The following is a 72,089-nucleotide window of genomic DNA, read 5'->3' as shown; positions in this document are numbered from 1 at the left end:
ATATATATCACTTCCTTTCTTCAGAAGCGACATCAGAAAAAAATGTGATTTTCATTATCAACGTGAATGAATTAAGTAAACATTACCCTATCAATCATCACAAGTGATCTAATTTAACTTCATAAAAATCGTCACAACTCAAAAAAGATATTTTTTTTTAATAAATTGTTAAAATTGTCACAACTAAAAAAATGATTTTTTAAAGGTTGTGAAACGAAAATGAAAAAATTAATATTTGATCGTATTAAGAATATGTTCTTTTGACAGTATTGTTCGACTAATTAATAATTTTCTGTCAAATTAAAAAATAGTTTCCTCCTTTTCTACGAAACTTAATTTTTTATATCACTTTTAAAGTAAGAAAACGAGGTATGATTTATTTTTTATTGATTTTTTTATCATAAAATATCAGTAATTGTAATTGTTGATATATTCTGATAATAATATAAAATAAAAAAATATCAGAAAAATCTTGTCTTACAAACGCAACATCATTTATCTTCCTATGACATAAGGTTGCGCATTCGTGCAATCGTCATTCCTGGTAAATTCAGCAAACCTCGCATATATTGCTTTGCGCATTCGACATACTCATTCCCAATAAAAAATTCACGAAACGAGTCACCCACAATGAAACCGTGAATTTTGCATGCAGTGGTGACCGTGCGGCGACGGGGACACCGGAGTGCAGTAAATCAAAAAATGTTCATTGAAATTGCGTTTCGCAAGCTTGGCAAGCGATGGAGGCGGAGCGTGGCCCGTCGATGATTCAACTGCATTTTCCTCGCGCGAGCGCAACGCGCATACCACGACGTGCACCGGCGCGACCCGGCGCATTCTACACTTCGCCAAATGCATTTCTAATCTATCGATATCCACCACGATGAGAAGAGTAAACCTCCCCTGTCTCGCAATCGAGACCCGGTGAACTATGGGCGGTTCGTGAATTACGCGAAATAACAATGTCAGCCTCGTAACGAACGTAAAGTGCCTGGAGAGGGTCTGTTTCGCCACGTTAAAGGATAAAAAGAATTCTGCGGAGGAATTTCCTCTCCGTTCCCCGTATTCCGTTTTTGTACCGCAACTTCACGACGCGGTTTATTTGCAATCTCGTAAAAATCGCGTCTACTCCTCTCCCACTCTCTTTCTTTCTCTCTTTTCGAACGAGTGCTCCTCCGCTCGCCGATCGATTATTGACCGTGCAGCTCTCGCTAATTCGATACCAGATTGGACGAAACTTTCGCGATCCGCTGAAAGCACGCGCGGCGAATATTTTTGCCAGCTTCCGCGCCTCCCGTTTTACCGCAGGCGCGACAATTATTCTGCCGGAACGGTTACGTGGTACAGTAGGTGGGATAATGGCCGGCATAAGTTAAAATTTCGGGCGATACACACGAAAACAGGTGAGTTACGAACGGAATTAAGTGACTTAAGGCCGGCGTCGTGCGTGTAGTACTGCACGCGGCGAGGACGCCGATTTTATGGCTAATTTGTCGGCCGCGATGGTATTTATCGTACGAGTGGACTCCTCGCGCTTTTTGTTGCTCCTCGTTGCATCCTGATGTGCATGTCAGTATTTCTCAATTAACCCTTCTCGCTGCATATCCTGCAACCCGTATATAACGTAAGCCGCGTTTTATAAAAATTTTTTTATGTTTTTCCAGTAAAATCGTGAGTAACTCGTTTAATGCGAAATTACTTGTACTGGAAAAAAAGTCTCGTTGCATTAATTGGAATTCTGATAAATTTCACCAAAAATTAGACATTTATAGTTAAAGCTATCAAATATTCTGGTCGAGATAACCAGAAATTAATTTACAATAACCAAAAATGTGATTCATATAATCAGAATTTGTTTTGTTTGTACTTCTTGTTGGTGTAACTAGAATATTTTTTTCAGTGTGTGTGGATCCAATTAAAACTGAAATATGTATGACCAAATTAATCCGATAAATCACATCTTATTAGAATCAAAATTAATTACGAAAATTTTTACGACGAAAGTGATATATGCGTTTCACAGTTTTTAAAAATGTAAATTGATTTTTATGTAACGAGGATATGGAATCGCGATTGGCACATCATTAATGAACGGTTGTACGATGAAAGAATGCAGATGACGGAAACATGCATCCCGCTTATGGTTGGTAAATTGCCGTTAATTTTGCCGAGAAGACGCATGGATTACCATAAATTTCGACACAAGTGACCGCTCATTAGATATGCAAAGCAGCGTGTGGGATATGGCGCCCAAAAGTGTTCGCCAGTCGTGTGTCCTTCCTCCTCGTAAAATCTTACGTGAACTTAAATTTTTCTCTTAAATGCAGCTCGTGCTCACCCTGCTAATTTTTTCAACGATGTATCACCCGTATTACAGAAAATCAGTTTTATGTTTAATAAATTCTTCGCATTATTAATATCTTATGATAATTTTATTGTAGCTCGTTATGAATAAAAAATTAATAATTAATCATCTCAGCAATATCAAGCAGCTGTATTTTCTACATCCTCATGTTTATTTTGCATTATATTTATTATTATTATACCATATTTATTATTATTGCATTATATCTCTTAATAAAAAAAGAGAAAAAAGCACGAAAGAAATAATGATTGCAGTCTAATTAAATGTACAACCGAAGCCCCTTGTCTGGCTGGACCGAGCTTTTTTCGCCAATTACTTCCTCTATGGTACATTCTCTCATGTTACATCACGTAGATAGAAGCGATGCAGCAACATGTCGCATAAGACTCCACCTCGGAGAAATTAGCACCATCGCATCGTTATGTAATGACAACGCAGGCGACGTGGGAACGTGGCGCAGTGCAACACGTAGACATTAAAATCAAACGCAACGTGCGTCAATGGATCCGCGACCTAAGGGCGAGGATGGGTGGAGGAGGTGGAGGAGAAGGTGCATCGGCCCGGGGCTCGCACACAATGCCACTCGAGTGGTAATTTGTCGGAGATGGGTCATTACGAGCTTAAGGCTGCGTCCTCCCGCTTCTTCTCTCCATCACCGTTCGCCGCGAGACACGGGAAGACGAGGCCCGTTTCTCGCGAGTTGAAGCGCGACGAGACTCGCCTTTCGAGAAAGCGAGACCGGCTGACCTCATCGTGAACCGCGGCCGTCAAAACACCCGCGTCGGGCCCCGATGCCCTCTCTGAGCTCTCGTAATTTCGGCGCGCCATGGAAAAAGGTCGCACAAGACGCGTCCCAGAATGGCACGGCGCGAGCAAGATATGTTCCCTGCGACACGAGGACCGGACTCGACTGAGACTCGCTCCGAAGCCCATTTAACTGTCGTCGTGTCACGATTTTCGTGAGATTGTAATTTCTCGAACAGATGGAGACGAAGCGGCAGTGGTAGTACGAATACATTGTGATGAGCTTGACATTGATCCCGAGTACTTCGGACCCACCTCCGTCGTGTTGGGCGTTGCGTGTCGCGTGTTTTGATATCGGGCGACAAAGACTCCGAAGTGCAAAATGAAAAAAAATTAAGGGAAGTGTGCGAGAAGTCGTTTGTGCGGGAATCGACTTTCGCGGCGTCAGCCCCGGAGACATCGCGTGATGCGCGATTTTTAACGCATCTCAGTATCGGGACAAGACGCGTCATGCGCGCTGCTGGTGAAGTGGCGGCTCTCTCAAATCGCTACAAAACGAAACACTGTTACTGAAGGCACGCGGAAGGTTGATCCCCGCACGGATGGTATGCGCAGATATCAGATCTCGTTTGCGGGGCACAATCCTGGCCTCGGTTCGAACTGGGTGCAGCGAAGGAGGAAAAAGAGGAAAAAAATATGAGAAGGAGGGGAGACAAGGCGGTTTTAAGCGCGTTTTAACGCCGAGACAAGGCCTCAGCGGACCCCACGGTGGCGAGGCGTCGAGCCTCGAGAATTACGGCTCCGCGTGTCTCCCGTAATCCTGGTTTATATGCCGCCGTCGTGCTCGGACGACGATCCCCGCGAATCCTGGGCCTTACCGCTCTTACATCTTCCCCAGAGTCGGCGTGCCCGACAGGCCCGTCGTCCTCGGAAGCCGACGCAACCGACGTACGTGCTCAACGTACGCAGGGCCTCGTCAGGCCCCACCGCGAAACGGGTTTCAGCAGGTTGAGACATGGGCAGGGAGTCTGCGCCCACGCCATACACATATTGTACAGGTACATTCGCGAGAACTCCCCTTGCCTCGTCTCCTCTCTTCCCATCTGCTCTGACAGCTTAAGGCCTCATTGTTTCAACGCGATCTGCTGTCATCCACCACGCGAGGATCTTGACGGATCGCTCTATGCCGCACGAATGGGCCACGAGCAGGTATGTTTGCTTGTCGATCATCCAGAATGACCATTCGATGATATTTCTTGCGATTTTTTTACGAATCTTTTCGATGTAAGAATCGAATCGAATTGATAAAATGGATAAATAGATAATCATGCAAATGAATCAACAGTTTAAATTTTTCAATAAAAACTTATGTTGCGGACAATAATGGAATCTTGTTGTAATAAAAATTAAAATACTTTAAATTCAATTATAAATATTAAAATAAAACTTTTATTAACATTGATATATCGGAATATCTTTTTCACCCACATAACGATCAATTTTATTAAGATTCCGATGAGCAATTAATCATCTCGTGAACAATTTATGTCCTAGTTAATATTAATACAGAAAGAACGGTTTTGCTAATATGTTCAAAAATTTAACTAAATAGATCTGAGAATAATTTTGTCGTCTATCAAAATAATTATGTAGGACGTTCAAGCTGGTTAATAGAATATCAAAATTTTTTGCAGCATTGCTCATCACACACAATACTTGAGTTATTTATTTTAATAGTCCAACAAAGTTATTTTTAAATCTGTAGCTACCTAAATTTTTAGATTCTTCAGCAAAATCGTTCTTTTCATGTGCATGAAAAATAATAGAATATAACTACCGCGTTCTTCTATTTCGTTTTTCAATTAAATTTACATGTTTCACAACTCGTTCGGCTTATCATTATAACTGTCAGCATCCATTAGCGTCCCATATAATATTTTCCTCAAACGTGACGTTCAGTCGATGCGCATCCAGTTAAAACCCGTTCATCCGCGGCTGCCAATTACACGCTCGTCCAACCACTCTCGCTTACTGTGTTAATTCGAGTCCTTGTAATAGCGCAACATCGATGTAATTAGCCGGTATTGATAATTTAACATCAATTTGAATATAAATTACAAGCTCGACGAGAAATCGTTCGAGTTACTCACGTCCCGCCTCTAATTTGGACAATCCTTCATCGTACGGTCATTTTCGTCGATATCCTCCTCTCTTCGAGCCCGGTATTCCTTTTGTACGCACATCGGTCGAGGTGTACCACGATCCATCACGCAGATACAAACGTCCTACGTGCGCATCGGTTATATCCGCGAATGCTTTACGATCCCCAATAATTACGCGTCTCATTATATTTTAATTAGTGGTCCGACGGCACCGCCCGATTCCATAGGGTTCATTAATGTTGTTTACGAGGAACTCATTAAATTTGAATATTATTGAATAATACTCGTTAAGGTATGATCACGCGTGCGTGCGTGCGTGCGTACGTGCGTGCGTGTGTGCGGACGTGCGTGCGTGCGTGCGTGCGTGCGTGCGTGCGTGCGTGCGTGCGAGAATACGTTCGTCCGTCACAAATGTGCGCGTGACTTCGCGAGGAGCCCCAGACACGACAGGTTGATGCAGACGTACGACGTAATGCGCCTCGACATTAATATATTTCCTCTAATAAGACAAACGTCAGGTCCACCTTCGCGGCTTCTTTCAATGGGAAAACTATTACTCTCGACTTGCGCGCACGCGTATGCATAGGGCATTGTAGAAATCTTCCACCTTGTCCCGTCCATCACCCGATCCCCACTGCACTGCAGAGAAGGTGACCGAGAGGTCGGGCTGTTCGAGGTCGACAAACCGCGAAGATCCCGCCGTTCCACGAATGCATTGCATCGCATCGCGTTGCACAGCGTCGCGTCCCGTCGCAGCCCGAATCGTTTTATGCCAACTCGACAATCGTTCCGCCGTGGATCGCACGTGAAAGCGCGTTTACGGAAAGATACGCGAATGCGAGCCCGATATCTCACTCGACGAGGGACGAACGTCGATAACCGCCGAGCATATACGCGGCCACCCGCGCAATTTTTGCGTCGCGTCGCCAAGGCGTTCGTGCGATTCATAGGACGATGTGCCGCATCGTAAACCTATGCGGATTCGCGATTTCATGTTTATCACCACCGGCCGGATGCAAAGTGCTATTGGAAATTGTAAATTTTGTCATGGGATAGGAACGTATAGAGGAGCCTCTACGGGATGTCGATTCTCAATGGATGTAATAACAGATGATTGATATTATAATAGAAGTCTGAATGTAATTCTGAACCATAGAAAATTCGCAGTATTATCACAGTAAAGGAAACTTGCAATCTGTGATATTGGAATCTATTCTCTCTCAGTGATTCTGAATAATATATCAAAGAACCACATTTAACTCTTAGTATACACGATGATTTTCCTTTATTATACACTTCCTTTACACTTTCTTCACTATATACATTTAAAAAAATGTCTAGTTGAAAATGGATGAATCAAAAGATTATATCAATCAGGATCTCAATTACATTCTAGTAGGTTAATCAGAAAAAATTAGTACATTTTCAACTAGAATTCCAATTAATTCAACCAGATATTTTTTTCAGTACACAATGGATAGTTTGTGTGTTCCGTATTAATTTTCATCATTTTTATACGTATGTAAATGTTATTCAGTAATTTTTAAATATACTCTAACATCTTTAGAAAGTATTTATAGAATTGTGTATTTAAAAAAAGGAAAGGATAGAGACTAATTATATTTGGTGTTCCTAATATTTCAAAGAAAATAAATATGCAGGACTCAATCATATACCTGCCAAGATTTAATTGTAATTTATAGAAATATTAATCATTAATTTTTTCCCTCTAAAAATAAACGCATATATAAGCAGATTGCTGATAAAACAAATCCTGTATTAAATAATAATAATAATAACACAATAACGCACATGAATAATTTAGAAGAGTAGCATACTAAATTCGGCGATCCCGAGCTCGCTCGCGTGGATGAAGCAAGCGGATGAACTTTCTACGTTACGAAGTCTTCTCACCTCAAACCATCCATTTCTCTCGCACGTTAGGGAGAACGATAGAGAGAGATGGGCGGCACGAAGGAAGCGAAAGGCCGCACATTTTCTCTCGAGTTTGGCGTAAAACGACACCCACATCGTGGCACCTGCCAGCCACTCGTGTTGCCTAACATCCGCTCTGCCGTTCGTACACTGATTTAGCCCGGTCGGAACTGTATCCCCACGTATTCATCAACGAAGGCACGCACGCCGAGAAACACGCACGCGCACGTAATTCCCGAACGAAAGATCACGAAGATTCTTTGCGCCCTTCGGATTTACATACTGCGTACACGCTTCACTCTCGTCCTATCTCCTTTCCCTCCTTCCTCTCTTTCTCTCTCGTTTTCTCTCTTAAATTTTGTTCCTCCGTCGAATTCCGCTTCGGGCTGCTGCGTGGGCAGCTGCCATGTCAATATTATAAATTCACCGGACGTCGATCGCGCTGAACGTCACGCATGCGAGAGGAGCTTTATTAAAACTTATGCGCGCGCTAACGCGATTTATCGAACGCGAGGCGCAGGGGTGACTCGTGGACGGCCACCTCGTTAGGCATCAGCCCGAAGTAAAACACCGTGAAGGCAAATATTTCTTTAAGTCTTATTTATTATTCAACCATGCCGTTGGCTATACGAAACATCATTAACTTCGTGTAAGTAGCAGACGCTGAAGATAGATCGTCGGGACTGAAAAAAATTAGATAACGTTCTTGGAGTGGAGACAATAAATTAAGAATGTGTATAACAAGCTCAAAGATTAAGGATTGTGCGTAAATTTTCCAAGTTTAGCCTACTATAAAATTTGTGACTGTACAACTTAACAAAAGAATATATGTTTGTATTTTTTTTTTAGAAAATTCATTCTTCTTGTGCTTTTAAATTATACAAAAAAGATCCCGGTCATGTACAAAAAAAAGTTCCTTGAGGAACCTGTTGGGTTCACGAAGATCACGTACGAATACATATGGAGAGAACGTGAAACGGATGAAGGGTCAGAGTATTTCCTACATACGGTGCCTATGGGGTACATCCATAGGCACACGATTACGTGGGCACAATGTGTGGGACACTGTAGACGGTTACGAAGCAGCGTACCACCTGTTGGATCCCGAGGGAGGATCATGAGCAATGCGCATGGTAGAGGAGAGGGATTGGTGAACGTTGTCAGAAGGGAGGGAAGTACAAAGAGAGACCACGAAGCATTTTGACAAATGCGTGACGAAAGAACAGGGAATAGAATTCGATACGTTCCACCTTATTTCTAAATTTCATTTTCTTTCTCTTTCGTTCATCTACTGTATTTATTATTAGAGTATTTTTTAAGAAAATTAAGAAATACTCGTATTTCTTATTTTAAATTCACTGACTGACTGTGAAAATCCACTGGACTATTAATTGAACAGAATCCTATACGGAAAGATTTTGCTGAAAGATCTAAAATTTTGCTGGATACAGATCCGACAATAATTTTGTTAGACCATCAAAGTAATTATATCGAAACTAAAAAATAATGAACAAGCTGTAAAAAATGTTGATATTATAGCAATTTAAGTTTCCAAAATTTTAGATCTTTCAGCAAAATTATTCTTTCAGTATATTCAATCGTGTCCCTAAAATAATTTTTGACCTGCTGGAAAATGATTGAATAATTAAAAAAGTAATTAGATTATAAATATATTCATATATATTGTGTATATACTTTTAGATCTAATTGTAAGATTTGATTTCATTGTTTTAAACAAAAAAGAATTTAATTACCACCTATAATTAACATTTCTTCTATTCGTTCAAAAGACTTTCGAATATTATAGAGGAACTTTTTTCGTATTCTTAGATTATACACAAACATTATATGAGAATTTTTTTCTGAGATATGACATCACATGCATTTGTCAAAATTCTTTGTAGACTCTCGATCGATATTTTCAATTCTAAAGAAATTGATTGAAATTGACGACGATACGCCCCTTCGCACACATTTTCTCCTGGAATTCACATACATCACGTGTTCCCTATTTTAATAGTATGACACACACGTGTTTGCAAGTGAATGACAAGGAAGACCCTTTTTCATAACGACGGCTTCCTCTTCCGGCGCTCGACGACAGGTCAGGTGACGTTGATCTTAATCCCTGCAGACCTCTGGGTGGCACAGGAAGTGCGATCAGGGATCACAAAGGTATCACGATTAATATCCATTTACGAGGATCGTACAAGATAATAAGAACGTAAGGATACCCAGAACAATGATATATCAATTGCTTAACATTGCTGCTTGCAAACAAACTGAAATATGTAATTTATAATTTAATCTATTATCACTTTCTTTCCATTTTTAACCAATTATTCTAATTATTTTTATTAAAAAAACAAAAATTTCTACGAACAAGAATATAACTTGTTGCAAATAACAAAAAGTAAATAACCATAACCCTCCATGGAGATTTACATCGCGATAGTAATCACCACGCCAAGCCGATCGTTCACTCGATCGATTCCCTTTTTCTACCGGATCATGGATCGCTCCGTTGAAGCTCGTTTCAGAAACTAACGAGCGCGAAGAATATCGAGATTACGTGCTCGCACGAACATCGAACACGATGACAGGTCCCATTGTATCCCGCGACGCGTTTATCCTTCTTGCCACACAAATCCACGAAATACCCAGGAAAGAAAAGGAGATAAAAAAAAGCATAATAATTCTCTAGGAAAAAGAACAAAGTATCTTTGGTGGGAAGAGCAACGTCAGAATGATGATGATGAACCTGATTCTACGAACAATTCGAAGAGTCGATATAAATCGATTATCCGTAGATACCGTGTGATATATCGTGGGGAATATCGTATCGATTTGTGACAAATAGAAGGAGGGAAACAACTTCGAATTCTTCTTGCTTGCTTGCAATAGGTACGACGAAAACTTACTCATGATAGATTAAGAATAGATTCGATTTGGACACACGACAATGAATCTCGCCACAAGATTCATTGACACGAGAGAGAAGAAAGAGGTGCAAGGTGGACTCGGAACATCTCCAAGGCGGAAAAGGCGCGCGCTGTGGACCGTTAGAGTCTTCACCAGTCGGCGCGATTAATAACCGACGGCGAATTCCTTGCTTGTCGTTTACACGAGCAGTAATTAATTCCGCGTCATTTTCTCTCTAATGACCCATTAATTCGGTTCCCTTTTGCGCGGCCCTGCCTAATTTCTTCGAGGTCCCGTCTCCGGGTTCACGGTTCGGTATCGTCCCGGTGCCGCTTCATCACGTGCACGTGACAATGACGCCGCCGGGTCATGCCAGACTTGCACTTCACATGATCGGTGACACCGATCTGTCATCAATGTCATGGACCGGTTCGCGTAAAGATCGCCGAAAGAAACTGCTTTATCTTTTTTAATATCGTTTACTTTTTAATAAAGAAAAAAGATAAAATATTTAGATTAAATTATATATAATATGTATATTACATTATTATATTATTAAATGTTGAAAACTGAGCCACATATATAATTTTATTAATATGCTTACGCGGAACTTGTTGTTTTAAATGATTGTATAAAGAAAGTTTTCTTGTTTATTTTTTTGTTCTTGATATATAAAATTGATGATATATTTTAAATTTTGTATAAAATACTCATTTTTGCGCGATATATAATCAAATACAATTCGTGTTCTAAACTGTATTATCATACTGTATTTCCATCTAATTCGAGATTATTTTATCCGTTGCACAGTACAATAATAAATCATTCATGTTTTTATCAGAGAGCCTCCTTTTAGAGCGAGCTATGTATCGAGAATTGGATTCGAAAGGAAGGGGATCGCTGTAATGAGCACATCATTGCTACATCGTAGAAAACAACTACGTCTCTCGCTCATTCGTCAGAGAATGTTTCGTAAAACATGCAGGCGTCCCTCGCAGGTTCACAATAACCTCTATAGCTTCCTCCTCCAATATTATATAGCGCAGAATACCCTCCACAATTTTCAAGTAATCAGCGCGGAAGTCAAGCAGCGAAAAACGTTGCAGGCTCGAGTGTTTCGAGGCAAACGTCGTCTCGTTTTCGAACGCTCTCACCTCGAAATATACCGTATAAGAACGAGACGGAGCCACAGGAAGAAGAACAAGCTGAAGAGGAACGAACGAGATGCTTACGTCAGTAAGCTTTTCTGATCGTGACTGGCTCCACCCTGCGTTACCGACAACAGAGAGAAAGAGTAAGAGAAAGAGAGACAGAGAGAAGGAGAGGGAGAAAGAGAAGAGAGAAAGAGAGAGTGAGGCCAGGACTCTGTGCCATTATTACCCTATTATATCTTGCGTAACAGTAACAGTGAACGAAGTGAGCTATTACGCTGCCTATCGTGGGGGTGGATGAAAGAAAAGAGGAGAAAGGAGGCCGACGGCGAAAGAGAAAGAAGAAGAACCGACTTTCGCGCTCACGGAAGATGTCGGTGAAAAAATTCGCGTAATCGTGTACCAGTAATCGGTTTGAACTTGCACCTCGATGCGAGAAAACTGCCACGTCGATCGATTCATTTACTCAGCCGAAACAGCCTTTTCTGTTCGTCACGCAATTTACTATGTATTATCAGTCACACTTTTTCATCATCCTTCTCGATTATCCTTTGACTAGCTTTTCATTTGCGAGAGTGTTAGATTTCTTCATGGCTCAAACAAGAACTTTTTTGAAAAAAACTTAATTCGATCGAGCAAAACAGCATGAAGCAATTCAACGATGTTTTACGTCTGCTATTTTCAATCCTGTTTGTTTCTTAAACGAGATGTCGCAAGTCGGCCGATAGTGATAGCGCAAGCGACGGTCGAGGAAGGGAGAAAAAATAGGAATCTGCATTTCGCCGTTTCCAGGCGAAACTACGTAATCGCCCGGGCCGTACCTGCAATTTAAAATGGGCATAAACTGCTACTTCAGTCGGCGGATAATTTCCAAACATTGCGGTCGTTTGGTTCGGCAATATCGCGGGTGGGGTCGGTCACGAAGCCTCGTTTTCGTAAGCCCGAGCGTTTTCGAAATTGATTCGTCCCATCGAACGCGATAGATCCCGTGCTCTCGCGGCATATCGTACATTCTCCTGCTTAATTATTCCAGTCGAATCGCGGAGACAATTGCGAGAGACGGAATCACTGAAGAAATCTTTTACGATTGGTACCAATCTTGCGCGTGTCTACAACTGTTCCAAATTCAAAAGCAATCTCTGAAAAGCATAGCCAGAACAACCTTTGTCTGTAATCACCCAAAGAGACACCCAGATTTCAAATTGTCTTTGTAGTTTCTGACTTAAGTAGACAAGATCCTTTTCATATCTACAACTAGATTTATTGCCGTCATCCCTACTCCCCTGGCTCGTGACTAGCCAGCGTGAAGTCTTCGAACGCGGCGCGTGGAGGAGATAACGCTAACGCGCCGCTAAAGAGATGGCGAGAAGCGATGGTCACGGATAGAGTAGGGATAATTAAATAAGTTTAATTAAGGAGCGTGCGCGCGCATTGTACGCCGTGACTCGGCGGCTTGTTCCCTGCTGCAAGGTTGGGACCCTGCGACAATGTGCACCGCGGCGGAACGAAGGCGCGCACGAGTGCCTGCTGTCGCTCGTGCTCCGTTGGCCTCTCGAAGGCACTTCATTTTCTCAAAACGGGCCCGACTGCGCGCCTAACGCCGGCGGGTACGGGCCCGATTGGTAGGATCGTTTCGAGCACTCTCGTCGCGATCGTCATCCTCGACGTTCCTTTTGACGTGGGTGGCGCGAACGATGATTCGACGATCTCGCCTCTTCTCTTGGGCCACTCCAGGATCCTGTTTCTTACCGCGCGAGGCGATGATCTTACCTGCGCGCATCCTCTACACCTGCGTGGAAGAACGGACACGACTAATATACTCTGCGCGATTCGCCATGCCTGTCGAAGCTTCACATTGCCCGTCATGTTGCACGTACGCTACGTCGATCGTGATCGAGCGCGAATTTTAATGAAATTTTATGAACCGCATTATGAGCATTGTCGACTTCATAATATAATTCTGCTGACGCCCTTTGCTTAACAAATAATTTATTGATTTGACAAAAGCAAAGCATTCACACAGGTTTCTACTATTTTCTCAATAAATATCTAGAAGGGTACATAACAAGAAGCAATTTTGGATAACCGAGAACATGACGATAATAATTATTATGATCATAATAATCGCAAGAAGCACCATTTTACTTCGCTATCTGACTTATCAGTTCTCTCCGGTTTGCCTCGGTTGTTTGCCTCAATAAGCAAAGTGATGAGGCGTGGTCGATCACTTGGTAGCCACCGCGTTCAGTCCGGTCCTTCGCAAAGGGTTACGACCCACATAACCTTTGCTTACTTAGTTCGAGAGAACGAAGTATTTAGAAAGCATATCTGTCAATCAGTGGTTTTATACTAACACATTGGCCATAACATAATAACAATCTACACTAATGCTAGGATCTAATCAGTGAATCTTTGTAAATCTTATTTTTTTTAATATTAAAGAATTTTTTAAGATCGTAAATGTGATTACAAATAAGGCTTGTTTTTTTCCTACTGAATTTGCACGATCTCATCTATATAATTATAGAATGCACATTACAACAACAATGTTTTGATTAACATTGACATATAGATCTTATTACAAGTTCTGTATACCTACTCTAAACAATTTTTATAGAATTCTCACACACGTTTATTGATAATACAACAACGAATCACAAATAGTTTAAAAGAAACTAGCGATTGCTATTCTTCGTGATCGCGCTGTAAACAATTCTCTCTTCTCGCGGCCGCACTTGCACGCTCAACGATCTCCCTCGCGAAAGTGCAAGTGTACAATCCAGAAGAGGACGCTTATCAAAGCTGATTACATTTGGGCATGCAATCGCATGTATATACGACCGGCTCGCTGTTGCCAGTCCGATTTGAAATTACGCGAGAATACACGCACTTTATCTCAGCGGATGAAGCTATACCATCGTAATTTATACGAAGTCCGTGAAAAGTAATGGGAAAAGCATCGTCGAGCTGCATAGCAGCGTCCCTGCTCCGACGATCCGAGGCGGATTACGATCTCGAGGATTCCGGCAGTCGCGGTGTTCTCACACAAGCAATAAATAATTCTCCCGGCGGTCGTGCGATCAGTCGGTATTACGAAATAATTATTGCCGTCGTATAAAACCAGCCACGAGAAACAAAGATTTCTTTAAGCGGATGACAGCAAGGCAGACGGGAGGAGAACTCCCGACGAGCCGATTATCTTCTAATTCGTGAAGATCCGCAAGCGAGGTGGGCGATCGTGACGCCTTGATCTTTTCTTGTTTCGCAAATGCTGTGCTTAATATCTGAGATAAAAACATTATTTATATATATGTATATACTTTCATTTTATATACAGTTTATGTATTAGACCAAGTAAAGCGAGATACAATTAACTTCTCTCTGTATACAAATACTTTAAGAAGAAATTTTGTAAACAAATTTTAGAAATTTTCTACTTTGCAACTTTTTATTTATTTACGTTTATTACGTTTTATTTACGTTTTATTAGCCTGGGGTGCGTTTGCACCTCCGTACACAGAGAGATTACAGATTTCAGAAAAATAATGATTTTTCCTTTTCAAGAGCTCGAGAAAATTAATTTTATAGTTTTTGTTGAAGTTCTTACAAAAAAAAGATTTAAATCGTTTTAAATAACGCTTATATCAATTATTTCATTCGCGTAACAATGCGTTTCTCTCGATGTAACACGTTGAGTAACATTATTTTATCGAGAACTTATTCAATACCATTTAGTTGATAATGCAAGTACGCTTTTATGTAATAACACGCGCCGTTACGATTTTACTACACAGTCTTCATTGAGAATATTGCTGGACGGCCGTTTCGAAGGCAAGAAATCCAGAAAATAGCCGCAGGAACGCGTATGCACATACACGCACACACGCATGTTCTGTCTCCAGTGTTCTACGTTGTCGCCGGTCGGGATATTAGCGAGTTTCCTCGGCGGCTCGTCCCTCGAGGCAAAGAGGCGTAATGCAGTAACGACATTGATGATATAATCTGTTGTATACACATCACGTCGTTCTCTCGTATGTACGTACGTACGCACGCACGCAAGATACGCGCAGAGAGACGCGATCGTATGCGTGTCGATGTAGCGCGTGCCCGGGCATTCGGATGAGCTACCGGTTCAAGCCGCTGTTTATTCCTCTTTCCTCCGAGGGCCTAAGGGAATTCTTTTGCGATGTGAGAGAAACCAGCCTTCGAACATTATGCTCGTAATGATTCTCTTCAATCGCCACAATTCGCGCGACAATTTCACGGTAAATTCGAACTGAAGAGAAAGTCTCGATACTTATGAGCTGGTTTTATTCTTCATATTACCGTTCGCGATCATGTTATATTATGTATAGTTCTTTATTTATATATTATGTAACAAATATATAATACGCAAATGAAGCTTAGGTATCATTCATGTATTATTAAGTCTTATTTGTTCTTTAATATAGCTAGTAGAGAAATTTGTAATGCGAATAAAAACCTTTAGCTGGAAACGTGTTCAGTCTGCTTCGTGACGTCGGTCACTCGCCTATACATCCGTTTCCGTAACACGGAAACCACGACGTCACCTGTTCTGGAAGCGATTCGTCGAGGTGTGACGACACCGTGGGGGTACCTACGATAAGAAATGCAGGCGCACTTCGCTCGAGCGTGGTCTCCAAACGCGCCCCGGAAAAGAGGGTGCAAGAAAGTAGCCAGAGCGATTCGCAGGTGACGGCCCACCAGGACTTAATCGATGTGGAGACTTGGGGGTCTACCAGAGGAAGGAAGTGAGGTCACCGGACCTTGGCCCACCTTGGTCACGAGTAACAGCAGGTGTACCGTCATCGTACGGGGAAGCCTTCGATACTACCGATATCCAGACACGACACAGTACTTTGAAATTATGCTATCGTAATATAAAATACATCACACAAAATGGAACGCTATGTACAAGCGAACATTTTTATATAAAATATATCTATTTAAATTTATTAGAAAAAAATATATCTAAATTATATTTATCCAGATCTCATATTTATTTTCGAATTTACTTTATATATTTTCTAATTAAGACTATTTGGATATAATTACGTACACACTGAAAAAAAAGATTGGCTGGTGCAGCAAATTAGATGGTAAAATATGGCATAGCATTTTTAATTTGCTGCAGCAACTAATCCTTTTTTTCAGTGTATCAATGGAAAGACTTAAAAAAAAAAAAACAAAATTTGCATTTAATTATTCAATCAATTCAATAAATTTGTTATATCATTTATATTGACGTAATTATTTCAAATACATCTTCCTAAAATCATTATTTAAATATGTTGAAATAATTATCATATTCGTGGACATTAACTGCAGATGTCGAGTGTCCTCGGATGATCGCCGCAACTCTTTCCTTCTGTCAGGTGCATATTACGCGGTTATTTCGTGCAAGATGGGCGCCGCAGGGTGGCTTGCACGGTTGGGTTACCAGTTTTTGTGCCAAATATGTGGGCCATGCACCTGCCACGCGCGCGTATAAATGCACCGCACGGTCATCACGGAAGCCGTGCTCGAGTTTCATGGTTCTGGTTTTTAGCGGGACGCGGTCGACTATTCCACAGGAGACGTGCGGAGGGGTCGACGATGCAGCTGCAACCTAACCGCGGGAATCTTTATGACGACGCATTTAACCACTCAATTAAAACAGAGTCCTCGAACGCGCCGGATGAGACCAAAATGAAAGGATCGTTCGCGCGTATGCGACTGAGAAGTCCGATCGTAACTTACACGATTATTTCCGCAAATACACCGTCATACAAAAGCATCACAAAGGTATTGCCTGGACGTTAAGAGCGTGCTTTACGAGTCGACAAAACGAACTCGAATATTAACGACGGATGTATTTTTAAACAAGGCTACACCGATTTAATAACGATCTTGCAAAATCGAAATTTATTTACGCTTTCAAATAGTACATGCTTCTATCGCTAATGGATAAGTCGATTTTATTCATGATTTCTCTGGATACGTTTCCTCGCGGGAAGAAATCAGCTCGCATGCATTTACGATCTGTCAAGGACACGCGCTGCCAGATTGTAACCCGCTTGTTCGACACTAAGAAAGGCGATTGGATTATACCCGCGAACGAAAACATCTCATTACGACACCTCCTTTTTCGACAACGATGCGTCCGCGATCGTCCCGAGCAGTGAAGTACGCGAAGGATTAAAGCATTGTCGTCGACTTTCACGCGTCTTTCTCCGTCATTCATGGCGGGAATGTAATGCTAAATGACGACACGTTGGTTTTTCTTTTCGTTGTTACGTGGTCATCTCTTGTGCCTTCGCGGTCGCTTCTGAGAGGAGCACACCACGACGCCCCGGATCTCACCCGCATTTTGGGCGACGCGCTGATGTAAACGAGCACGGCAATCATTTAAAGACTTGACTTCTCTCGGCGACCCCGATCGCACTTTCTTCTCGGACTGGCGCCAAGCGTAGGCGCCGTACATTTGTTCGACGTGACACGAGAAAGAGAGAAGGAGAGAAAAGGAGACGATCGAACAAGCCATGATAATCCGCAGAGATCGTCGAAGATCGTTCGAAGATGCTCGTGTTACGATGTGAGATACCGTTATACGACCGAAATTCGAAGAAAAAAATAATAGTGAATTGGCATTAATGTCGAGAATTCGATTTTGTCATAGCTAAGCTACAATAACGATTGAGCAAATATAATATATTAATAATATATCGACAAACACAATTCTCGCAATACACGAAAATGTTGAATATAAACATAAAAATGAAAAATAGTTATAGAAGAAAGCAAAATAAAGGAGACAGCATGAATGGAAGAATCAGAATGAAACTACGACCCTTTGGAACCTACCTGCAATTCTTTTAATTTTGGGACCATAAATTACAGTGAGAATGCACTATTGTTCCGTTAGTATAATAACTGCTATAAATACAACTACTACAGAACTACCTGTTTAAGATAAAAATTTATTTATCTTTTTTTATTAAAACAATATATTTTTAATTTTAAGGGGAGGAGAAACTCTTGAAATGATATAAAAATAGATTTATTTTGATGATTTCTAATTAAAAATCAACTGAATAAATTAATAGCTGCAGTAAAAAATACAATAAGAAAATTTTGTTGTAATCATGCCTTGAGACTAACTTCAAAAAATAAAACAAATTCGATTTTTATTTGGTTTATGCAGCGCAATTACAATATTTTACTGCAGCTTTAAGTAAATAAACGAGTAAGTGGATCCAAATAAACTTTTGCACGAAAGTTTATCAGAATTTTATTAGTACGTAAAAAAATATAATTTAATCCGTAATGCTACTTCCTTATCAAATTTGTAAATAAGTATTACAAGATACGATTTTACATAAGAAAAGACACAAACAAAAAAATAAACTTTTAAACTAATAAAAAAATTGTGATCGAATTTTACATAGATACTCAGACGTAATAATAATAAAATCTATGAAATTTTTATATTTTTAGTGACGCTTTAAGTTATAATACATATAATCGTAAGTATTTTGCCGTTTGTTGGATTAATAAATGTTAACAATTGCAATTTTGATAGGCGAAAAATAAAACAGGTGTAAAGTAAAACAGGTGAAAAATAAAACGGTTGAATTTTTCACATTTTTCTCCGCATTCCTTGTAGACATCATGTAAGAGATTATACCTGCGTAATACAAAGTGTCCTGCAAAACCCTAACAACGTTTAAGAATAGATTCCTGAAAATCTATTCTTAAGATGAAAATTCTCTAATACTAAAATATCGAAGCTATAATAGTTTTGTAATTATAAGCATTTAAAGTTAGCGAATTATGTCGCCTAAAATTTGCGAGTTCGAATGTATAATTCGAATTAAGTGCTAAAAGCGAAAGCTAATTCGTAATGTCGCCTTTTGTTAATATTGATAAAGATTACATATACAAAGATAAAATTATGAATATTTCTAATTATTATTGATATTTATTAATATTTATTATATTAAAAAATTATTTTGGCATTAGGATTTTCGTCTCAAACTCTTAGAAATCTCTCATTATAAATATTGTTATGGTCTTTATGGGACATCCTGTATACTGTCAGGTATTTTAAACATCTCTTTTACTTTATTGTTATCGCCTACAAAGAGAGTGACCATGTTTAAATTTTAGTGAGTATATATAATCAAATGGACATAATAATTTCTAAGAAAATTCTAAGAATTCTACAGGTAGCTTACGCAAATTCGTAGCTATACATTCAAGCGCAACAACTAGCTTTTACCAATATTTCTTTTAATAAAATATTTTTGCAGTATTTAACGTCGCATTTTTTCCCAAATAAATAATAATATATAATAATATATAATAAATAATAAAAAATATATAAATTGTAATTAAAAAGTAAATTTGTTTATATTTGCCGAATAATTTGTACCGAATGATTTACCGCATTTTTTCGCATTAAAAGATTTCACTTCTTAAATCCACTCGAATCTAATATACTCTAGAACATTTCAGAAACTCTTTCGAGAAAAAGTTTTTTGAATATGAAGTTCGAAACAAACAGTTTCTTTAGTAGAAATAAGATATGCTTACAGTGATACTAGTCAAGTGCCAGTTTACGTAAAAGTCACACGGGAACGCTACGGCAGGTGTAGGCAGCGGAACTATCGATATTCATAATTGACGTTTGGAACGTTGGCGGAATCGTGATAATGTCGATTCGTTATCGGTGCACTTCCTATCCGCAAATATCACAACGGTCAACAATGTGTAGGCCATCGAGGGTCCGCTGATGATTGGGTAAACATGTTGGCCCGCAACATTCCCATCGTGTCTCGCACAAAACTCACCTGCTACCGGTCGACATAGCGTGTGTAAGTGTATGTTGCCATATGTTACGGTCTACAATCCTGATTTTCCCAAGCTTACACCGCTTACATTCCTTGAACGACCCTCATCGGTGATCGTAAGTTTTTATTTTATATGAATATTAATAATAAACATTGCAAATTTCTGCATATTGTGAAAGATTACAAAAATATAAGATCGTTAAATTTGAGGTATAATTCGATACATATCAATACATGAGGAAAGTTTCTATATTTTTCTCACAAAGCTATGAAAATCATAGTTGCCTTGATAGAAATATAGGTATAAGTAAGCGTAGTATAATTAAGAGTACATAGTAAATCCAAGTGCATTATTACACACATTAAATTATAAAATAGAAAAGAATGAAAGGTTTCTAAGACTTTAAGGTTTGTAAGGTTTATGAAGTATTAACTATGTGCTTTGCAAAATTTTTTATATTAGTATAATGAGTCGGTATAGTTTGCTATTTATTTCAATTTCGTTGTTTTAAACGGTTTAAATCCATTTAAAAATCACAATATATAAGCTTTAAGGGGCGTACATTCGCATCTCAAAGTACAATGCGATTCGCATTATGTTAATATCTTTAATGTATTATTAAGAACAAACGTACCATCACCTGCATATAATCTGCAATTCTAATTCCCGTCGATATCACATCCTGCGATAAACAGTTCAGCCATTGTTCGAACGTAGAACGAAATTGTGAATTTTATTCACTCTTATAAATAACGTTGCAAATGTTAAAAAAATTTCTCTATTCAACATTTCCAATTATTTTTGTATCATTTTAAAAACTCTTTGAAAATATCGAATAGATTTCACTTGCCGGAAATATCTCAGAACCTGCTGAGAAACAGGTCTAAAAGGTTTAGAATCAAGTGAATAGCGTTAATTATTATATTCGTAGAAAGGAAATCTATTGAAGTTATGTGAAAAGGAAAGTTCTAACGGGATTGTCTATTGGAAAAAAATCTGAATGTCAGATATAACCAGTCTAGAAATTTTAAAATATTTCTTTTTCGGCATGCACATCTGTGAATCATCTGTTGACCAAGTATTCTCAATAGACAATTTCAACTGTCATCTTCAGAAAACTTCGTGCTTGTTTAATCTTTTCTCTTTTCTCTCTTGTTTTTTATTCTTTCACAATAGAAATAAGTTTATCTTTTTATGCTTGCAAAATATAAAATTAATTTAAGCGGATATTTTTTAACTCTATTCTTTAGCAAAGATAATCTCACGTTTTCGTAATATATACGAATTTGCCCAGTGAGCATTTTAAACAGATAGCTAATGTTTATCGATAGCTTGTGTTTTTATTTCGTTGCTCCCAGATTACACGAAGACATCTAAATGATAATTTTCATTTTTATAAAAGCAATATGAGCAGATATACATTGTTTATTTAATAGAGATACCTATCTCACGATGAGTAGAGGAAAGGAGGTAATTATAATAAGTGAAGGGTGGTGTGGAATACACGATATCTTGTACAGTTGTGAACAGAACGGTCGAAACATTTTTTTCGATGGATTTTGGAAGTCAACCTTGTTCTTAAAGAGGTTGAACGCAAAAGGTTAATGTGGAATCGTTCTGTCCACGACTGTACAGTTTGCGGTGCATTCTGGAAGCGATCGTCAAAATTTTTTATTTTTCACAGTCCGTTTAGACGTTATAATGGTTTCTAGTTGTTAGTATTTACTAAAAGCTGTTTTAAAAGCTTTCAATTTTGGACACTAAAATTTTTTGAAAAATTTCTGATTAAAAATAAATTAGAAGATTCTGTCAGAATTTTATATCAATCAGAATTCTAATCGAGATAACCATATGTTCAATTATGATGACCGAAATTTTGATTAATATGATCAGAATCTTCTAGCACGTTCGTTTTCGACCTAAACTTTCCTCGCTGCAAGTAACAGATTGTTTTACAAGTGTGTACTCTTTACGTAATTTTGAGAAGTATGTTGGTAGAAGAGAAGTATTATGCAACTTTAATTTGGAAACCTTGAATGTGACTTTCAAATGATATAATTGATCTGGATATGTAGATAAATTCACCGAAATATTATTTAAAGATTCAACCAAACTAATAAGACCTTCTTTTGATTGTGTATTCACATGCAATAATATTATTTATTGTTAATACAATTGAATTAAATTTAGTAATAAAATATGTGTGTGTATCCAAAATGTACATACAGTTATATTATATAATAGTTAGTATATTCCACACACACACACACACACACACACACACACACACACACACACACACACACACACACACACACACACACACGCACACACACATATTCCCCTTCTATTTCATAACCGCAACCTGTTTTTTTTCAGTTTTTGTAACTTACATTCGTTCTGCACGTTTAAAGAACTTCCACCTACCTACAATATATGCTTGATTTATGCTTCGGTCTTAACCCTAAAATCCTAATTGGTCCTAATTGAAATCTGTATTCCATTGGTTGAATTTTAGGATTTTAGGGTTAAGACCGAAGCATAAACTAGGCAATAGAGTAAGGTGGTACAACTCTGAATAAAATACAATTTTTTAGGTCCAAGTTTAATAATATTCTCATTGTGTGGGCGATACTGAAGGATGTACCAAACTGGAGGAAAAAATAAAATTTGAACTTCAAAAATTAGATTCAAATCTTATTTATATTCATTGTACCATGTTCGAAAAAAGGTATTCCATAATCCTCTCTCTCTCATCCTTCCTCTATTACATGAATTACTGCAATACTTACAGAACTTACTACTCGTGATATCAATTACTTCATTTACTAACATTATCCAAAAACAAAAAATCGAATAACAATGCGAAAAATATACAAGCTCACTGAGACATCCTGTATGAATTGCACTTCATGGAGAGGAATTATCCGGTGAGAGATTGGCATCCGATCTTCCTCCGGAAAGTACTCCGCGCGCTGGAATCGGCAGTAATTAACGTCGACTGGAGGCGTGGCTCGCGAGGGGGCAGAGAGACACCCCCCGGGTTCACCAGGACGATTCGTCTTCGTCCTGCGGTACGTGCATTCGCACACTTGCCCGTCATAAATTTATGCAGAACAATTCAACGACAACGGTGCATTACGGGGTCGACGGCGCAGGTTCAAAGACCTTGCCCGAGCCGCGGGTACTTCGATCGTCCTCAGCGCGAATACGCGCTCCTCGTTCCTCCTGCTCCTTCGCGCGCGGCCCCGTTCGTCTTTTGGTTGGCAATTAGCATACGATTGACCCTGCGCAGTGACCCTGCGCGATTCACCACCGAACGATTGAATTAAAATGCGCTAAAGGTGCGAGTCGCCCTGGCAATTTTGACGCAGACGAGAAATCAATTTCTTCCCCGTGGTTATGCTCATAAAGATGCATCTAAATATCAAATTTTCTTCGAATCTTTCCTTTATAATTACATAATTTTAATATTTCTTGCAACAAAAATTATCACAATATAAATGCCACAAGAACATATAAATCTCTTGAAAAATATAATAACTGCAGATTTATACAAAATATAAAAAAACAAACATTCGTACGTGTAATTTTAATTGTAAAGAGTAAAACTCACAGACAAATTATTTTAAACACACGTAGCAGGTAACAGAAAGCTTCACTAACTGCAAAATGTTATATAAATTAAGGGCTTACTGTGCCGCACATATTTTCAGGACGAGAAGCTTAAATCGGCTGAGACCCACGCGGTTATCATAATGACAATAATCGCCGCGATCAGTAACAGCGCGGCGGAAACACGATGCGATTATTCAAATCCTAAGCCAATCGCCGGCGTTGCAAAATTATACACGGACCAGCGTCGCGGCGGCGGCGATAATCGCACGGCGCAATTTGATACACGACCCGCGCGCGCGGACAGAGACGTTAAGATTAAAGATGTAGGATAAGAAATTGTTCTCGCGGATATTATCGAAACGAGGTATAGGCGGACGGCGCGGGGCCGTTAAGTCTCATCCGCGCACTTTAACTCCGTCTTAACTTCGCTGCTGCTGCCTCTTTTTCCTTTCTTTTTTCTTTCATGTCCTTCTCGAACATGGTAACCACCCGGCATGTGCGGCACGATCACCTTCGGCGCGTCCTTGGTGGTACATGCTCCGACCCAAACACCGCGCATAAAACCCCATGGATTTGCCACATCGCATGCTTTCGAAATTCCCTTACCTGCGTCTTCGTTAATAACGGCGGTAACACGACGCACAATAAAATTCCAAACCACGGTCTGCACCTGCATTAATGAATCAGTATTTTACATTTGGTTCATTTACAGTGCTTCAGTTTTTCTTTTTCACGAGGGATAGTGATTCTCTTTAAGCCCAAACTGTTTTTCTTTAGTTTTTTTTTTGTACAATTTACTGCACACGTTACATACATCTGGTGGATCCAATAATGAATTCATGTGTTCGATTTGCTTCGATCCAGCTTTAATCAATATAACTACGATTTCTATTTTGCTATTTGTTTTTTTTTATAGAGAAATTTATTTGTACTATAATATATTGTTCCTCTTGCATTGTAAACAAAGATAAAGGAAAATAAGACTATAGAAAGCTACAGACGATCGTAAAACTCACTTAATTGTTTGTTTCATTCAGACCCAAGTCCACTAGTCAATCACGACGAAGCACATGCTGTACATTTTGACATTGCTTGGACGGCCTATAGATCTGCACCTGCATTAATGAGCCGAAATCATCATGTGTGTCCCATCTTGAAGGAACACTACCTAGACATATGGAAACCCTTGGGTCGTCGACAATACACCTCGCCGACTGCACATGTTTCATTATTCAACAACGTTACCTTGAAATAATTAGCCAAATCGCCATTATAAAACCAAGAGTCTCGTCCCTTGGAACTGACGTAGGCACATGTTAAGCGAACATGTGCCCGGGAGCGGTTTACATTTCCGAACACGTTCCTCGGGGGACGGAATCGCATGCTCGTGTTCGTGGAACTTCGTCCAGCCGATCGCAAAGCACATCGAAAGTATTGACTCAGTGAATGAGGTCACCGTGTGATTTCATTGGCGTACCGTGCAGAAAGATGCATCGCGGTTGCGATAAGCGCCGCGGAACGCGGTACGTGAGCCACGGCCAATAAACACGGTGTAATTCCGCGTATGTCAACTGCTACCAGTACAGTTTAGCACGTGCTTTATTTCACCGCCTGCATGCATCGGAAATACGAGATGTCATATTTGAAATGACGTTCTAAATGCACCTCTCGCGTTGCCGACGTTGCAATGCTTGTTGTTCGCTAACTTAAATTGTTTGATCGCTTTCCTTTAATTCTTAGATACACGTTCGTCTTCTTTTTTTTAAATATTTTAAATATATTAAACTGCGAGTTCTTTACATTGAGAAAAATGTACTAAATTTTAATAAATAATTATTTAAATAGTATTAATATAACATTTATTTATGGAAAATAAATATTTGCTAAATAAAAAAAATGTAATAATTAAATAAAATAAAATTAATTTTAACCTCCACATATGATATTTTGTTCTCACTGAATCCCATGGGAATGTTTGTTGCAGAAACGTTAGTACCTACAAAAAACTTAATTTCTATCGACGACACCTGTGCATTGCGTCTCGTGAACCAACTTCGATATGGCTAACAGCATCATCATCGTGAGCTCATTTTATCGCCGCCTCAAGTACTAAAATGCTCGCGTGATATCGCCTAAGGCCCTACAAGTCCTTACACAAACAGGCCCTCCACCGTTATCGATACCACGCGGCTCTTGCGCGCGCGCTTGCAAATTCTCCATGTTAATATTATTCAAACATCTTAATAGCCCCGTGCTAACGTGGCGGCGCGGAGGCTCCGAACAGCGGGGTAGGCTCGCACGATTGTGTGACGCTCGTAACCATGTACTTTATACATCGTGAATCGTGAATACGTTGTCGGGTATATACGCGGATACACCCGATGAACACCACGGCGAACTGCCGATGCCGGTGTGTTTCCACGAGCGAGCGAGCGTTTAATGCCTTTAAACGACTCTCGACGGCGACGTGTCTGCCAGCACGACGCACGTCTCGTTGCCGCGAAACGTCGTTTCTCGCCTAACTAGGCTTAATGTAGACATTGTTTAAGGGACGCGTCTGTCGGACGGTTCTCAACCTCCAGGAATTATATGTATGTCCGCACATGCGTAAATCATACACGTATCTCCTTAGCTAGATATGCTATATTGATTTACGGACGAATAATCTCTTTTTCTTTTCGTTTCCGATATCACAGCGTGTGATAAAAAATTGCCTTCGGTAAACTTACGCGATATTTCTTGCTGCATGTAATCAACGTGGGACAATTGATGCCCAGAGGAAAGTTAGAGACGTGCGTCGAATTCAAGGAAACGACATGCGACAGGGAGAAAGTGCAGGACGAGTTCTCCCAGGACTGTCTCTCCCACGTACGCGCACGTAACCCACAATTCATCGATTCGTTGGTCGTGAGTTTCGCAAGCGAATTTGTTTTCACTGCAACAAAATCTGCGACAAAAACGGCATTATGCCATAAAAATGCTGATTCTGGGATCTATCCCTAAATTTTATTTATTCAATAAATTAGGCGACACACGGGTGTTCAAGAAATACGCAGCATTATTATATATATAATAATATAGATAATAATTTTCTCGTTAGGTAAAATCTAGGGGATATTTATTATTCTTTCGCGTTTGTCGATTTTGAGAGCAACTGGCTGAGCATCGCTGATTCGCGAGAGACCGAGAGCGCGGGTGGGCCGAATGTGCCATGAGTCCCACGCAGCGCCGCGCTCTCGCACCACACACGCACCGACATTAACACCTGACCCCCGTGCTATCTGCAGAGTGTAGATTCATTATCGAGCATAAATTATAGCGGAAAAACTTCAGCAACCCGATGCGCGCTCTCCGTTTCGCTTTCTACAGTACAGCTGACTCGATGTTTAGTGCTTGATGTTTGTGGCACATCCTGCGATTCCCTCGTTCTTCTTTCAATAAGACTTCTTTAATTTGACCGTAAAATAAAATTTTGATAATAAAATTTTCAAGAATTTTGAAATTATTAAGTAAATTTGATATTAAATATTTATACATTGATCATTTATTCTACATGAAAGAACGATTTTGTTGAAGAGTCTACAAATTTAGTATAGATACAGATTTGAAATAATTTTGTTGGAACCATCAAAATAATTACATAAGAATCTGAAGTATGTTAAACAATGCTATAAAAAGTTTTAATATTCTAGCAATCAGTTTGAGCATCCTACATAATTATATTAATGATCCAACAAAGTTATTTTTAATATTTGTAAGTAAACATTTACTTATAGTAAATAAACATTTAGTCAATGAAAAAATAATAGTTAAATCAAATTAATAGTTGTTGTATCAAATAAATACATGTTAACATTCAAGTAAATGATTACTTACGAATATTCAAAGTAGATAATCTTTTTTCAGTGTAATTTTTAATAAGTTGATTTGATAAATTTAGAAAAGAAAGAGATATAAACCTAAATTTCACTCTGGTATCTCGTGAAAATCAGAAAATTATACATGCCACTAAACCGGACGTGCCACGGATAAAGGTCTTTAACGTCAGCCCGGAACCAACAACTTAATCTTGAAAAGATATCAAGACGGTCAGAGTTCGCTCGATCTTCTGGCGATCGACGTTTATGTCTTTCGCGTCGGTGGCGTTTCCAGAATTCTCTCCAATGGAGCGGATTGAAATTCGGCCGTAAAGGAGAATGATCTGGCTTGTAAAGGCGCGATTGCGTCGATCGTAGCACCGGACGGCGCCCATTGCGGTAATAAAAGCGACGACATAAAAACGCCCACGATGTCTCCTCGCATCGAGGAAGCGTGCGGATTTTCCGTGCAAACTTTCCTACAATCTCCCAAGTCGTATTGAGATACACAATCATAGAAATCCTTAGCACCGTATGGCAAACATAATTCTATCAAATTTTTCGAGAAGAATATCAATATATAAACATACACTGTAAAGAATAAAATGTTAATTTTAATTCGAAAACGTATAGTGGACTTTCTAAAACATGCAAAATGTTAAAATTAACATTTTTACACGTCTCAGAAAGTTCTTGAAAATATACGTGTTTAAGTTAAAATTAATATTTTATTTTCAACAGTATAGGTGCAACACGTGACAGCAACACATGTTTTACGAGACAATACCTCCAACATGTAGAAAAAAAAGAATGGAAAGAAGACCAATATTTCAAATTATAAAAGAACATTGTATAAATAAATTATGAATAGATTGTTGCCTGTGTAAGAATTTTTGTAAGAGTAATTTTATTTCTTTGAAGTGACTCATCATATATCTCTCTTAATATTAAATATAAAATGTTATAATAATTATTTTGTTTTGTAAAATACGCTAAAGTATTTTTATTCTTAACCAATATACATTTAGTTGTTAAAATTAAATTTTATATGTTTCTATTTCTCTTAGGGACTTTCGTCGTAACAATTACATATCTTCTGTCGCACATCATTCCTGTCAGCACCATGTAAAGTATAGAAAACACCCTTCGATCGCTATCTCTGACAGTATCTATTATCACTCATCATAGCTTGCAGTTCATAACCAGTTGTAAAAAATAATTTTTCGTTCTTGGAAGGCGTATCGCCTCGCTTCGAAGTAGCGACGCATCACACGTTGGTTTCGGTGCGGGTCAGTCTTTCGTAAAATCTCGCGAGCAGTAAATCCTCGCGTGTAAATCACCTGTCGGACGTTAAGAAGCCAATGGCTGCTGCGGAGGAGCGTCGGCCGTAGCGGTTAAGACGGATGGCAGTGAAATCTCGTAAATGTGCGACACTGGACGCGTATTTCGAAATGCGTGTGGTAAAATAGCCATCCGTATGGTAAACATTCCATGGCATCTTCAAGAAATGCGTCCGGTGAACGGCGGAAAGATCGGAATTACACGTAAATTCCATTATTCCCGCATATGTATCTGGAGAACACATGGTACCCTCGTTGTCAATGACAAACTATAAAACTTTGTATTTCGAATCCCTATACGTGACTAGGACGCTGTTCACGCTTTTGCTGAATGATAGACCAAGGAATCTGCAAGCCTTCTGGAGCAACATCTGGCATCCAGAAAAACATTGTTAACACATGAAAATGGACAGTTTTGAATTCTAAGAACACCAAAGAAACATTTGATTATTTTACATAGAAAAATGTGATAATGTATTCTTTACAATCTCAAAAAGAATTAAAGGAGAAAATTAATTCATCAGCTTTATTTCTTTTTTATCGTTACGATTTATAATTTTTTACTTAAATTTTATTAAAGCGAGAATCTTTGTGCCCATTTTTCTTGAATAATCCATGGTTTCAATACTTCGAAAAGTTTTATTTCCTACAGTATGAGAAGGTCACGACTTCGTGCGTCTTACTTAAAATTTGCACATTACGGAACGCGCGAAGATGAAAGAGGAAGTTTACGATGGAAAGGAACGGCATATCCGCGATGAGACGAACAGACGCGGGAGGAAGAAAGCGTTCGATACATCGAAGATAGATATCGGCATTATCGTGCGTCTCGAAGTACCTCGCCAGGCCAGTGTCTGGTCGTCCGACACTGGAAGGCAGGATCTGTCAGCGCCGTAACGCATTCGGCTACTCGATAACATCTCGGCTTTTAGCATAAATTTGTGTTTGACGTGGGCGCCAATTAACATAGTAAATAACACGGGAGTTTTATAGGCCCCGCGAGATCCGAGGGAGCTCGGGGCGAGTTTTGATAAAGGCCTTTCGATCATCGCGATTCAACGAGAATACCTTATCCCCAAATCGCTCTCTCAGACGTGTGCGAGACACTATTTGACGAAAATGAGTCCGCAACACGCCGAGAAGTGTATCGGCGCGATTACCGGACGCGATTTAATGGAGCGGATCGATTAACTTTACGATCGCGCACGGAATCAAGACGTTCTGAGGGCGAATGGATCCAGTTGGGAGAAGATCCACGGTCCAGCATCCGCCGGTGAATTAATGCGCCCAGGAAGATCTCAGGAAGAGATAAATCGGCCGACATGCACCGCATCCGCGATAAAAAAGAGGAAGAGATCGGGGCGCGGTAATTCTCTTTTCTTTCTCATTTTTTCTTTTCTTTCTCTCGTTTCTTTAATCCCCCTTCGATTACGGCACCGTTCCGTTTTCGGGAATCTTCGCGCCCAGATTTACACCGGAGATTTATGCCGTTACGTGAGAACACGGGCGTTTCGCGTCGAACGCCGGATGTTGCGGGAGGCTGAGATAAACTGTCCTGCTCCTTCAATGTATGTTTCGGAATAAATTCACGTGAAATATCTTCGTTTTCGTTTCACATTTTCGAATTAGTAGCCTGTTTTATATACTGCTATTCAGAAATTAAACAATGGTTCGAAAAATCAATGGTTAACCGCGTAAATACGAGGCAGGAAGTGGCAGCGCTTTAGAGGGTTGGTAACGATACGACAGGTACAAATATCGCATGGTATTAACACAACCACCGGCCATCGATATTCACATATACTAGGGAGAAAGTAATGACAATGTACGATTACAAAATTGTTTTGACCGACTATGGGAACTACCGTTGTACGTAGGTACTTCAGGAAGGCAGGTGACGCGAGTCGCTATTTCATATCGCACCGCTTTTGTTTATTAGCGGCCGATGACATTCCCATCGGCAGGTGTCGGTGAATGGTTTCTATAGCGATTTGCCATAACTTTTCGGAAACATTATGCTCACCAGTTTCGGTATCGCGATAAACCGCGAAATCACATAACGTTATCTTATATTTATAATAAAATTTTAAAATCAAACTACATTAAGAAGATATAAATGTCTACGTAAAAATAAAGTAATAATTTATAATTATTTATGTTTCCTTATAAAGTGCTTAGAAATTACTTATTTAGCTTCGTCAAATTCTATTAAATTCCTATATTACAAATTTCTACACAGAAAAAATAATTTTGCTGAAATATCTAAAAATTTAAATAGATATAGATCTGAAAATAATTTTGTTAGATCACGAAAATAATTATGTATAAAAAACTCAAGCAATACTGCAAATATCTTTGACGTTCAGGTAACCAATTTAAGTGTCCCATATAAATATTTCAATATTCTACCCAAATTATCTTCAAATCTATCTCTAACTAAATTTTTAGATATTTCAGCAAAACTGTTTTTCATGTATATTAAAAAGTTATGTGAATGATACAGTAAGATCAAGCTGAAATAAAAAATCAAATATAAAATAAATCTAAGTTAGATTTACGCGATTCTTATATAATTAAAAATGAGCGGAGCGACAAAGAAGAATATTTTTGCTGCGGCCGCGATACGATATATACAGAGAAATAAGTTTCGCCACACTCGCGGGGTTCAGGTATTGCGTATATGGAAACAAGTTGGCGCAGCGACTTCCGACTGGTTTAAAACGAAAAACATCACCGTGCACTCAGCGTCGACGTTACGCCCCCGCTCGACCTTCCGCGAGTGCCACAGACGGCATATAAATTTGCGATTAGACGTGTGGCAAAGCGCGCCTGGACTAATTAGCGCCCGTGAAATCAGACGGAGCCGACACACTCGGTCTCGGTTCCCTGCGCGAGCGTCCGCGGTCGCGGCGCGTCACAGTTATTAGTCCTTAACCACCTTAGCCGCCGCCTTCTCCAGGCACGACGCCGTGTCTCCCATGCCCCGGCATGCTAATTCGCTACCGCGAGGTTCTAAGTAGCGTGCGAGAATTGCGCAAATCATCTACCTAAAAAATATTTAAGAGGTTACTCGAAAAATGTTAAAAAGAAACTAATTAGGTAGGAATATTAAATAATAATAAATTATAATAAATTTTTAAAAATGATAGAGAATTAATTAATTAAGCAAATAAATAAAATTTTATATCAATTAAATAAAATGGCATATGATTGCATACAGTTAAGTGCAATTAGAGAAAATTTACATACTCTTTTTGGTAATGTAAGATTCGGAAAGTCAAATGAAATAATAAATTAAACAAATTATGAAATAAAAAAGCGAAGTGCTTTCTCGCATCATTTTTCGCGCACCTTGCTCCATCCCTGGAATTGCGAGAAGTCATCCAGAACTCGGGGGTACCGTAAAGTCTAATCCCCGGAGACGTTGACTGATTTACGCCGGCGACACATTCCCTGCGTTTGCACCGCGCGGAATGAAAAAAGGCCCCCGCTTCTTCGCGCCCCCGCTGCATGGATTCTCGAAGGCGCGAAGAAGCGAGCACGGAATAAAAAAAGGTCGCTCGTCTCCATTCTTGACCGGTGCGGCACGAAAGAGACACTCGGTGGCGATAAACACGAGACGAAGAGAATACGACGTGCGATGTCGCGGGAAGGAAGAAGATAAGTGAAGACAGACTACTAAAAGAGAAAGAGAGAAAAGAAAGAAAATCCAGCGGTAAATCACTTCGCTTTTGCACGCCCGTGGCGGACAGACGGACATACGTATGTACGAACGTACGAATATGTGCGGGAACGTCTAACGGACGAAGAATCTACCGGAGGTCCACCTTGTCGTTAAATGGCCGCAAGAAAGTGGCGGAGGTTGATGGTGGCGCGGCGCTGGTGGACCGAAACCGCAGAACGAGAAGGGGTCTGGTTAATTTTTATTGGACATAAATTTGCCAAAATATTTGAGCGTGACATGGATGGCCCGTAACTCTCGGCGACGTCCCTTTTCCCCCTCTTATTCTTAGGGCCACTCTTCGAGTCCCGATTCCGTCCTCCTTCGAGATAGCGTCGCGTCCTGGTCGCTCCCGCGTGAGCGCAGGTTTTAACCCCCTGTATATTTCTTGACCGGACGGTATATTAAATACCTCTTGATTCCAGGAATACTCTCAGAATTGAGTATCAGCGTCCTCGTGACCACCTTCGACCCAGGGCCTCGACCTACGACCCGTCGATGGGCCATCGAAGACGCTCGCGCTTCACCTTCGACCTCCGCGGACCTCGTTCGAAATTGCCGAAGTCGATGACGAAGTTTCAAGTGATGAAGTTTCAAGTGAACGGCATGCTGAAGATACGTGATTTTGAAAACAAGACATGGAATTTCAGGAATTACCTCACTTCTTCCTCTCAAACTAATTTTTAATCACATAAAATATTTCTAATTAATTAAGAGAAATCCTATTTTCAAAGCGGATTTTAGCAGACTTAAATATATCAGTGTGAATATACATATCCAATTCTGCAAATCGCGTGTCGAAATCTTTTTCAGTCTTGAACCACAATCATGAACAAAACTAAAGTAGACAGGAATATCACGTGACAAACAATTTAATAATATTAATGCTAATAAACATCTTATAAGAATATTTTTATTAATAAATTATTATAATTATTAATAATTTTATGTTAATAAGAATCTTAAAAACTATGAATAATTTATTGCAAAAAATATTACCTCATATATGCAATATTACTACTTTAATTCTGTTCATGATTGCGTTTCAAGACTAAAAAAGATTTCAATGCGCTGCAGTTTGCGGAATTCGATAAATTCACATTGAAATACTTAAATACTAATATAAGATCCGCTATGATCGAAAAGGATTTCTCTTACTTAATTAGATATATTCTCATTAATCCAATTTCGAAGTGTAATAACACACACATACAAAGAATATTAATAAAGTTTTTTTTATATCTCAAAGATATTCTCCCTTTTTTCCTGTTTTTATCTTTTAGTACATATCTTTTGCTTTTGCAAAAAATCCATTAAAAGGACGCGAAACGGATCAATCATAAAAATAAAAGCATTTCATAAAACTGTTTGAAGTTCTTGTTTTTTGCATAACAAAAATAGCGAAAAATATTAAAAAGTAACAACCAGAAAAATCAATTTTATGATTACATTTGATCGTAAATGAGATTCATTTTTCGTTAATATGGCTCCTATTCAATATCGCGCTGAGTAGTAAGATACTAAAATTCCAAGATCGATAATCGTAAAAATACGTACGCTCGCGTCTATCCTAAACGTCGATTCCAAATAGTCGTCCAGCCATTTGCGACCCAACTCTAGACATTTAAAGCCCACAGAAAGAGCTTTGAACGCTTTGCCAGCTCTCGCCGCAAAAATATCCACCACGATAACAAGGAAAGTCAGCCGGACGATCTTCGCTGGCAGAACTGTTACGCACCACCGCGACAACCCCGCCGCGCCGCGCCGGCCTGGTTCCTCGTGGTAGGTGGTAAAATATGAAAATCAATAAGCATAAAAATTAACACGCCCCTAACACCTATAATTTCGTCGGCAGGAACGTTACCCCGCCGTTAATACCAACATTATTACCGTAGCCGTCTCCGTGGCCGCATTATGGGTGGCCAGGCACTGTAATTTGGCAGCAGTATAATCCCCACTTCGAGGAGAGCCTCGGAGAGACGAGAGCAGTGTCTCGTGTACGAGTTCGAGTACGAGTTCAAGTATAACATGCGCGATGCGATGACTCCTCTGCCACGCCACGTGTGTCACGCGCGCGCGCGTGCGTGCATAACGTACACGCTTGTAATAATGCCGGGAGATACTTGGCGCGGATATTTATGCTCTTCGCGATTTTGCGAGCGGGCGGAGATACACGCGCATATATACGTACCGGCGCGGCGCGGTGTAATCGGGGTTGAAACGATATTCTCCTCGTTGCGCGCGAGAAAGATTGCCCTCGAGGATGCAGACGTGCAGGCAGAAATCCGGGTGAAAGTAATTGGCTTAATGCGCGACTTTTATTGTTGGATGATGGAAGGACTGGAATGGATGTAAGTGCCTGATGAAATATTACTGCTTTTGCAGAAAATATCGGCTGGGACATTACGCGAACTGCACATGAATAACGCGGTGGACATTTATGTGGGAAGCGGAATAATTTAAATGCACGTTGAGCAATACATTCTGATCTCAAAAATATTCCACGATAATCTCAATAAATATAGAAACTTACAAGCGATTTTATTTATTTATTACCTATGACTTATATCTGCTCATAAGTGCCAACGCGTTTCCAAATATTTTTATAGTCTAACAATAAATTGCGCCAAAGAAGAGCATAATTTTAACTATTTCATGCCACAGGAATTTTAACAGCTCTCACAAAAAACTGCCATCGTAACTTCTTATGTTCTAAAATGCCCTCATTAACTTCACATAACTTGTACCCGTGGTGACTCTGCTGTAAAAAAAATGGACGATCTTTCGCACCTAAAAAATAATAACGTGCGAAAGGCATTTTTTTTTTAAGCATTTAATGTTGCGGGGAAAAAAGAAGCGCCATGTTTATATACGGGACCGTTTCTAAATTCCATAGACACCTTCGGTCGTTCGCAACGCCATTATCGTTCCGAGAGATGATAATGCGCGCAATTAAGGTCGCAAGACCGTAAAGTCTATGTACATGCAGCAACGAAGCTGCTCGTTGTTTCCTCCCGCGTTACGGCAATGTATGTTGTCTCAGAGTGCTGTCGTTTGTCGTTGTTTTCCCCGTCCGTCTCTCGCGCGGTCGCGGTTGTAAAATGCGCACATAAATCAGCCCGTTTAACCTTATAATTTGGCAGTCGAGGATGTGTGTGTACCGAGTACGTGACTTGGCGACCATTGGAAAATAGGCACTTGAATGTTTATCAAGGCGGGAATACAGATATTAATAAAATAGATACTTATTCGTGATTAGATCAACATAAATAATTGAGTTGACTTCAACAAGAAAGATAAATTTACTACTATAAAACGTAATAAACAACTTATATTTTTTACCATATATTAAAAAATAAAAAACTCGAATAAATCGAAAAAATAATATTGAAAAAACACAAAGAGCGCAAATCTTTCCTAAGTGTGAACTTGAAATGGAAGAGATAAACAAGAATACGCGAAGGCACATATAACGTTGAAAACAAGATGCATCAAAGGGATGTTCCGAGCATTCTTCGTTTACGGCTATTTGATAGTCGCTTCCGACGATAATGTAAAGTCACGGATAACAGCTAGAAAATGTTTATTCCTGAAAACGACTAGCACGCTGAACGCATTAAACTCGTCAAGTCGGCATAATTGCGCTGGTTCCTCGAGGTCCTGCCAGAAAGGGCTTGCTCCTGGCAGGTACTTACGCTTTCCTACGACCGACGATTATCTTCGCCGTTCACTTAATAACGAAACTTCGTGCACGCGAATCGTCGTCGAACCACGGATTATTCGGTGGCCTGGCAGGCACGAGTTAGTGAGCGACATTTTTACGCGGACGGCCGTGTCTGAGTTTATTGGCTCATCAGGCCGGCCGTTGGGGCACGGAAATAAAATGACGAAATGGCAGGATAATGGCACACCACGTGCTAAGCAACGAGAACTTTTTTTCTGCCATCTCGAGCGAGCACGAACGTGCGCTAGAACCCGCATCACGACTACGCTGCATCATTCGAGAGTCAAACTTTTGTTCTCTTCGAAATATTTTTTACAATTGAATAAATTTAAATAAAATAAATGTCTATCTATTGTGTCAGATCCATTTGAAGTCTGCAGTAAAATGTAACGAAGATAGGATCACGTCTTATAACAAAAAAGATCAACAAGATTCACCATTTGTTATAAAGGATTAAAAATAGAAAATCAAAAGACACATTTTTGCTATATATTATGCTATATATTACTATCATACAGATAAAAACGCTATGCAAACCCCCAAAAATATATGCAGTGTGCGGTCAAGATAATGTGAATGATCGCTTGTGTCAAATTTAGTAACAAAGTTTCGTGGTGAGAATTTCTCCATTGAAGACAAGCCACGTTTTGGTAAGCCAAGTGCAATAGATGTTTATCAAATGAGGGTCTTTATCGAAAATAATCTGCAACAAATCACTCACAGAAGATAAAATATCTAAAAAATTGAATGAAAGTCACTTACACAAATAAAAAACGAGAAGACTTTTTAGCAAACCCAATATGTGCGTGTGTGTGTTTTATCTTATCTCATAAATCAAACCTAGAAAGATTAAAGAGAGAGAGAGAGAGAGAAAGAGAGAGATTTCACCCCGCGACTGTCGAGACTGCATCGCGGTTACCGTTGCGGTTGCATCCGCAATGAGCATACAGGGTGAGGATATACGATCCTGCGATCCCGCCGCTGCTGAAGGCTATGGTGATCTACATCGGTAGTGATCTACCGATCTTGTGTATAACTCGCGCGCAAATCGTGATCAGCCTTCGGGTATCCTAAGTGCAATCGTTCGGAATGGCTAGTGCTTGTTCTGGCCGAGATATACCGTTTTCTCCTTGTTCGCCGGATCTGCGGATGAAATTCCTCATAGGTCCATGATCAATATTCCCACGTCAAAAGACGACGCGGCGGTCTGTAAAGTGACTGTTCGATGTAAAACAATTGCATAATTTTTTCAATTTAATTAGTAAAAGGATTTGAGTGCCGACATGGTTTCGTTCACTGTTACGAGTTCACGAGTTAACGACGCCGTCAATCGATCGATCGATCGTGACGTTCTCGAGGCTCGCTGACGTTAACAAATTGCCGAGGGATCCGGCGCCATCGGGGGCCCAAAAAATGAGGCCCCTCGAGGGACAATTAGCCGCGTCCGCACGCTTTTCCGTAACGCAATCTCGGTGGCTGCCATCGATTGCTGAAAGGTGATGAGCGGCTCGTCGAGGGAGACATGGCGAGGAACAAAAGGGGAAAAAAAGGATCCATCGAACAGCCGATGGTAATAAATGACACTCATCAATAAGGAATTAGCATGCGTGCTTCGCGAGCGACGTTGAGCTGTGGGAAGCGTGCGTGCGTATGTACATACGCACGACGAATCGTGCGCGGTGATTCGCGAGCGAATCAGCGCGCGTTTGTTTTGAGGATGAATGGCAGCCGATGCGCTCACGGCGTTGCACTAACGAGCGTTGAACTTGTGTGCAAAATCGAGTCCGTTCGCAAGATTTCGAGAGGTCACGATCGAATGTCTCGACTCGAGAGGTCTTGACACAGATTTGGGAGAAATGTTGGTTGAGATTATCAAGATTAAATCATTATTCTTGCTTGTATTTAATTACATGCGTTAATTGTATATATCAGGATTAATAGGTACATCAAGAAGTAAGTTTACAGTTAAATTTTTGTGTCATAATTATAATTCATAAATTTCTAAATCTGAAACAGAAAAATTATTAGGTAAATATATTTCTTCTTGTTTCTTCTAATCGCATTATGCTCACGCAACTGTATATCAAATCGCCTAACGGAAAGGTGTTATAGCGTCCCGCTGTCGCACCTCTAATCGTCCCATTAGATCTCAGTCCCGTTAAGAAGACGTATTTCAGACGACAGGTTGGCGGTACGGCGCCGGATTGCTCTCGCAGCATGGGCAAAGACAGCAGCATAAAACGATATTTGATTATCTCCTCCGTGTGTCCTTCGAGGGACCCATTCATCGAAAAAGATTACCACTTGGTATCATTCCTCTTTCCGCGCATCGTGGTGGTCCCGTGAGAATTATAGCCACCGCCGATTTAATAGGGTCTCCGCTCGAACGAAGAAGAATAAGAAAGAACATTACTTTACGCGATCGAGACGGAGAACGAGAACTGGAAGGGTTAAAGAATGCGACTACTCAAAAGCGGACGACTAATTTCCTAACCTTGATACCGGAGGGGGCCTGCCGTATTATGTGCCTTAACCGCGGGGCGCGGCTACGGGATACCACTGTGAAATGACGTATGGTTATTTTATACAGTAGTCCGCCACGAGGATACATTGTGTCGTTTTTACGGAAACGATCCGCCTTCGGAATTCCAATCTTTTTTTTTTAAATGAAAAGCTTGTCAGGTATTTATAAAACATGCATACATATAAAATGAAGTAAGGTTCGTCTATAAGGTATTCCAAACTCGCCAATATTGATTTTAACGGATTTCTTTACGATCTTAAAATATGAGTCTTCTTATGTGAGTACATCAGTATTAACTATTTGTAAAAGTCGAGAACTCTTGTTCTTAATTGCACCGAAGTCGTTTAATTCTAGCGAGCGAGCAGTCTAACGACAATGATGAAGGATCTCCTCGCCGACATTAATAAATATTCAAGCGGAAGCCGTGCCTGCATGATAGAAACGTTGATCGGTGACACACATCGGCGGCCGGTATTTAAATGCAAACGAAAATAATCGAGAAAGCGATCAGCGTGAAATTCGATAACCGTTAACGGCCGCAACGCCGTCAATTAGTTCGCCATCGCGGTCTGATTGATCGAACGCCATAAGTCACCGGGCTTTTTGACGTTTTTCTCATGGCGAAGCGGAGTCGCCCTTCGAGTGCCCGTTGGGACCGCGCGCCGGATAAGGCTACGAGTACCTTCCGCGCGTATTAGTACTGACCGCGCGCGCGTGTATGAGCTCTTACGGAAGGTTCATGGAGCCCGGTTTGCCCGCGAGGTGCAAAACAATTCATTACCGCGTGACCTTCGACCCCGCAGCGCGAGCCGCTCATTATGGACCACTTTGATGATCCCGTGTGCCGAGATCCTCCTCCCCGCTTCTCTCCCGCACCCTCGCCCGAGGGTTCTACGGCTTGAAGCCAAAATGAAAGGAGCGTGGGAGGATTGGGAACCGCGCAATGATGACGTTGAGTCATCAGACGAGGAAAAATTATCTGCTGCGAGAGGAAGATTACGGACGACTACACCAAAAAATTAGATCTTCCATTGAGATATTGATTTTTTATGGTGGATGCACAGAATTAAGATATAAATTAAATTATATTCGATAAACTACCGCAGAAGATGAGTTAGAACGTTAGATCGAATCAGTGTTCAATTAACTTGAGTTCACATGTTCTAGAACACAGTCTTAAAAAAATATATATAAATTCTGTATTATCATAAAGAAAATCGGCGGAACGCTATGAATTAGATTTTATTTTAAATTCAATTCTGTTGTCTCTAAGAGAGCTTGAAATTAATAAAGATAACTCATCAATAGAAACTCTTGCTTTACGAAGCAGTTTTACCTGGCGCTCTTTCACGAATCTCGTTCGCACCTATAAACGATAAGTAACCCAATCCGTCGCGTGCGTCCCGTCGCGTCGCGTCGGCGGGATGTCGAGTAATTACCGGCGGGCCGAGAACGCGTGCGATTATTCAAAGGGAGATAAAACGGACGGCGGAGCAGAATGAACGAAGGAGGATACACGGCGGTACCTTCGATTCCTCGAAATATAATGCACTGAGGAAGATGGGGGGTCGCCCAATCCTGTTGGTACTTACTTATATACAACGAGCGCGATAACGGTACTGGCTCTTAAACGCCACGTTATTCCGTCAAATGAAATCCTCGTGACCCCTTAGGTCCCGCATTCTTTATCCTTCGTCCGGCAGCCTCGTTTTCTCTCTCCTTCCTTCCTTCTTTCTGTTCTCCACCCACTCCCCCTCCCGCCGTCATCCCCGCGCCGGCCTCTCTCGCACTTTTGCCCCTTATAACATTACAATTGCTAATTCCCCCGTTGCGGTTGCTCTCGGCCGCAATAAAGCTCGGCCTGTCGTAAAAGCGAGGGCGACTCTTCGCATATATGCCACGCACCGCTCTGACACGGATGCACGCGGTTACACACGCTTATCATTACTGAATTAAGAAATACCGGTGTTCTTTGCCGGTCACTTTGGAATGGACGATCTAGGCACAAGAGAAATTTATCTTCCGCTTACAAATAATTTTATAAGATAGGGTAATTAATAGATAAATTATTCATAGCAGTCATAAAATGATACGAAGATCGCTATAATTTTTTGAACATTGATAGAAAATTTTAATGCTGGTGTAAGTTTCGTAAATTATAAATGACAATTTTATCGAAGTTGTTAAGAGATTGCAAGAGTTATTACAAGATTGTAATCCTTAATTTATTTTAATTAAAACATTGCCTAATCCGGTTTGGATGAATAATCGTTACATCAAAACTCGTAGATGCAATAAAAAATATAATTTATTTCAATATATAAAATTTCATAGATTATTCCATAGTTAAAATTTTATAAGACCTTTGCAATATCGGCTTACTCGAATCTTTATATTACATTTAGCTGATTCATTTCTCTTTCGTAGTTTAGATTATGTCGTATATAATATGCAGATAAAAAATACTGATAAAAATGAATCATGCATCAGACGGGCAATAATGTCATGTCGTCCACAAAAGACGGCTTAACACGTTTGTCCAAGGCATTACCTCCTTTAGTGTGGTACTGGCAGTTGCACACGTGTGTGCGAACACGCGTGCAACCGGCCGCGTGCACCGAGAGCGTGCGTGCATGCGTGCGTGCGTGCGTTCATTTTGGAGGACCCACAGACGGGACTTTAAACGACCACGACTCTTCCTGATGCGCCGATAGTAGGTCAAGTTAATATGCCTGTATTGTGATTTTTAATATCGTCCCACTGTCGGTCGTACTCCGCCTTTACTTCCTCCTCTCCTCCTCCATCTTCGTCGTCGTCCTCCACGACCTCCGTCCCGTGCACTCGCGCACCTCCTCCGCAAAAAAGGAACGAAAGAATTCAAGTACCGGTGGAACGACTCGTTTCGCGGCGAGGACCTCGAGTCGGCGAGAAAAAGCATTGTCGGGGATTACAATCGGGCTGGTTAACGCGCGGACATAATGCGCCGGGCTTTTTGTTAGGTGCGTAATGGAGTCGTGGATGTACTTTGTCAAGTAAATATGTCGGTCGCCAGGAGATATTTCACCCGCGAGCCGGACACGCGACTTCCTACAGTGCCCTACACTGTTAGATATCAAAGAAGCAACCCAATCCCTTGAGTTAAATAACATTTTGTTATTTTTAACTTCCATATGTGTCAAGATGTAAATCCATTTCTGTGATTAATTTCAAAATAAACAACGTTCACATTAACGTATACACTTAATTAATAATAAATTAAATTTGAGTCAAATTTAACACATTTTCTTCATTTAAATTGATTTAACTCCATGATTTTATTAAATTAATGATATATTGATTAGGAACAGTGGCAACCTATAGAAATGATTAAAAATAACTCAAATTGGACATAATTTGATATTATATGAATTTAACAGTGTACAATTTGCAAACACAAATTGTATTTTAATCTCTTTTTCAACATGGCGCGCAAAAAGAAAATACCAAGACGAAAGAAAATACGACTGTCGATTATGCGGTCAGATCGATTGAGAGATTATTAGCCCGGAAGAATGTGTGTTGCATCGGCACGCAGTTGATTGGAAATTTGACATTTCCACTCTCTATGCTCGCGTCGATCCCGGGTGACGCCCGTCAATGCCTTATATTAGCCTCCATCATTATTTCCATTACGATTTCTAATAGTAATAAATCCTCCATGTGCCGAATGACTCTCATTGAAGTCTCCAGGCATTCTGGACCAAGTCGTAGGCGGATGAATTTTGATCGGCGCGTCATTCCTGTAAAATCATTTACATTCCTATAATCTTTCTTGTCAATTTATAATTTTACAGACGTACACTATTATCATAAATCGTAAGATGACTTTGTCGATATCACATAGTAATCGGGGTAGATGCGGGTAGGTCGTGATCGACGGAACATTAGATATGCCTCGTACGATCGATCCCACCTAAGACATGCGGGTTTCTCCGACAGGTACTCACGCTAAAGGAAGCTTATTAGAAGCTTCGGTTGCATAACCGGGGGCGTAAGTAGACCTATCAGAGTCGACAGTTAACCCGGCAAGGCTCCATCGCGCCGTAGGGCTCGATCGTGACCCAACCTGTCCGATCTACGGTCAGGTTGGGCCTTCTCCACGGTCCGTACCATATTTCGCGCTCCGTGGAGATTACCAATCGCTTAGACACTTCCGTGCCACGCTGCTCCGAGAAATAACGCGTTCCACAGCACGGTTGAAAATCGACCGGAGGAATCAAATCGGACGTAACCATCTCACGTGAACGATAATGTACGCTCTATTATTACGCGAGTTCGACGAATAGCGGGAACAGTCTCGTTCTACACTGTTAAATTCATAATGTCGAATTATAGCAATTTAAGTTATTTTTAATCATTTTTAATCATAAGTCGCCACTAATTTTATTCAATATGTTGTTAATTTAACTAAAACAATAGGATAAAATAATTTAACTCTAGAAAATGTATTTTTGATTCAAATTTAATTTATTATTTAATAAATGCATATTGATGTGGATGTTGTTACTTAGAAATTAACCACAAAAATAAACTGATTTATAATATATTTTGACACACATGAAAGTTAAAAATAACAAAACTGTAGGGATTGAGTTATCATTGCTCCTTTAATATAGCAACATCAAACAGCTTGCAAGATTATCATTTATAAAATTAATAATAAAAAAAAAGAAATCTCTTAAGCCTACTGTACAAAATGCATTTTTTTCTGATAAATTGCTTAGGTTTAGTATAAAATTACTAGAATTGCACACACACCACACAGAATTTCTAATAATTCACTAAAACGCAAGCCTAGTAGGATAAAATCCATCATATTTATAAATTTGTTACATATACAAATTTTCAATATTAATTTCAACTAAATCTTCAATACGTTTCGTATTGAATATCGTAGAATTATTTTAGCGCATAATGACATCGAAAAAAAACTTTTTAATATCCGAAAACCTTTTTTGAAATTTCTAAAAAAAATAATATCAACAAATTTTGTTCATAAGAATCGTTGAAATTTACAAAGATTTCTTGCTTTTACAATTCGGAGCCGGTCCACGACGCTAACGTCGCCCACAATCGTCGCGTAACAAGAATCCGGTAACGAACGTAATGCAATCGCCGAGTGCATTGTGCGTCTCCCACGATTCGCGCGCGTTGTTATATCGAGGCGGCTAATCCGTTCTCTCGCGTCGTCCGTCCTCCGTGGAAAACGGTAGCGCTGATACGTGGGTGCAGCATTAGCGGCCCTGTCAGGTCAATGAATCATTACGGGCCACGGACAGGTCGCCGAGGCGCCGATCGACGACGTGAATAAATGTCCGACCGTCATAATTCTCGGCAAGCTCGCGCGCGACGGGCGTGTGCTGTCGCCCTTGCTCGCTAGATACGATCCGTGAGGCGCCTCGTTTCGCGACTTTTCAGAGACAGCTCTGACACGAGCAAATAAGTGGGACGTCCACGGCCATGCACAATGAGCTGGTCTTCTATAAATCAGTGAACGGCGTCACAATCTCGTAACAACGGCGTTTATCGAGCGCGAAAATATCCGCGTTCTGTCGTAACCGATCCTCTTGTAATTTTTTAATTTCGTCACTACTCTTTTCATGTCTGATCTTTTCCTTTTTAGGAAAGATTCTTGGAGGAACAACTTTTTAATTGTTAATATAGATTATCATCTTATATCATAATTTCAAAGTTCATAAATAATGAAAAATTTTTTAACAATAAAAAAAATTAGAAATAAATTAATAATGTGAGATATACTGGAAATGCTCATTTAACATATATAAAAATGTGAATTCCTGAAGTTAATAAATGCTGTTTAGCTGCAATATGATGAAGCGGATATGATGAAACTGTATTTAAATTAGCATAGCTAATTAGTAAACGTAAATTATTAGAGCATAACTTGCCATATAGAAATATTGTAGATATGAAAGTTAAAAAGTATTAACTTGAAAACCACTGATGTTTATATTATATTTTTATGTCTAGATGATATGTCACACATCTAAAAGTTTGATTAAATTAGTCTGCGATTAGTCAAAGCTCGTTAATAACGAACATACAGCTCCAATGAATTTTCTGTCTCAGCTCGGCTATGAATCAGTAATATGATTATCTCCTTCCGTGCTTTCTATCTTCTACATATGTCGAAGATAGTTTATCGGACAGAACGAAAGCGTCATTGATACTTCTATCAAATACATTAAATTTATAGTTAACTACATATTAGAACGAGTTTTTATTACCTAGCGGAAATACAGAGCAAATCGCATCTAATATTGTTCCATTATCGAGACAGACAAGATCAATCAGTATTGTATTCTATTAAGAGAAATCGTACCTATCTGTGTAAAAATACATATTTACACAGTTGGAAAAAATGTGTTGAATTTAACATAAATCGCAAACGGTCCACTCAAATTTTTGAGTTAATTTTACACAAGATGAATATGTTAGAAGGTAACACAAATATTATGTAAGAGAATAAATACAAAGAAAGATAACATCGATTGTAAACCGTAGGAACATATTATTTTTTAGAAAATTAACATTTATGATATGTTAAATTAATACATATTTCATTCATTTGTCTTAGAATTTACGTTTTAAAACACATTATTTTTATGTTATTCGTTCACTTACTCATAAATTGTGACACTAAGAAACATTGAATATCAATTTCACAAAAAATCTTTAAATAACATAATCACATTATGTGTTAAATTAACACTCGAATATTAAAAAATTCAACACAAACTGTTAACACAAACGTGAGTGGACCGTTTCCAACATAAATACACAAATTTTTTTTTTACTGTGTACATATATACTTGCGTGAAAAATGTTTATGGTGACTTGCAAGAATTTTTCGATCTCTCTTTATCTTGACAGAGCTTGCAGCGATTTATATTTACGCACCATGTTATGAGATAAGAGCACGGTTCTCGCATGGGGCGGAATAAAAAATGAAGCGGGGTTGGCGGTTAACGGAATTAAACGGAATTTGCTCATATGGGCGGACGCATGAAGCACGTAATTGTCAGTATTAACCCACTTGGGCGTCTCCTTTATATACATGATGCGCACGTGCAGTTTATTCGCACAACGGGGACCCAAAAGTGGTGGTGCACCAATCATATATCGCTTCGTCGTCCTGCGGTGACCGCGAAAAGATATAAAAAAAAGAAAGCACGTTCGAGAGAGAAAGCATCAGCGCGAAGCGTTGCAGATCAGAATTCACAAAACAATAAATATTATTCATAAAAGCAAACGCATAATTTAAGAAGTAGATCTTTCTAGATCTTTTTTTAGAGCTCGCTCAATTATAAGAAAATAAAATATTTTATAAATTAGACAAATCTGATCAATTTTGCAAAGTTTAACATATTACGATCCCTCCCTTACTACAGATGTGACATAACTAAAAAAATTAAGTTTCTTAGAAAAACAATTTGTTAATTTTAACAGAAAATTATTGACTAATCAAATAATATCAACAAAAAATCTATTTTTAACACGATCAAATATAATTTTTTCTATTTTTGTTTTATAGCTCTTAAAAAATTAATTTTTGAATTGTGACGATTTTTTAACGATTTTTTTGGAAATCATCCTTTTTGAGTTATGATGTTTTGACAATATTTTACAAAGTTAATTCAGTTGATTCAGTTTTAGTAGGATAATTTTTACTTAATTACTTTACGATAATAGCTCGAAAATTACGGTTTTTTAAAGTCTATTATTTTTGAAATATTGGAGTCGCGCGATATGTAGATTTAACATAAAAGAAGAAATAGACGAATCTATATATTTGTTAAATTATTGTGGAACACAGGCATGAAAAGTGTGAGAAAATTGCGTTGTAAAGTAAAACTTTACAGCTTTATATGCGGAATCGACATATTACAAGCAATTTACATATTTACGATAAACAGATAATTGATAACATCGCAATAATGTATTCACGCATTTCTTCCATTGCTCTAAAGCGATCTACTTCGACACAATGAAGGTTACCCAACAAAATATTGCATTCGCGTCACGCAATCTGCTATGCAACAGGTGTCAGCACGAATATATCGCACTTGTGTATGGTAATTATCCCGTACGGAGGGCTTCATTCATTTGCGTGTACGTGGCATTCCACAGTCAACGTACAATGCACTAGTAGCGTAATATCTTGGAAATAATTAAAGTCGAAAAATCCTAGCACAGATTTTCCAGGCATAAATCATTGCGCAAGATTCTTTAATTGCATATTGTGCGAAACAATTTCTTAATGTTTGAATATATTTAATAACACCGGAACATTAACTCCTATTCAATAATTATACGCAATTCTTAATTAAACATTACGTACAGGAAACAATTTCTCGATTGCAAAGATAAAACCGATAGCGCGATCGATTCGATCAATCTGAGTTCGATACGGTTAATTCACCTAAATACCACAAATATGCAACAGTAACTACGATATCCCATATTGTTATTATCTGCTCCGCAAAAATAATAAAGTATCTCCGCAGTATCAATCTATACACATAAATTATCGACGCACGAGAACTATACCGCGCCTTACAATAACATTGTATTTACGTATGCATGGGCGGTCATTATTCGATCAGCAATTAACAGCTACGAGTTGATCGATGGCCGCAACCCCGAGAATTCTCATTACCTCAATTCTTCTCACGTTCGTCACGGCATTGTCCACCAGCTATAATTAAATGCAATACATTTAATAAAGTTCTTTATCACAAAGTTGATCTCGATATCGACTTGAACCGCTAACATTTGCGTTAAAATAAAGAAATTTGAAGTAGAAAAACTGAAGAAAGTGCGTTACAGATAAAATCAATTCACGATTATCTGTTATTCCCGGAATCCACCTTGTGCCGAACGATTACGATACCTGCAACGGAGAGATTATGTTTTCTAATCAACGGTGTATTATATTGATTGTAGATATTAACCACGCGCGATTAACGATCTTACTATCGACATTCGCGTCGCCTTTCGCGCCTCACTACTACCGGCGGTGAATCGCAGGTGCAAAATCCTTCGCGGTGGCATCGCACCCAAGGTCAAACGAGCTGTGCCGTACAAGCGCACCCGCTTCCTGCGATCTGCAATCGCAGGCAGATATCGAATGGCGATTACGAAAGAATTATCTTAATTGCCGGCCAGGAAGCGGCGGGCGGGGTGAAAAGGGCGCGTTTGTCCAGGAAGAACGGATAGACCTGGCGCGCATGGTTCGATCGATGACAAGATCAGCCACGAACGATCACCGTGACTCGCTTTAATTACCATCGCCTACCTAAGGGAGGATGGGGGGGGGGCAGGCCACGGACTGTCTCTCGATGGGAGTCCTCGTGCAATATCGACCGAGACCACCGGCCTCACAGTATGCCAACTATGTCTCCCGCGAGCAGTGACGCCGGCTCGTTAAGACTCGAAACGCCGACTGGTCAGACACGATCTATATGGATAATTAAAACCCGAATCTTCGATTATGTTCACATGCGTTACGTGCGCTTACGTAAGCAGGTTGCAAAGTGACGTGCACTCGCCGACCTTAACCCGTAACTAAACCGATTATAGCTCTGCTATATTCGATTGTTATATTACGCTTTATTTGTTATTATTGGATTATTTGACGACTGAAAGAAAGTCAGACAAGATTATTTACTTAAACAAGAAAACTATTCTTGTTTTAATTTACAAGCGAAAAATTTATCTTTCCAATAAAAATAAATATTTCGCGAATATTATTTAGCGAAAGAGAAAAAAGAGATTTTTTTGAAAAATCTGTTCAAAGTATTTTATTCTAACTTATTATTGCAAGTAATAATTTAATTTTTCAATTGTTTTTTTTTTATACAATTACATATTTATAATAAATTAAAAATAGATGTGTGCGCATATATTTAAATGATTAAGAGTTTCGCGACGAGGATGGATCTGTAATTAAGAATGGTGGGAAGATATAAGGAATGCAGGATGTACGTTCTATAAGCTAGAACGGGATTTTAACGACACATGTATGTCATCTTGTGTACTAATGCCGGCATATTCATCAGTTTAGAACGAGTGGCGTCACACAGACCCGAGAAAGTAATTAATTTCGACACTGATTAATTCCTAGAAATTACTAGTTTCTTTCAGAGATCAGACGGTGAACAGCCATTTCCTCACCTGGCTAGCTAGCAACGACAGGTAGCAGATTTCACCCTTTCAAGACGCACCCCGTATTTCCGTAACACCTTTTTGTAGCTAAAGTGACAGGTGGTTACCGCGCGACATTTTGAAAAATATCCAAACGTTCTTTTTTTATTTATTACGAGACATACAACGCATATGAATTAATTAAATACATACATATATAACAACTGGTAGGTTGTTATATAATTCGTTGTTATATAATTTTATTTAACGTTTAGCGCCACACAATAAAATAAATAGATTCATTTGTGTTCAAATTTTTATAAAAATTTTATTATTACTATATAAAAATTGAGTGATAATATTTATTCCTTGCATCTCTTGTATACTTTTGTGATTATCCTCGCTTATAATTTTCCCGAAAAGTCAAGGTGTACACCATTATCCCCAATTTTGCCGGTTTCTCGCCTCTGACATGATAATGGTGCATTGGGACGATCGTCAACCGAATCGAGGTTTACACATAGCGGTTTGTGAATAGTGGACCACCCACCCAATGGGTGTCAGCAGTGCCACACCTTGGATAATAACGCGCGGCGAATCGGTCGAGTTTGCTGATTTACGACTGATGACTGGTTAGCATAATAACGATCTGATGATCATTGGGATGAGGAGGATCACATCCTGTCTGATCTCGCGTTCTCCTTTTTATGATTTTATTTCATATATATTTATTATTATCCATTAACATTAATGGATAAACATTACTAATATTACTAAACATTACTATATTTATTATATTGTTAGGTTTCTTGTAAAACTTAAGATCATCAAATCTGAGAAAATGTATCTAAAGATCATATTAAGATTACCAAGAAGAAGATAAGAAAACGAGAAACAAGTAAAGACATTTTTTCTAAAAGGCAACCTGAAATGTATCCGTTTCATGCCCTTCGTTATGAGCACACGAAACCGTCATGTAACACATGGCCGAGACAAGTGTTGCACTTTATCATTCATCTCGTGTATATTATGCATTCCAAGGCATTCTCTGCACGGTCAAAAATTCTACTACCAAGAACTTTTTTATTCAAGAAATTAAGAATGTCGAGAGGCCAATTATCGTATAGTCTGAATTTAACAAAGTAAAATTAAATAAAACAAATAAAAGTATCTAGGTTAAAAATACAATTTCTAAAAATTGACGAAAATAACTCGTTATGGTTTATCATTATAAAAGTATAATTCAAAGTCCAAAGTATTAAAACTGATGGAGTATACAAGAGAAATCAACACACATCTTATTTCACATCGGTCCGTTCTCTCGGAGTCTCACGAATTCTCCCGCCACGGACCTCTTCGTGAGGCGTCGCGATAACATCTCGCAATTCAGGCCCCGAAACGACCGTTAAGGGATCATTAAGGCCGGCGTGAAGAGTGCGATAACGGCGATTCTTACGCGTGAGTAAATTCATACCCCAGTCAATTTAGATACAAGGTACAGGGACTACGGAGGCTGATTTAAGCTTCTTCGTAACTTTCTTAACAGCCAACGAACTAAAAGTATCTGGACACGCGCTGCAGTTTTGCAAGGGAATCACCGATCTGGGCCTTAGAGACCTGCGGAATGGCAGGTGAAATCTGCCCGAGCTCGCCCGCGAGCCATATGTTGCACATGCTACCTTAAGACCTGAAATAAGGCCCAGGTAACAGGTTGCTGCTGCCATGAAGCAGAGATTGTTTTGTCCGCGGCCTTAAAGGTCCTCCACGGACTAATGAGCTATTCTGCCAGTATATTGGCCCGATGCCTCGCGCCGCTTTTGATCGCCGCTACTGAAATATAAGGCCCATTCGTTACTCGTACAGTGACTCGGATATTTTAGATTCCTAAATAGCTCACTGGCGTGAGATTTCACACGATTATGGATTCTTCGGCTTTCCCGGCAATTCAAAAAATCAGTTATATGCGGGAAAATAAGAATAAAATTATAGAAAGATAATTTATAGGTTATATTCAAATAGTGCAATTAAAAATAAATTTAAAAAATTTTGAATTTATAATATTTTAGATTACTACTAAAAAATTGAAAAATTATTTAAAAAGAATAGATCGATGCTATTGCGTCGAAAGGATTAATTATATGATCAAGAATTTCTTAAAAAATCACTTGACCGCGTTGCATTTAGATTAGCTGAAATATACCTAAAAAAAGAGAGTAACAAATAGTGTTTGTATCGAGGTTACGAATCAATATTAACGCAGCGATAGATACTTATGCTTAGATTCTAAGCAGAATCGTAAGGTTCGTAACATATTCCTGTAAGATTTGTAAGAATTTTTAAGTGCTTATACCTTTATACAATATTTTTGCAGACAGTTTCTTACTAGCCATAAAATTTACAAGAAATCGTAGATATTTACGAATAATCGTACGTCTTACGATACATTCGCATAAAATTAGAATACTAGTCATAAGTTCTTACAAGTTTTACGAGAATACATTACGAGTCTTACGATTCTGCTTAGAATTGACCCATTAGTTACTCTTTTTCATCTCATTATTTATCTCTCAAGTTTTTTTCCATTGGTCTGCTTTTTGAATCGGCTCTTATCGAATATGATCTCTAAAATAGTCGAAAACACAAAATGAATTAATAATTGAATGATGACGGTGCAAAGCGTTTCTCTCGCTAATATTGTAATTTCTCGTAAATTGATGAGAATAGTTTAATAGATTTAAGAAGAAATATGATACACACGCTAATAATTTAGCATACATTAATATTAACTACATACTTAATATCACTTTAATTTAAGAAGAAATATGATACACATGACACGCCAATAATTTAGCATAATGTTAACATTAACTACATAAAATCATGCGGCGATGTAATAATTAACTAAAAGCTTTATATTATATTCTCTCTGACCGTTCAATTCTTATTAGGCTGGGGATCTTTCCAGCCGACTGAGAATTTCATGAGGGCGACGACTATATAATTCGTGCACGGATCGCCGCATCATCGACGATCACGCTTCTCGAAGAAGAAACGCACGAGCACTAACACACCTGGTGTAACCGGCAGTGGCGATCCTCGCTGACACAATGAGACACGTACCACCACGGAGTAAAGGGTTGCAAGAAGACGAGAGTCTTCCGGGAAGCGATGAAAGACTCTCGCTCCTTGGTCAGGTGTGCTGTACATCCTGAAGGAACGATCAGTTTTATACGAGGTCAACTTAGTCTACAGCGATCGTGTCAAAGGTCGTGAGACCGTTACTGCTCAAACTCCCGTGCAAAAATATTTAGACTTTATGTTACATTTAGATAATAAATTATATATAAAATTTATATACAAATATATATACAATTATATATAAAATAAATGTAAATACAAGATAAAATAGCAGCATTTTTATTAATTATGTAAAATGCAGGATTTTGTAAAAGTTTCAGCTTCTGCCTCAATAAGTCAAATAAATAAAATCAAGTTATTTTTATTTTACGCGTAAATAAAATCTGATAATTTGAAAATCCTTTGATACGTCAACCGGTAGATTTTATTATTAACCCGAACATAATTTCACCAAAGTCGTGAATCTACAGCTCTTACGAGACAGTGGGTAGTTTTTGTCGATGATGGCCTCGACCCCCTTCGCTTTGTGTCGAAAAACCTCATAGCTGACGTTCCATTCTTGGCGCGGTCCGTACGACGCGACGTTACGACCTTTTGTCACCGCGCGGTCGCTTTTCTCTCGCAAAAGTCTTTGCATAGTGCAAAGCCTCGGTGCCATATACAAACGAAGAATGGAACCTTTTACCCCAGCGTTTTATGTGTGTATATCCGTTCCGAGGCACCTGTTCGATCGGACCGGTCGCCATAAAAGCCCAGCGGCTAAGGTAGCGTTTGCTTCCACACTTTCTTGCTTGCACGAGCATTTCTGCGTGAGTGTGTATACACAGTGCGGTCTGCGAGGGCCGGTACTCGAAAATGGCGCGTGCACCTGTCATGCCGGGCGAAAGGACGTCGTTCAATGGGCCGTCATACATAATTATAGTCATAATGGCGACTAACTACACAACGAGACCACAAGTGTAAATCGTTTAGATTTGAATAACCGCGAGTACAGCGCGAGCTTGCTATCCCATCATTATGACTATAATTTACCGTTAATCCTCTTTAAATATCCAAATTACTATATTAAAAGAACGATGGAAGAAGATTAAACTCTGTTTTCACTGTAATAAGCTATTGCTATTGCGTTAACTTTTACAGGAAAGCCATTACATAATGGCACTGAAAAGTGCCATATTTTGAGGTAAGGAATACAAAAATAATGAAGTATAATAAATTATTCAAGGAAAAGTTGTAAAATTTAAGAAATAGAAACCGTTCTCTAAAGGTTAAATAATATTGAAATAATTAAATAAAACACGTGTTGCTCACATGCATCGTTGAATTTTACTTCTGTAACGTCGATTAAACGCATGTTTGCCTCGCAGGTCGACCCATATATTATCAATGCGACAATGTCAGGAGGGCAAGCGAGATCGCGGCACGATCTCGGGCACCCATATGGGCGAGTCGGCCGAACAAAAAGCTCGATTGGAGCCACCAATTGAATCGGCGGCGCGTATGTTAAAGGCGCGTGGGATTTAATACACGGTGCAGGTAGCCCGGTTAGCCCGGGCGAAATGAATTGAACGTCGCGTTTCCATCGCGCGTGTTTGCTCGCCATATGTTGTTTGCTCCGCTAAAAGAGCTTTGTGTTGGCGTTACACGCCTGTGAATGTATGAATGAACGCAGCACGCAACGGCAAAAGATACTCTCACGCGCGGTCGCGACACGGAACGGTCTCTCGATTCTTTATTGTGTGAAGAAATTGGATAACCTGCCGGATAATCCGCGCGTATTCACGCTGACATGAGTCAACGCGTGTCGATTAGCCTTCGTGAGATACTGAAGGCGAGCTCTGTCATAACCGGAAGACGCGATTAACACGTTGAATACCGTGCGAATTGCGAAGCAGCGTGGATTAACTTCCCTCTAACGCAACTAGATTTCATTATTATTATTATTAATATTATTATTATATTGTAAAGAAAGAACAGCTTTGTTTAAGTATCTAAATAATTAGCTAGATACAGATCTGAATGTAATTTTGTTGAATTATAAAAATAATTATGTAGGATGCTCTCAAGTTAAAATGCCAAAAATTTTTGCTCATTATTTTGATGATACAACAAAATTATTTTCAGATCTGGATCTATCTATCTAAATTTTTACTTCAGCAAAAATCGTTTTTCCTATATATGCACAATTGCAAAAAATACAACTGTTGTAAGAATATATATTTGTTCGGACTGCAAAGAGAATTATGAAACACATAATTTTTCTATTCTAATGATTTATCATAAAGTTCTCGGTATTTTTCTTAAGATATTCATTTCCAGTCCTGATTCGAGAAGCATTTCATATAAACGCTCAGCGATCTGGAAGATTGATAAATCTCGCTTCGATAAATCGATGAAAGGATCTGAAATTCCCTATTCGTCGCATGATTGATCTGGACCACCCAGACAGAGTTGTAGCAATGAATAAATGGCGGCACTTGGAAGATATACAGCGCGCGAACTGTGCGGAAAGGATTCTTTTTACAATCACGAACAATCGTTCTCGGCGGAACGGCAATTGCGCAAACAACAATGAGTACGATTATGGGAATGTGTTGATGAATGCGATATAAATATCGCGGCTTGTCGAAACTGCCGATAGATTTGTTCGTCACATTTGTTGCGGCGCATTTTCTGTCACTTTCATGCGTTATTACGTGTGCAATGAAATACTTGATCTACCGTACGTCTCGAATCGAATCCAATCGATTCGTCTCGAACTGAGTACGAACACCGACAATTACTTTTATCGAGGAGGCCTCTCCCCCGCTCCTGAAATTTTCTGACGAGCGAATGATCGACGCCCAATTGATTGCTCGAAGAGATTATTAAATCTATGCGAGTATTAAAAGATAAAATGTCTGATTATGCGAGTCTTCAAAATATCGTTGTAACAACGAGCCTCATCTTTTTATACGATCTAAATGTATACGCTGTAACGATGATTGATAATCAAAATTCAGTAGTAATGTAAAAGTCTTCGCAACTAATGTCTTATACATGTTCGTAAAAAAATTTGAATGTAGTACGATTTTATTCATGAGAATTCTTGAGGAAAATAGGACACTGAATTATTATGCTAGAGGAAGCATGGTGGGGAAAACAAAAGAGGTAAAGATTAATAGATTTTAGAAAAAAGAAAAAGAGAGAAATTAACACATGATAGAAAGAGGAAGTTTAAAATTTAAAATCCATGTAATTTATTTCGTATAAAATATCTCTATACATAGGCAATATCTGTATTTCGTAGTAGTTTATTTTCTTTACAAAACTAGGAATAGTGGTACTCGTCTGAGCCATTGCTGCTAATTACATGTACGATAAAAGGTAAAAGTATACAACGATGGCTCATTCTAACATCTACCTCTCTCTCTCTATATATCTTTTTCAATAATCATAACGAGTCTTTTGTTCTTCTGCGTATAATACAATGACTAGTTTGTTTAAGAAACTTACGGTGAGAATTTGCGATATGCAAAATACAGAAAATGATAATGCGACCTGTGAAGTCGAGATCTCATCCTTTTTCACGCGTTAAATTGTCTTCTTCTTTTCGATTCAGTTGCCCAATGCAGGCAAATTATAATACTTGTATTGTACGTATTTTACTCGCTAACCATTAAGCTCTAAACTATGTACAATTCGCGTATTAACGCGTGCGAGCGCGCGAATGAGATTCCATCCTGGCGCGACGCGCTTTCGCGAATGGCACTTTGGTGCATCGCAGCGTGATAACTTTTGTGAAATTTTATTTTCCAAATTCACGTCGATCATACCTGAAATGCATCCTATTTTCGAAAATATTTAACTTGATTAAATATTCTCATAAAGTTCCGCTTTTCTCGTTTTATTTCAGTAATTAATATAAATAAGTTTCGATCGAATCACGAATATAAATAACGCTCGGATGCGCTCGCACGCCGACAAAAGAAACGAAATATAACTCAGAAAAAAAAAGAAAATGTGCAAATCGTCCTATTTTTCGATTTTTTCGTTTTATGATCGCGTTTTAGTGCTCGAGTGCATTAGAACAAATGTAAAAAAATGGCACAGCAGTTTCACGGGACCGCATCACGCGGTAATCGAGCAGTTTTTTTGTATTTGATATTTCTCACGTGCTCGGAGCGACGTGACCGATCTCTCGGAAGGACGAAATAATCTCTAAGTACTATTATATCGCACACATACAAAATGAATCACAAAACTATTTATCTCTTAATTGCAGACCTCGAACGACTGATATTCTTTCTGGATGGCATCTTTTATGGAATATATATCTGTTTGTATATTTTAAAAAATAGTAATAGGTAGGTTACATGTTTTTAAATGTAATAAATAGATAAAAATTTATAGTTTCTTCTACAAATAAAATTTGAAATTAACTAAAATTCAGCAATTAAAAGAGAAATATTTTGTATCATTGTATGTACACTCGTACATCGATATTTACAGCGAAGGATAATAAACAAACAAAACCAACTCTCATGAAACTTTTCGAGATGTTGTCTGACGAGTTAACGTCTTAATAATGCGCGTTCGATTTAATAGAGCAGTATACTTAACGAAAATGTATGCAGTTGTGAACTTTTTTCATCACTGTTATAAAATCAAAATGATAAAATTTAATAACTTCTTATTAAAATCGAAATTAATTTAAAGTTAAAAAAGAATTTTTTTCATCATTTTTCAAATAAAAATACAACTCAGAAAATATTTTATAAACAAAAACTTTAGTTTCTTTGAAGATCACTTTCCTGGAAGGATACAGTTTGATGGCGAAAAGATTAATCGATACTTCGCGAGCGAATCACCAAGATACCGGACTTCACTTACTCGACATTTGTACTGCATTCTAAGGCACTTTGAGACCGCGAAATAAAAACGGGCGACATTTGTCATTGGGTCACAGAAACGCGAAACTTTAGCAAGAATAGCCGACTTGCTGAATGTCTTGCTACACCTGTCGCAGGAGTACTTTTTGACGTCGCTATGGGTCTGCAGGTGAGCCCTGAGGTTGCTCCTATCGGCGAATGCGCGATTGCAGTGTTGACATCGGAATGGCTTCTCGCCGGTATGCGTCCGGATGTGACCCTGAAGCAACCATGGCCTGGAGAATGCTTTGCCACATGTATGGCACTTGCAGGGCAGCGTGTGCGTTCGAATGTGCATTTTCAGTGCGCCCAAACTAACATATACCTTCGAGCAGAATTTGCACGAGAAGGACCTCTTTGCCTGGCCTTGAGCAGCCGCGCAGTGAAACTGCTGGTGCTTCGACAAGCCGGAAAATGTCGAGTACGATTTGTTGCAATGTTTGCATGGATATCTGGACGACGTCGAGCTCGAGGAAGTATTTGCATTGGTGCTCGGACTGCCTTTCTCTATTTTCGTGTTCACGATCGTGCTGCTTCCAGCGGATGTGCTGCCAGCGGACGACCTGCCGCTCTCACTGCTGGGCGAGGAAAGATCTTCCGGCGTGACGGGAGGCGGAGATCGTAGAGATCCGGAACCCACGGAACTTGTAGGCGACAAACCACAATGATCCGGGCTGCTCCAGTGAGGGTAGCTCCTGGCGATGGGCCGTTGGATCGTCGAGCAAGTCAATGCGCCGTGGGGCGGTGGCGAAACTGACGAATGTTGTTCTGGAGAGGAGTGCGGATACGCCGGTACCGGGTACGACGAATACAATTCCGCTTCAGGATAGCGATGATAGGCAGGAGAAGCGTACGGCAAATAATGCGACGGATACAGTGGACCCGTGCGAGTCCAGGCTGGCGTAGGATAATGAGCCAACGGCTCCATCAAGGGGTTTAGATTCAACGGCTCCAGAGGTGCCTTGCTCGCCATAAAATGCAACGGTGTCGACGTCGCCGTCACACCCGCCGTCGGTGTCGTCGTGGAATTGTCATTATGCTGGATCACTTCAACTCGCGCTGTCTTCACCAGTGGACGATGGGTCGGCGCGATTCCCGCTGGTGGCGTGATAGTCTTGGTCGGATAGTGATGGTGATAGTGATGTAACTGGTGGACGTAGTGCATCGCGTGAGTCTGCGAGGATGGCTCTATCGTCAAAGGTGGAGGAGATGTTTTAAAAATCGGAGGTGGCATCCTGCTGGACGCGCGTTCCTGTGATTCTGGTTGTGATTGCTGTTGTTGCTGTTGTTGCTGTTGTTGATGAGGACTATGATGACGATCCGCGGTTCTACTGAGATCCTCGGGCTTCGTGCTGAGGTTCTCAGGTTCAGGAATATCATCTACTCCTACATCAATTATTTCTTCTGCACAAACAAGAGACACACGTTCACATACACATGCTAAAGGATTTCAAAATATAAAATATAAAGAAAATAAAATAAAAACTTCGAAGTAATAAAGTTTATAAATATTTTTCTGATATTTTAATTTCAATGACTTAACTTAAAAAAAAAATTGATCGTGAATCACATATTTACTTCATTATTGCTATAAGAAATATTCATTACAATAAACTATATCTCGTGTTAATAAACTTTTCCTTTACTTTTTTTCTTCAACTTTTACATTTTACTTTTTTGTTTTCGTATGTTTTTCACATATTTGTTGTGTTTAAATTTTACATAATTATATGTATTTAACTATGTTAATTAAATACATAGATATTATATTAGAATAATAATTTACTAGCAACTTTATTAATAATAACTAAAATATCAAAAATTTACGTTTAAAGTTATATATTTATCTATCTTCTCTGTTTCTATATTCTATATTTTCGTATCTACTTACAATTAGTTTGATGTTTAAAATTGAATAAATCAAAAGCAATACGTAAAGCAAATATATGCTTAAAGACAAAAGAAGCAAATATGAATTTGAATTTTACATGAAAATAATTTCGAAAAGATTTGTGTGGTAATAAAAAAAACAAATTTGAAACCTTTGATTGCTTCGGGAACTTCTTCTTCATCCTCGGATGTGTAATAAAACGGCCGCTTCTTTAACGGGCAATGACTGTAATTGTAATTCTTCTTCATGAAGCTGTGCGGCACCTCGTCGACAAGCATTTTGGCACAGTTTTGATATTGCATAAAGGCACTTAAAACGTTTTTCTGATTTATTGACGCTATGCCACTGCGAAGACGATTATAACATCCTCACTCTTCTCATATGAATATCCGTCATTCAGAGCATTAATCCAATAATCACAGCCTTGCCGAAATCTCGCAAGGCAATAATACGTGGTAATGTCACTGCACTGTTATTTCACACATAAGTCAAGAGCCTTCTCTTTCAAAAGAAGAACCGGCACTTCGATCTTTCTTCAAGGTGTAATAAGATTAATCTTCACCACTCGCTCATCCGAATACAACTGACCGATTGGGAGATACTCGGATAAATCCTGACTCGCGTGAAACACGAAAGAGAAATGCAAGGAATGTTCCAGAATGACCACAGCTCAAAACGTTACGGCTGCAAGCCGGTCTCTGACTGGCAGGGGGTTGTGTCAGGGCCTCTTATAACAGGTCGCCCCACCAATGGATTGCAGGTGGCCCGCACGTGCTGCCGAGCCAATACGGGCCCGCGGGCCCCTCGTTACTTGCCAATGGGGGACGGACGGTCGCGGGCCACCAGCCAATCGACCAGGGATATGTTCCACCAATTGTCCCCCACCGTCGGCAGACAACCGGCGGGAGGTGCAGGATGTTCGTGAGTGCAACGCGATAGTCCGCTACGCTCTACGTCCTTCCTTATTCGTTCCTACCACCGTTTCTTTCTCTCTCTCCTTCTCTCTCACGCTACACGCTCCGCAAGTTTCAATGTGTGTATGTTATGTTATTCTGTAGGAGCAGATGCTGTGACCCCTCTTAGGAGACCCTCTCCACGCTCATACACACATGTATCCAGGGATTCGCGTTCGCGCGCGCGTACGGGTACATTAGACCCCCTCCGCGCGAGAGCTCGGCGACTCGCATTTTTTATTCGAATTTCCGTTCGGCCTACCTGAACTCCTTTCTTTCTCTCGCTCTTTGTGCGAGAGTGGTTGTCGCGTCGGCTGTTTTGTGCCCCTACCTGATACGCGCGTATTGCGTCTCGCGTACGCGAGAGTGTACACGCGTGTGTGTACGTGCGAGCGTTGCAATCCACCTCTTGTTCCCCTTCTGAATTTCACCCCCTCTTCCGCGTCGACCCACGTTGCCAGCCCGAACGTGTAACGGTCGTGTCGCGTGCCACAGCATCGCCCACGCGCGCTCGGAACCTACACACGCGCGTGCGTCTCTGAGCGTGTGCACTGGGGCACGCGTACTCGCGCGAGCACCCTGCCCCCTCCCCCCCCCCATACGCAAGCGGCAGATTCACGTTAGATTGCCTGCCATTTTTGCGCGAATGGAAAAGCACACGGCATTCTATTTGAGAGTCCGTCACGTGATCGCGCGCACAAAAAAAAACCGGTAATGTTCTTCGACTAACAGTCTTCTGTTTGTCTTCGACGTAGATAAAAACTTCTCTGATTTCCTGCATCGATTCACTTTCTTTTTTTTCCCCTTTGTAATCTATACAAAGATAAGATAAAAGTATAGATGTTTTCTTTACACTTGATATTCAAATTCTTTATAGTTATCGTCATAAATTTATACATGACTGTTTTATAACACTTCATAAAAAAAAGTAGTAACGTGTTTTTTTTCTCGATGAGAATAAAGAGGATGTTATCTATAAATAAAAGTATTCGTAATAAGGCCTGTTCTTTTTGACTGAACTTTTGCACCAGTTCATCTTTTTTCCTTTTCTCTCCAGGAGGAAAGAAGAGGAAGAAAGATGAACTGATACAAAAGTTCAGCCAAAAAGAACAGACCTATTGTGAAATACTTCAGATGCGTTAACGCATGATGAAAATTCAATGAGTTTCGTACGGATTCTAAAGCGAAGTGAAATCATAAAACATTTCTTCACAATTATGGGCAAGATTATCATCAGTGAAATGAAATCATTCGTATTAACCGATCATGAAACGATAATCGGAACAAGAGACCGGTATGGCCACGAATCGGCTAGAAAACGAAAGCGAAGCGATTTTTGACACAGAACCCTTGTACTTGTCGTCATAAACAATTCACTCGCATAAAGCTCTATTCTTTTGCTAGTTCGCTAAGCGTGTGTGCGACCAATCATTTTATCGTATTATTTCGTAATGAAGGAGAAACACCGAGACCAAAGCGAGAGAGGAAAAGGCGGAGACGGCGTCGTACGTGCACACTGACAGAATTTCACGATAAAATCTCGGTAACCGATACGCTACGGGCGCGTGTGTTATTAACCGTTTGTCTCGACAGGAGAAACGTCCTCGCTACCGTCGATATACATATATTTACACTCGCTTCGCTTTGCATTACAATATCAATATTGCACGCAATGGCCACGCGCGACGCATTTCACTTCGCTTAACGGCACATTCCAAATGCGGCACGCGCACAGTACGTTGAACTTGAAACGATTTTGCATCCAACTCTACAGTCTGTACATTGATAATAACGGCGATTATGGCATATTGCAATTTTATTACCGTGTAAAAAATGTATGAATTGAAGTCGAGACTCTGAAAATATTGGGTTGAGTAAAAAATAATTTCGTATTTTTAGATTTGAATGTCACCTAAGAATATGAAGTTACTTTTTACTCAACTCAATATTATTCTATGAAATATCAACTAATACCCGTTTCTACCAACGTAGATTAATTAATTTAATTAATCTCGATTTAACTTATTATTTTTAATTAATCTCAGTTTAATTTATTTTTTATTTTTGTCTTATTCTAATGGTAAGAATTAAAAAAAATAAAAGTAAATTAAAAGTCTGTTTTTTATTCTTGCACTCTTTGAACTCGTACACACGATGCAGTAAGTTGAAATGAAACAAATATATATTTGTTTCGCTTCAACTTATTGTATCGAGTGCATCAGTATAGAGAGTGCAGGAATAAAGAACCTCAAGATTAAAGTTAATATACCTTGGCAGAAATGAGCGTAAGACAATTTATCTAACGGTTTTCTAAATTTTTAATATACAAAACGTTCGGAAAGTCTCAAGAATGAATATATCTATCGCAATAAAAATCTTAAAAAACTATAAGTAATCTTACAAAACTTTTATTCCATTAATTATGTGTCAATTAATCAAACACTCGCTATTTAAAGATAAGTCAAGTCATTGTCATCATACATGCCCGACGTATTGACTGAAACGATCTAGTCGGTTGTTGTACGCACTGCGAATTTATACGATCGTTAGTCAAGACAGAATTCGATTCGTTCGCCGATAAGCGGAGCAGCCACGATCCTGAAGGAACTATTTGCTGACAATAGAACAGCGCGAATCACCCGTTGTTGTCTCCTTACCTGCTGCCACGCTTATCTCATCGACACCCACGAATACAACGTCAAGTATACATACGTATATCGAGTGCGTGCCGATGCACTACCGCCGATCAAAGGGAATGCAATAAATGTGCACGCTCGATGCACTGACTTCGACCTCGGGCGGATCGTGATCCCAGTTAATTTCAAGACCGTATCGTGCCATTCAATACCTTTCGCTTATATCATGAAAATGAAAAACGGTAATTTCTAGGATTTAATTAAACTCTCGCCTCAGATAAATAATTGTCTGCCACAATTCATTAAGAAAGATTTACAGCTTTGAATAAAGATAATATTCTTAACTGATATTTAATTTATTATTACAAGGCTTAATGAAAATATAACACCTATACGTCTAAAGCACATTTCCCTCACTGTTCCTTGACCCGTGATCCCGAGGACAGATGAATTTAATTTACAATCTGCGGCCGTCCTACCGTCATGGCCTACCTGCCGTTTCCGATGCATCGCATTAAATTAAAAGCCACAATCTTCTCTCTTGTTGTCACGCAAATATACGCGAAGGGGTCGATCGACGTTTTCTTCTCATGGCGGTTTACGAGGAAACGTGCACCCTACGGTTGCCTCCGTCTCAACACATCTCGAAAACTCAAAACAGAAAAAGAGAACGAGAGAAAGAGATACCGAGAATGAATCGTGCACCGGTCGTCGACGAATCATCTACCTGCACATAAAGACGCCCTTCCACGCGGTTATCTGTCTCTCTGCAGACAACCCTTTCTCGTCGTTCTAGATCAACGAGAGTAAGAAGGAAAAAAAGCAAGAGAGGATCGAGAGAACCTGCATTTTATCCGGTTATTCCGGTAGCTACCGGCGGCGGTTCCGGCAAAGAATTCCGCTTCTTTCTTCCTACCTTCGTTACGTGGCGGATAAATTATACGGAATACTGGGCGCGCTAAGTTACCCCGCTTTTGTTTGTCGACGTAGTATGTCTCGTGCGTGTGAATCCCGACGAGGGAACAACCCGGCGCCCTTCACGCCGATACCACGGATAATCGCGCGTTCGCGCAGGTTGCTGCGAAAAGATTCTTTATGCGCGTAGATAGAAGCAGGTCCCATTGGCACTGCGCCCGCCGCGTTCGTCGGTTATGTTGTTGCGCCGCAATGGCGAACCATTTCCGCCCTACTGCGAAAAAAATTACAAATACAGTTACGAAAAGGCAGGTTGAGATCGGCAGCAGCGGATTTTATTAATCATTTTAATACGGTATGATTTTTTACACTGAGAAAAAAGTCGAAATATTCGCAAGCAAATGTTGCACGTGTTTTCTTCGATATTTATTAGTTATAAAAAAATTTGACTGTAAAAATTTTTGTGTGATGACGAAATATACATTTCTATGACATACATCTCATTAATTGTAAAAACATAAAATGGATAATTTAATTTGTTGGAATAACATTTAGTTTCACCGTAATTACATAAGGATTTGTTTCAGTGAAATAAACATTATATCTCACGAATAAATTTTTAATATCTTTTTCTCAGTGTAAATTTTTATGTGATTTTTTTTTACTTTTAACCATTTTCCGGAACTAAGAAATTTGATGTCGATCCAAACTCCAATCTTTTACTGCCTCCTTCCGTTTGTAATGTAATACAATCGATCAGTGGATAACCGCAATTGTGAACAAAATTTGTAGGGGAGAATTAACGCTTACTTCGAAGATAGATACATCTTAGCCAAGTGTATACTTATAGACGACCGTTTATGGTCGGGTTCCTCGTACGATTCTTGTTTTCCCGCTCAAAGTGGTAAATTACACGTTACAGCCGAGGAAATGAAAGGTGTGACTCTTCGACCCTTGGTGGAGATACCCGATGCGCGACGTTACGATTCCCCGGAACTCTTAACCAGTTCACGCGCGCATGCTGTTAACCCGTTGCGATCCGGGCCCGTTCGAATAAATCTGTATAATTATTACGACGCGCACAGAGAACTTATATGTGTGTACCGGGTGGCCGCCCCACTGGAAGGTAGCCCCATCGGAAGGAAGCTGGTTTATTTTTTTGTTGTGCCGCCTCGAGGGGCGCCCCATCGCCTCACCTTTGAAACACCTGGCTATTACCGCTGGAACACTTTATACATGTGTGTGCGCCACCATATGCGACCGGCCCCACCGAGACTTAGCTACGTAGACCCATTTTCGGGGCCCGTGGATCCCCACACGTGTGCCAGGTATCCTCGGAAAAGGGGAGGGAGGAATCGAAGGGGCTTTGTACCTCTTCTCGCATCGAAGCTGGTACTGAATTAGTCGCCTCGATAGTTAAATTTTCCAACTTCGAGGCACTTCTTAAATAAAATCACTTCATATTAAACTCATGTTCCATTCTACTCTACTCAACTTAAGCATGTAACAAATATCTGTTTAATTTACTCACCGGCGCAATGTTACTTAAAAGTTCTATTTTTTAAAAGTTGTGACACTTCAGAATTTTTTATGAGAAAATATTAAAATTTAAATAATATGTAAGAAAAATTAAAAATATAATTAATTTTTTTATAATAAAACAGTAAAATATTTATGGATTGTTTTGATCATTAAAATTAAAAATCTCGAACTCTTTGAAGAAGAGAAGGATTCTATTAATTAGAATATCAAAATTCTAAAATTGAAATTCTAATTTCACAACGCGATTTAATAAAGAAACCCCGACGCGATTTTAGATATATTGTATGACGAAGCTTTTTAAACAGTCTGTAAGGCGAGGTTTTGCTAGCCTTTTACCTTTGATCTCGTTCCATTCATCGCAGAAATGGACACCACCGCGACACAGGTGTACACTTCTCGAAGTATCAAAAGTTCGGGATTGGAGTTCAAAGCGGAGCAATTCAGAAAATAAGACCATTACACAACGGGGTGCATCGAAGTGCATCGACGCATTGAGAACTGCATATCAGCGAACAAACGAAATTGGAGTGGTGTGCGAATGGGTTGGTTTCGTTCGAGCGGTTCGAATAGCTGACCTTATTAAACATTTTACAATCTTCATTACAATTCTATTATTATTTTATGAGATAAGCCGTAAAGATACTTATTACTTTATATAACTTGGCTAAATTATTATTAATTTTTTAAAAATAGTTGTAAACATAAAAAAATATTTTATAATTAAAAAATATTAACAATATCAGTTAAATCATTTTTGTAATTCTTAAATATTATAGTCTTATCGTAGCTAATTCATTTAATCTGCAAATACAATTCGATGAATAAAGTTAAATATACACAGACCAAGTTCCTAAAAGTCAAATTAAAATATTATAATATCGAAATAGTATGAACATAATACAACAAAAAGAAGGAAAATAAACTACAAAAACTTTAGTTTCTTATAAAAGTTGATGGAAAATTAAAATACGAAAAAACTTATCACTCAGATATTGAAAATAGTTAATAAAACTTCATAAACTGATTATGAATTAAACTGACTTATAATTTATTCAAATATGTTCTTTGTTCTTTGTAAAATTCTTATAATGTTTATGTTCTTTATATTCTTCAAAATGATAAAAAAATATCTACAATATATCGCAAGGTGCAAAGGTATGACTATACATACCCTAAGCGATGAAAAGAGCAAAAAAATGCTTAGTGAAACTTAGAGAGGAAGAATAGAAAGGGTAAGTCTGGTAAAAATTTTCTCAAGTAATTTGTTTCATTGTATAAATAGATAAATAAGATATATAAACAGAAGGAACGTGTCGATACGTATAGAAACGTGATTTAAAAAAAGATAAAAGTAGCATAAGATATTATAAGACTTAACATTTTTGCACGCATATGACATAAAGATGCGAATACTTCATCCTTGAAATGGAATGTTCAACAATCATATTCTTGCAAAAAATCTCTCGTTTAAGAGATAGAATTTCATTAAGTAATCTTTTCCGTTGAAATATTCTCGCGGTTACTCACACAAAAACATCTGAATGCACCGCAGGTTAATCAACTGCGGAATTCGATATTGTTACAGCCGAGCTGATAATGCTTCCTTGGATTCCAAAAATCCACTTACGTGCATCTTAGGTGAATGCACTTTCCCTCTCAATCCCTTGACGAGTCAGTGTCGCTCAATTCGCGGATTCGCTCTTTTTTACAAAGATCATCAACGAGACGATGATCGCTATGGCTGATCGAGAACTACGGACGCTCACAATGACGGGTATTTCGTCGATCGTGAATGAGGAACGGTGCGCCTGAGTTTTTCCTCTTATTTTCTTTCTTTCCTTTACAATGAATAGCCGCCACGACGCGTAAGGCCCTCTTCATTGTGCAACGATTTCAAAGAATCACTCGCCTTAAGTCCGTTCGTTCGGCCAAGAACGAAAGACCTAGTACTTTGCCCTTTGAATTATAGGACCTGCTGATAATTTTCTCGAGATTCACTGTCTTATCGCACTCATGTCGTCAAATATTATTTTAACGGATTATAATTACGTAATTTTATCTTATTTGAATTTCTCAAAACATGACAAATACTATACTAATGTAACAGAAATGCAATAAAAATGTGTGCTTTTAGATATTTTTAATTGTTCAAAAAAATTTAACAAAATTTGTGAAAAACAATTGTTTGTATACCTAATATCTGTACCTTCAAATAAGTCTGTCGCATGTTAATCGTGATCTGCATACGACATACCGTTATTCGTTTGCAACAAGGTATCAGCATAATTCGTCAATTACAACGCTACCAGCGGGCCAAAATTCACACGACAGTCTCAACGGAACTCGTTTAACGTAACCTGCCGCCACGACAGTTCGATGTGTGCAATAAAGCACCCTTGGTAACAGAACGCGTTTTCACTGATAAAAAATATCGATTTTTCACGTCTTCGTGCGAGTCGAAACTTGTTCAGCTTCGACCCAAGCGCATTCACCTGCATTCTTCATCGAGGAAAAATCGACGTTTCAAAGGATCCACGGGTACGAATCTCCGGTGCAACGTACGCGAATGTACCGGAGCGGACAGCATCTGTCCTGGATTCAGGACAGCTGATCCGGTGGGACGCGTGGCAACGTTACCGTTTTCGAAAAATTAACGCGTGTGGGGACCTCTCGGTCCCCGGGATAGAGTTCCGGTATAACGTCTCCTCTATTATTAGCCCAATAAATAAAACGGTTTCGAACTTATGCAACTGGTATTTTCCATCCATACATTACAATTTCAAGTTTATAAAATGTAGCTATTATGTTGAACATTTATTATGAATTTTTCTCGTAATTTAAATATAATATAACCATAGAGTTTTGTAAAAAAATAATAAAATTATTTAAACAATGCTGAGATTTAGATATAGTTTTATATTTTAATAATGTCTCATTTTAAGACAAATATTCTATTAATTGTTTGGGCATAAATTATTTAAAATCTATTTAATAAAATACAATTTGTAATATCCTTTTTGTAATACTTTTAACTTAATACATTTTCACGCAGAAAGAGAGACTTTCCATGTTCGTGAAGAACGTATTATAAATTTAATGAAGACACAAAACACGCGACTAACATCGAGCCACAGATCCGTTGTGAGGCGAAACGTCTGTCAATCTAAGAAGATAAGGATACCGTAGATCACATTTCTGGGAATGTGGCATATGGTCAGTTTGCCAGACGATTTTCCTACAGCAGAACGGCGCGTGCCCATCAGGGGTGCGTCCTTAGGGGCGAGCAGGTGATCGAATATGGACCAGATGACCGAAAACTTTGCTAAATTCTACCTTCGTAAAACTCTATCATGTCCATCTTGCCTCTCTACAGGACTCTGCAGTATTAACGATTTTGTCTGAAACAAATTTTATCTTGAATTGTTTTAAAGGTTTTCATCCTTCCATGAAAACCTTTAAAACAATTCAAGATAAAACTGTGGTATTTCGATGAATATTTATATAGAAATATAAATTTTTATATTATATATTTTTTATTTATAGTTATTTTTATAACAATACATTTGTATTTATATAGCAAAATTTATTTCAAATGTTACAGTATTATATAGTCGAATATTATTCAAGATCAAATAAATAATAAACAAATATGCTTAATAATATTTAAACAATTCTTTATGCAGTTTTATTTTCCTGTCTAATCCTATAAAAATGATTATTATTTCTTAAACATTTTAAACGCACGCAAAAAAAGACAAATGAATATTCGAAGTTATGTCCCGTTTGAATGACGCACTTTCCTGCATCGATCATCGCGACAAAAATCGTTTGGGTCATAAAAAGAGCAAGTTGGAGAACTGACATTGAGACGAATCAATTTCTGCAGTTGATAGCGTATCTCTCGTCAACCAGGAAGTATCTCTCAGCTGGATTCTCGAGCCAGTCTTCATGGCTGGCGTTTCGCCTTCAGCAGCGCATTTACAAAATATTCCGGCGCTATAATGACATCATGGTACACGTCCCGGGATGTAAGAGCGTGCGAACGCGATAGCATCTCGCCAGGACCACTGAACAAGGTGCCCTTATCTGATCGGCCATTAGGGTGAGACACTAACCACGGTTGATACATCAAAACACGCCTGACTTTTATATTTTCGGGATGCGCCCTCGTTTCCCCGTACGTGTCCGCGTCATTACCGCCCAGCATCTTCGATGGACTAGTTTTCGTCCGTTTGACAGGACCTCACCTTACCAAACTTTATCTGATGCGACATATACTGAGGACTCCTGCACGAAGCAACATTTACATGTCGCAGCACCAAAACAAAATTTGAACGATTGTTTTCTTATAAAATTGTTATTTATTTTCACATTAAACTTCAATTTACTTTTATATACTGTCAGCTCTCTGATCGAGTTGTGATATACGTGTAAAAAATATATAATAGTATAATTTATAAAATATAGTTTATTTAAATCTATAAACATGTGTATTAATATATCTCCATCAAAATGTGATAATATTTATTTTTAAAAATCAATAAGATAAATAAATAATAAATAGATACTATAAATAAATAAAAAATGACTTTCTAATCAAAATTACAATTAAAATGAAGAACTGATGATCAAAAATTAAGGAAGAAATCAAAAGCATGTTAATAAACGACGTGCTTAGTTTCAATTAATTAAACCGTCTTTTATATCTGACAACAACTGTCACCGAAGAAGATTCGCGAACGAGTATCTTCCTTCCTCCCGAGTAAGCATATTGAAAGTGATGATCACTGCTTGCGGTCATCATTCCGTAAACAACGTGACGTTAAATTAAATCATCCGGTTCATCATTCTCTTTTCTGTCTCTGATCAATGTTTCTCTCTTTCATTCTTTGTCTTTGATTCTTCCGTAATAAATAAAATTAAGTATAAATAAATTCATATCAAATATATATTATACATTATATGTCATATAATTGTCTAAAAAATATATATACGTATATTTAATATAAATTTATTGCCGCTTTACAAAGAAATTTTAGAGAAATTTTAGTCAAAGACGTATAATTAATATTATGAATAATACTATTTATTTTAATATTATAATAATACTCAAGAATGCAATTTCATAGCGTAGCAATGAAATTTCTCGCACAAATTACACAAAATGCCGTCTATCAATATATAAAAATCAACACACTTTGCTCATAATTTCTGCCATTCCTTCGTGCCACTGATAAGAATCGGCCAGCATAATCGATGACCAAATCAGCGACTCTCCAGCGTGCAGAGAAGTGCCCTGGACTATACGTCCCCCGGCATTCTCCGCGGCCGGAGTGCTTGCTTAATTAAATTAATTTCAATTGGACCCTCGTATCGAAAGAGCCCCGATACACTTTCACCCGCGCAGTTGCGACAGCACGAACGGTCGTTACAGCACCGACGTTCACTATCTCGATCTGATACAGTGTAAGGCACGCTCTTGATAACAATGTCGGAGACGCCTCGGGCATTCGTGGTGCTCGCTTAAAAAGTTGCACGCTTACCGTAACACAATCGTGCCGGCCGTCCGCCGTCTGTTACGCGTCGCACATCGAAATTTCAACGATTTATCCGACAAAAACTGGAACGCAACTAACGCGTTAACCGTTAACCCAATGCCGCGGGATCCTTCGTCATATTTTTCGACACGGTTGCTCCGGATTGGACACAGAAAGAACAGTCGTATGCTTTTAGCACCAACTGAATGTCCCACTTGTTCGCGATCCTCGTTGCGTAATGAAATTTTTAACGAGAAGATATTTTTTAATACCTCATAAATCTCTATGATTTAGACGCGCGTTAACTTATCAAACGAGGTAACTCTTCAATTTTTGTGGTCTCGTGGTACGCAGTCGTCCCACGAGTGCTTTACCCTCCAGAAAAAATGTATCTCCCCCGTGTAGGGTTGAACGACCGTGTACTTTAGCTCTTCGTGTTAGCACGCGGGCAGCAGAGCTTACGGATGCGTTCATAATCAGCGTCGACAAGGCGTACACGCATCTCAACGTCAGTACAATGCACACTATCCACCGTAATAAGAAAGAGGTAGAATGAGCGGCGGAGTTAGTAGTAAGAGGAGTAGGTGCAAGAGGAGGATATTCAGGATCACGAGGCTAGACCGCGGGATTCTGTGTAGAGGAAACCGAACCTGTTCCCGATTCAGGGACAGTTTCCATCGCGAGAGAGGAATCTCCTTTAAAAAGAAAAGAGAGCGGAATCTCTCTTCGGGATTTCTTCATCTGAATAGGAACGATTCCGGACACACGAGAGCCAGAAGCGGTTTTCTCACATAATCACGTTTATAAGACGATCTCTGACCGGTCGAGCACGTTCCAGTCCCAGGACTCTGTCGCGTACAGGAAACCTTTCTGAGATAAAAATGGAAGCGCGAGGGTGGAGATCTCGCGTGGCCGCTTTGAGAGGTTGCGTTTTAGACGTCGGCAAGCAGAAAGATGCGAGTGACGAGAAACGACATTGTCGGGATTGTTTGTAAGAAAAACAGATACTGAGGTTTCGGAAAATACGAAGAAGTTTTCATTTCTTTGAAGAAAACCACGAACAAAAAGCTACCGGTTTTGTCCTTTATTGTAGAGCAATACTTGAATTGAAAACAAAATCTTAAGTTTATATCCAAGTTTAAAAATAAAATTTTAGTCATTTTTGTACGACTAATATAAAAATTTAATGTAATACAAGATAATTTTAACTTTTTGACTACAACGAATCAGTTGGATCCAAAATAAAAATTTTAGACAGTTGTATAATTTCTATGGTCGATGCTATGAGATTCTAAATTGTAGGTAAAAAAAACTTTGAACCTTCCTCTATCAATCATTGATGGAAATTCATTTGCATTCTCTACTTTAAACCAGACACTTTAGAACTTACGTAATTTTCATATAACTGTAGTTGGAAGTTAATCATAAACTCTATTTCTTGTATT

General features: G+C 39.2%; 1 protein-coding gene across 1 annotated transcript; it reads right to left on the bottom strand.

Annotated features, from left to right (window-relative positions):
- Positions 1-24,138: 24,138 nt before the first annotated feature.
- Positions 24,139-59,639, bottom strand: LOC108721303 (Escargot/snail protein homolog). The gene is made up of 3 exons (XM_018445778.1): positions 59,213-59,639; positions 57,133-58,574; positions 24,139-24,420 (listed from the first exon to the last, which is right to left on the bottom strand). Exons 1-3 carry the CDS (start codon positions 59,361-59,363, stop codon positions 24,139-24,141), a joined length of 1,875 nt encoding a protein of 624 aa, XP_018301280.1. The 5' UTR covers positions 59,364-59,639.
- Between the last annotated feature and the right edge of the window lie 12,450 nt (positions 59,640-72,089).

Source organism: Mycetomoellerius zeteki, unplaced genomic scaffold (assembly GCF_001594055.1).
Source record: "Mycetomoellerius zeteki isolate Tzet28-1 unplaced genomic scaffold, Tzet1.0 scaffold167, whole genome shotgun sequence".
NCBI classification, from domain to species: Eukaryota; Metazoa; Arthropoda; class Insecta; order Hymenoptera; family Formicidae; genus Mycetomoellerius; species Mycetomoellerius zeteki.
The sequence above is the reverse complement of the archived record's forward strand: the minus strand, read 5'-3'. Positions and strand labels throughout refer to the sequence as shown.

Coding starts and splice junctions, on each gene's coding strand:
- LOC108721303 (XM_018445778.1), bottom strand. CDS start 59,363: ATGCAATATCAAAACTGTGCCAAAATGCTTGTCGACGAGGTGCCGCAC. Junction 58,575..59,212: donor AGTTCCCGAAGCAATCAAAG/GTTTCAAATTTG, acceptor TTGTTTGTGCAG/AAGAAATAATTGATGTAGGA. Junction 24,421..57,132: donor GAATGCAGTACAAATGTCGA/GTAAGTGAAGTC, acceptor TCATTAATGCAG/GTGCAGACCGTGGTTTGGAA.